At 46.7% G+C, this 71,805-nt stretch overlaps 1 protein-coding gene across 1 annotated transcript; it reads right to left on the bottom strand.

The window, feature by feature from the left end:
• Positions 1-42,743: 42,743 nt before the first annotated feature.
• On the bottom strand, positions 42,744-54,728 carry LOC128322236 (kunitz-type serine protease inhibitor vestiginin-3-like). Its single transcript, XM_053243141.1, has 4 exons — positions 54,644-54,728; positions 50,468-50,635; positions 43,901-44,068; positions 42,744-42,799 (listed from the first exon to the last, which is right to left on the bottom strand). Exons 1-4 carry the CDS (start codon positions 54,726-54,728, stop codon positions 42,744-42,746), a joined length of 477 nt encoding a protein of 158 aa, XP_053099116.1.
• Positions 54,729-71,805: the final 17,077 nt, after the last annotated feature.

Here is a 71,805-nt window from a genome sequence, read left to right as displayed (position 1 = left end):
GTGGTCACAGAGTTTTGCAGTCTGCCTGTGAAAATAGGACCATGCCCCGGTTACTTTCCTGTCTACTACTACGACTCAACCACCAAGACTTGTGAAAGGTTTTTCTATGGGGGCTGCGGGGGCAATGACAACAGATTTTTCAGCAAGGAGGAATGCTTGAGAGTCTGTGGAGAAACAGGTAAGAGGCAAGAAATGTCCATGAATATGAAACTGGCTTGACTTTGTTTGTTGGAGGGGATGTACAGGTTACTGCGTTATACAGAAACCTTGATCAGCTGCATGGTGGCATCAGCCTTTCCTACTCATGTTCCAGCCTAATGATGGGAGTGCTCCCATTCACCATTAGGGTTGGGCCATTGGGCCATGTCGCTCAGTACTACTGCCTACACTGACGGCCAGCAGCAGCTCCAAGGTTGCAGGCAGGAGTCTGCAGGCAGGAGTTATAATTCCCTTATACACATCTTTGGTACAGCCACATCTGGAGTAGTGTGTGCAGTTCTGTTCACTGTATCTTAAGAAGGAGATTGTAGAACTGGAAAAGGTGCAGAAGCGGGCAACCAAGATGATCAGGGGCCTCGAGCACCTTCCTTACCAAGCATGGCTACAACACCTGGGGCTTTTTAGTTTAGAACAGGCCTGCTCAACTTTGGCCTCCCAGCTGTTTTTGGACTACAACTCCCATAATCCCCAGCCATAATGGCCAGTAGCCAGGGATTATGGGAGTTGTAGGCCAATGTCTGTAGGAGGGCTGCATTTGGGGCTGCCTGGTTTAGAAAGACGGTGACTGAGAAGAGACATGATAGAGGTCTACAAAATAATGCATGGTGTGGAGAAAGTTGATAAAGAGAATTTTTTCTCCCTCTCTCACAACATTAGAACCTGGGGTCATCCCATGAAACTGAAGGTTGGGAAATTTAGGACTGACAAATGGAAGTATTTCTTTATAGAGTGCATAATTAATCTATGGAATTATATGCCTATGGCATTTGGTGACAGTCACCAGCTTGGTCCGCTTTGAAAAGGGCTTGGACAAATTCACGGAGGACAAGTCTATCGATGACTACTTGTCTGGTGGCTGTAAGCCACCATCAGAAGCAAGATGCCTCTTAATACCAGTTTCAGGGGAGCCACAGGAGCAGGAGAGTGGACATGCACATATCCCTTGCCTGTGGGCTTGCCAGAGGCATCTGTTGGGCCACGGTGGGGAAAAGGATGCTGGACTAAAAGGGCCTTGGGCCTGATCCAGCAGGGCTGTTCTGATGTCTATGTTCTTATAAGGGCTGTCTCCAGTCCCCCAGTCTTTCTGCCTGCCCTGGCCTCCTGTTTTCTAGCTGCTTCCCGCACGAAGTCATCTTATCTAGATTTAAGCCAAAACGATGGTGCAGCCACACTTGGAGTACTGTGTTCAATTCTGGTCACCACATCAAAAAAGGACATTGTAGAACTGGAAAAGGTGCAGAAGAGGGCAACCAAGATGGATCAGGGGCATAGAGCACCTTTCTGATGAGGCAAGGCTACAACACCTGGGGCTTTTTGGTTTAGAAAAAAGACGACTGCGGGGAGACATGATAGAGGTCTATAAAATCATGCATGGTGTGGAGAAAGTGGAGAGAGAGAGATTCTTCTCCCTCTCACATCACGCTAGAACCAGGGGTCATCCCATGAAACTGATTGCCGGGAAATCTAGGACCAACAAACGGAAGTACTTTTTCATACAACGCATAATCCACTTGTGGAATTATCTGCCACAAGATGTGGTGACAGCCAACATCCCGGACGGCTTTATGAGGGGTTTTGATAACGTCATGGTCTATCAACGGTTACTAGTCTGGTGGCTATAGGCCACCTCCAGCCTCCAAGGCAGGATGCCTCTGAGTACCAGTTGCAGGGGAGTAACAGCAGGAGCGAGGGCATGCCCTCAGCTCATGCCTGTGGGCTTCCAGCGGCATCTGGCTGGCCACTGTGCGAAACAGGATGCTGGACTAGATGGGCTTCCTTGGGCCTGATCCAGCAGGGCTGTTCTTAGGTTCTTATGTTTGGGAGAGGAGAGCTGGTCTTGTGGTAGTAAGCATGACCCGGGGTCTACTCATGAATAAGCTGAGAGGGGTCTACTCTGCACATATACAAAGAAGCCTCTGCACATATACAAAGATTTCTTAATAGAAGCAGCAGCACACAAGCCCTCACGACTGCCCTGGTCCCATAAACACAGGGCCCCCCACAATACCATTAGGTCCAGACCTTGAAATTACCTAGCTGCTAGGAGTGTACAAGGAACCGCTCCAAGCGGTTCAATTCAAATTCAAACTGAGTATGAACCAAACCACCAGTCTGCAACCGGCCAGTGGTTCAATTTCTGCACTAGAACCAAAATGAACCAGTTCAACCTGGTTCGGCATGCTTGCAAAGGCAAACCAGTAAGGACCCCCCTTTAGAAGCAAAGGGGGAACCCTACAAGGTTGAAAAGGGTGGGTGGGGAGTGGGTGAGAGGTCATCTTACGTGCTGTGGCTCCTCAGAGGCAGTGGGGCAGAAGCAGTTTCCCTAGGTCCTGCTGGCGCTCACCCCATCTGTGGAGGGAGGGAGAGTGTGGGTCCACTACTGCCAAGGAACCATGGCACATAAGATCTCCTGCCCGCCCTTTCCAACCCCATAGGGTTCCCCCTTTGCTTCTCAAGGGGTTTCTTACTGCTTTGCCCCTTGCAAGCATGCCGAAACAACTCTTGAACTTGGATCCAGAGGCTTCAACGAACCCGTTGGCGCAATGGTGGCTCCACCCCTGGATCCAAGTTCAAGAGTTGTCAGGCTGCTGGCGGTCAGGCTCTGCTTCTGCTTGGATCGGCCCCCCTTTTGGCGGGGGCCTGTCCCATTTCAGCTAGAACCGGTCAGACCAGGCAGGTTCAAATTGAACCCAATTCAATTCAGACCAGTTCTGCACACCTCTACTAGATGTGCTTTCCAGATTAACCCCTCAGTAGTGGCAAAATGCTTCGGTGCAGGCAAATTGCTTTCAAAACGTAAATAGCAAAGCACCCAGCAGGGTGAGCAGTCTTGCGGAAACTAACAACCGGAAAATACAGCAACGTTTTTACATCAGACATACAATGTCATAGCAATAAATCTCAGCAATTAAATTTTGTCACAACACAGGAAGTGGAGAAGCACACTTTGGAGATACGTTGTGACCCCGTTGCAGGGTCTAATCTGGAAAGTGCCCTAAGGTATATGTTCCCTTTGCACAGAGTGCCTACTGCTGACTGAGGGCAAGGCAATTGGTGGGTGGCACTTTGGCACCCCCTACTGGGCTTTTGTGGGTAGACAGGAGAACATAAGAACAGCCCTGCTGGATCAGGCCCAAGGAAGCCCATCTAGTCCTGCATCCTGTTTCACACAGTGGCCCACCAGATGCCACCGTGGAGCCCAAAGGCAGGAGTTGAAGACATGCCCTCTCTCCTGCTGTTACTCCCCTGCATCTGGTACTCAGAGGCATCGTGCCTTTGAGGCTGGAGGTGGCCCTCCAACTAGCAGCCATTGATAGACCTCTCCTCCATGTAGTTATCCAAACCCTTCTTAAAGCCATCCAGGTTTCTGGCTGTCACCACAACTCATGGCAGAGAATTCCACAAGTGGATGATGCGTTGTGTGAAACAGTACTTCCGTTTGTTGGTCCTAGATTTCCCGGCAATCAAGCACACTGCAAGGAGAAATACTTGCAACATGCCCATCCCTATGCCTACTTAGCTACACAGAATCACTCTCAGAAGCTTTCCCCTGTGTGGGCAGCCAGTAGACTACTGCCTTTGCTGGCTCAGCTCACAAGAGGCAGAGGAAGAGAGCATGGTAGTGTGTGTGTGTGTGTGTGTGTGTGTGTGTGTGTGTGTGTGTGTGTGTGCCTGCCAGCCAGTGCCTCACTAATGCTGCCACTGCCGCATGCATGCTGCGGTTCTTGCTGTCTAACTGGTGCCTTGTCCTCTTTGCTCTGTTGAAGGGACAGTTCTGCTTCTGCTGCTGCTGCTGCTGCTCTCCACTCCCGCCTACTAAAGGTCTGGAAACCTGTAGGCTCCCCCCACCCTCACCCCCACCCCACAATGTTTATGTTTATTAGTGATCTGGCAGCTGTGTGTGGCTTGGCGCTTGGTGGGCTCCCCCCTTGCAAATGTGTTATACTTGTGAGCAATAGATAACACATACAGCATTGCTATTCAGGATCCTGCCCTTCATCCTACCCCCCCCCCAATTGTCTCCCTTACTCAAGCAACAGAATGGTGGCAACCCTAAATGGCCCTCAAGGGCCAAATAATAATCCAACTCATTCCCCATCCAACAAAGGGATACAGAGATGGGGGCGGGGGGGGTGTTACGGAAGCAGAGTAATTCTTATAGAGGAAGTATGACTTGCTTGCCCCAACCCCGGGGCTCTGTGTAACAGCACACATCATCTGCTCAGAGACACATCTTACCACGTTCTTCTTCCACATAGCTGTAACACTAATCCCCAGCTTTTGCTGTTGCCGCCAGCCTACGCTGGTAGGGCATAGGAGCATGGAGGACCTGGCCAAATGGTGTTCCCCCAGTTAGGATGTTGTGGGCCGGTACAATAGCACAGACTGGACATCAGATCTCGAGCCCTCATGGCACAAACATCACGGGACATCACATTTGGTCACGTTTTGGAGCTGCCACACCAGTAACCAACCCATGTAACCCAAGGTCTTTTCTTTCACTGAACGTCCTTGCTTTTTAAAATGGAGGGTTCCACGGTGATATAACAAGATTGCAGAAGGTCAAACATCAGGGTGATGCACATTCTGTTTGCAAACTGGCACAGCGGATAACAAAATTTGCAACTAGCAAAGTTATTTTGTTTGTTTGTTAGATGTATATATGACCTTTCCGAAAGTCGCTGAGGGCAGTTTACATTAAAATAAAAAACACATAATAAAACGATAAAAAAAAATTAAAAATGTAAACCAGATTAGAATTAAAACTAAAACTCGATATCATTAAAAGCCTGGCAAAAAAGATGGGTCTTTAAGGCTTTCCTGAAGGCCTCCAAGGAAGATATTCATCTTCAATCCACGGGGAGCATGTTCCACAACCAAGGGGTGACACCTGAGAGGGTCCTATCCCAGGTCGCCACCAGATGAACTGCTGGCACCTGAAGACAGACCTCTCCTGATAATTCTAATGAGCGGTGGAGATCTTGTAGAGAAAGGTGGTCTCTCAGGTAACCTGGACCTCAGCCATTCAGGACCTTAAAAGTAAATAACCAACACTTTGTACCTTGCCCGGAAGTGTATTGGCAGCCAGTGCAACTGTTTAAGTACAGGCACAATGTCATCTTTCCGGGATACCCCAGAGACCAATCTGGGTGCTGCATTTTGAACTAAGTGACATTTCCAGACTATGTACAAAGGCAGCCCTACATAGAGCGCATTGCAATAGTCGGACCTGCTGGAAGTTGCCAGCTGGTGTACTGCTGTTTTCTCCTCAAGTAACGGGCCGAGTTATCAGATCAATTGCAGCTGGTAAAAAGCATTCCTGGCCACAGCCTCAACCTCAGCCTGAGGCTCTGTGTTGAGAGGCATGGAAATAAATATTGTCATATCCTGACTGACATTAAGTTATTTGCTTTCCGTACTTGTTTGGAAGCTAATGGATGAGGAATTTTATGTTTTGCTGAGGTCTGTTTTTTGCAGGATCTACATCTTGCTTTGTATGGAAGAAGCCATTTGGGATCAGGAGGCGGGTGGAGAGTGGAAGAGGGAGAAAAGCAAAGAGGACCGGGGGCAGCTCCAATGGTGTGAAACTTCAGTCACAATCATGTCCCAAAGTTCAGTCTGGGACTGGGAGGGCTGACCGCCCCCCCGCCATGGGTTTTTCTTGAAGTTCGGGAAGCAACTGCAGTGCTGGTGCCAGGGGAAAGCGGAGAGATTTCTGTGCTCTTTGAGGCGACCTGCTCAGAATCCTTCCCCGGGAAGAACTCATGCAGGAAACAGCTCCTGTGGGCAGCGCAGGGTCCTTGGCAGATGCCTGCAGCCTCCTGCTTCCAGATCTCTCCTGGGAAAGGCAGGGAGCGGGGTGAGCATCTCAGCACCTTGACTAGAGCGGCATCCCCTGCTGCCGATGTAACTCCTCCTCTTCTCTTCCTTCAGAAATGTCCACTGTACAGTGAGTCGCTGACTATCCCTGGGGTCCGGCCCCACCATCCAGCCCCACAGACCCAGGAGTGGACGCCCACATGCCACTAAGCCCCTCTTGCCCCATGCCTCCAGTCTCTCTGCATCTTTGAGGAGGCTGATGGAATTGTCTTCCCTTCACAATAAAGAGCTGACTTTCCCCGCATCCTCGCTCTGTGTCTTCATTCTTGAGCTGCAGGCAGGAGCCTCCTTTCCCCCACTGGTCCCATAGGAGGAGATCAAGTGCTGGAGCCCCTGAACAATGCTGCATCTGTAGGTCTGGGGTGGACTGTGTGGGAAGGGGAGAGAGGGCAGCACCCAAAGCACTGAGTCCATTGATCAAAGGCTAGAGGTTTTAGCTGGGTAAATGCTCCCATCTGGAAAGGATGCAAGGATGAACATTCTAGCCCAAGGTTTCTTAACCTTGGGCCCCCAGATGTTGTTGGACTACAACTCCCATCATCCTAAGCCAAAAGGCCATGTCTGGGGATGATGGGAGTTGTAGTGCAACAGCAACTGGGGGCCCAAAGTTAAGAAACCCTGTTCTAGCCCTTACATTGCAAAGGAAAGCTTAAACAGGTAGTAGGGGCCATTCATTGCTGGTGAAATCATGGAAGGCTTCAGCCCCCAGAGGCCTTCAGCAGGAGGGCACACAGACCCAGGAGTTCTAGGAGCTCTGATTTGCCTATGCATTAGTACCCTTCCTTTCTCTGCATGTATTTCCTGTTGAAGGGGAGAGGTTAATTAATTCACCGAAATTTGTAACAGGGCCAGCATGAGCGAGAAGAGATTAGCCCAACAAAGAAAGACTTCAGACAGGCATTAAGGTTGAAAAATAAGCCAATGTTTCTGGTGGGAAATACATATTTGGGTAGAAGGCCTGCATCTTCATAGAGCAAAGTAGAGAGGGAAAGGGAGAGGGAGAGGGAGTGAGACCGCATGGGTAATGGAGAATGAAGCAAAGACTCAAGGTTGTCTGGGAGCAAGAAAGGCAGAGAGATAGGCCCTGAGAAGATCAGTCATAGTAAGTCCAAGCTGAGAGAGGTGGGAATAGAGGGAGATCCTTCGTCACTGTCCCTTAGGCCTGTGAAAAGTCAGATTGGTAAATTTGGATATGGTCCAATTTTATTGAAATTGGAAAGGTTCAAAGAGAGTCTGAACCCAAACTTGACCAGCCCACTTTGGGCCGGACGTCTTTAGAAGAAACAATCAGAGCTCTCCAGAGTTCCATGTGGCAGTGAGATTATGTGTTTGTGTGGTTGTGGTTCCTGGAGGGGGCATCTTCTGCCCAAATGCCCACCTGCCCATGCCATTTTTTAAAAACATATTTTAAAAGTTGTTTAGCCCATTTTCCGCTCACAAAGAAGCTGCCACCAGCTGATTTTTGGGTTTCTTGAGAAATTCTCTCATTGATTGATCGATTGATTGTTAAATTTATATACCGCCTTTCATTAAAACAATCCCGAGGTGGTTTACAGCAAAATTTAAAAACAAGATGTTAAGAAAGACAATTAAAATATTAAGTGAAAAATATTAAACCAATCTGATTAAAAATTTAAAACAAAAGCATAAAAGCAATACAGAGTACAAAGAGCAGCAGCAGAGAAGCAAATAAATGCCTTGGCAAAAAGCCAAGATTTTACACTCTTTCTAAAAGCTGTGATGGAGACCGATGAGTGAATAGCCACCGGGAGAGCATTCCAGAGTCTGGGGGCAGCAACAGAGAAAGCCCTGTCCCGCGTACACAACAACCGAGTCTCCCTCATTGTTGGCACCCGGAGCAGAGCCCCCTCAGATGACTTTGTCAAGTGGGCAGTAACCCTTGGGAGCAGGCGGTCCCTCAGGTATCCTGGGCCCAAACCATTAAGAGCTTTAAAGGTCAAAACCAGCACGTTGAATTGGACCCGGAAACAAACTGGTAGCCAGTGCAGCTCTTTCGAAATGGGTGTGATGTGCTCCCACTGGGCAGCTCCAGATAGAACCCTAGCTGCTGCATTTTGCTCTAGCTGCAGTTTCCGGATATTCTTCAAGGGCAGCCCCACGTAGAGCGTGTTACAGTAATACAGCCATGATGTGACTAAGGCATGGGCAACTGTGGACAGATCTGTCTTCTCAAGAAAGGGACACAGCTGACGCACTAGCTGAAGCCGTGCAAGGGTACCCCTGGCCACCGCCTCCACCGGAGCTTCCAAAAGCAGAGCCGGGTCCAATAGTACCCCCAAGCTGCGTACTTGCTCCTTCAAGGGGAGAGCAACCCCATCCAGAACCGGTCAAATATCCTCATCCCGATTGGCTCTCCTACTGGCCAACATTACCTCCGTCTTGTCTGTACTCAATTTCAGTTTATTAGTCCACATCCAACCCATCACAGCTTGCAGCCCCCGATTCAGGACATCCACTGCCTCCCTAGGATCAGGTGACAAGGAGAGATAGAGCTGAGTGTCTTCCGCATATTGCTGACAACTCAGTCCAAGTCCCCAGATGACCTCTTCCAGCGGTTTCATGTAGATGTTAAACAGGATGGGGGACAAGACCGAACCCTGCAGGACCCAACAGGCCAATGGCCACAGATCCGAGCAGTAGTCCCCCATCACCACCTTCTGGACCCTTCCCCCAAGAAAGGACCGGAACCACTGCAATGCAGTACCACCAATTCCCATACTCGAGAGGCGGCCCAGAAGGATACTAGGGTCGATGGTATCGAACGCTGCCAAGAGGTCCAGCAGAATGGCATAGGTCATCCACTAGAGCGACCACAGCAGTCCCAGTCCCATACCCGGGGCGGAAGCCAGATTGAAAAGGGTCCAGATAATCCGTATCATCCAAGACGCTCTGCAGCTGGGATGCCACTGTTGGAAATTCTCTGTGGTGAGAGAATCCCTTTTTCAATATAGCAGAGTGCACAGAGGCACAAACACAGCGGATTTAGTTATGCATGCATGTGTGCTAAGAGTAAAGTAACTTGGAGCCAACTGCTAGTTTCAAATCAATATAAAAGGTATTTATTAAGGAACTCCATTCTAGATAGGAAAGTGAGGATTTAGGATCTCTAATCTATCTATCTAAATGGATGCAGATGGATTCACCATCTTCTCTGCACATATGGTGCAGGGCAAGAGACTTGCCATGTTGCAAGGTCAACAGCCAGGTAGCAAGAGAGAGAAGGAGGAAGGAAGTTGAATCCCCTAAGATTAGCAATCTACATTTCAAAGGGATAGCATCAGAGCAGCGGGAAGTGATGACCAAATGTCTTTGACCTTCTAGCCCTCTGACTTACTAGTCTGTCCTCCACTGTCTGAGGCAAAGAGACAGCGCAAAGTCCTTTACTTCCAACACCCCCTCTCGTTGTCTTGTGACTCAGTTCACAATATTCATTTTCTCTCTCAGCTTTTCAAAGCAGGGTCTTGGTAGTGGCTTAGTGAGTATGTCTGCAAGCATTTCATTTGTCGGGCAGTAGAGCAACTTCATTAGTCCATCTTTCTGCAGACTTCTCACTACATGGTACTTCACATCAATATGTCTGGTACTCCTCTTTACATCTTCTTGTTTGGAGAGTTGAATGCAGCTTTGGTTGTCTTCATACACTGGTATGGGCTGTGGTACCTCTGTACCTAGGTCCTTCAGTAGTTGACACAGCCATTGTATCTCGTGACAGCCCTGTGCAGCTGATACATATTCTGCTTCAGTGGTTGATGATGCTACTATGTCTTGTTTTCTACTTGACCAGCTTATCGCTCCATCTCCATAGAAAATTATGTAACCACTGGTGGATTTCCTGTCTGTTATATCTCCACCCCAGTCTGCATCTACATATGCTTCTAGTTTTGGTTGACTATTAGCTGGCAGCTTGAGCTTAAAGTGTGCAGTACCCTTTAGGTACCTAACAAGTCTTTTCATTGCATTCCAGTCCTTGACTGTTGGTGATGCAGTCTTTCTACAAAGTAAGCCAACTGCTGTACTAATATCTGGCCTAGTGAGTGTACTAATGTATAAAAGCTTACCCAATGCTTCACGATATCTATGGTTGTCAGATAGTGGCTCAGTTTGATCTTCTTGCTTTATGTAGTTCACTTCCATTGGAGTTGGTGTAGGATTTGCATTTTCCAGCCTGAGCAAGTTTATCAAGTCTTTAATTTTCTGTTCTTGGTTGATGAGGAAACTTCCATCTTTCTCTCTTTGTACTTGAATGCCCAAGTAGTGTGCAATGTTGCCAAGTTGCTTGACTTCCACTTCTTTGTTCAGATGATCTATTATTTCCTTGCTGTCATCTGGATTTTCATAGGCAAAAATCAAATCATCAACATACGCCAAAATGTAAGTCCATTTCCCATCTCTGCATCTCATGTACAGGCAGGGATCAGCTTCACTTCTTTTGAAGTTTGCTTGAAGCAGCATATCATTCAGTTTTATATTCCATGCTCTGGCAGCTTGTTTTAAACCATAAATGCTCTTTTGCAGTTTGCATACATAGTCCTCTTTGCCTTCCTGTAAGAAACCTGGTGGTTGTTGCATGTAAATGTCCTCTTCTAGTTCACCATGCAAGAATGCAGTTTTCACGTCTAGGTGCTCAACATGCATTCCTTTGCTAGCAGCAATACTTAACAGAGTCCTTACTGTGGTATGTTTAACCACTGGTGCAAAAGTTTCATCATAATCTTCTCCATATTTCTGTGAATATCCTTTTGCTACTAATCTGGCTTTGTAGCGCTGAATCTCACCATCAGCATCATGTTTGAGTTTGAAAACCCATTTGCAGCCAATAACTTTTCTTCCTTGTGGTAACTTAGTAAGAGTCCAGGTTTTGTTTTTCTGTAGAGCCTCAAGCTCTTCAATTGCAGCTTGTTTCCACTTCTGGGCTTCTGGTTGTGGTAGCTGGGATATTTCCTCCCATGAGGAAGGTTCTGGTTGTTCCGCTGTTCTTGCGAGGTAGGACAACCTCGGAGCTGGAACACCTCTGTTTGAGCGCGTTGATCGCCTCACCTCACCCTCTGTGGTCCCTTCTATCACCTCAGGTGTGTCTGGTGGATCGCTGGAGGTCTCTGTGTCAAGTGTGGTTGGATCTGGATCTGCTGTCTCTTCCTCCTCAGTTCCTCTGAGATCAGGAAGCATAATCCAGTCATCAGGGTGCTTGGTCTGGTTGCTTGCTTCAGTGTAGGCCCCCTCTGAAGGTGTAGCTCTTTCATCCTCTTCAAAACACACTGCTCTGCTTATGGTTATCCTGTTGGTGTCAGGATCCAGAATTCTGTAGGCTTTGGATTGTGCTGCGTAGCCTACAAAAATCCCTTTTGTGGCCCTAGCCCCTAACTTAGTCCTTTTTTCTTTTGGGATGTATGAGTAAGCCGTGCTTCCAAAGACACGCAGGTGCGTCAGGGATGGCTTATGACCACGCCAAAGTTCATAAGGTGTTGTTTCAATAGGTTTTGTGTTCATTCTGTTGTGTATGTATGTAACAGTCATGATGCCTTCTCCCCAGAATTTCTGTGGGAGGTGTGCGTCAGCAAGCATGCATCGTACCATGTCCAGTAGAGTTCTGTTCATTCTTTCTGTGATTCCATTTTGGGGCGGGCAGTAAGGCACCGTAGTTTGATGCATGATTCCATGTTCTCTCAAGAACTGCTGTGTAGCATTGGACATGTATTCTCCTCCATTGTCTGTGCACAGGATCTTTGGCTTCCAGCCAAATTTGTTGCTTGCCATCGCCACATACTGTTTTAATTTCTCCAGCATCTCAGATTTTTCCTTCAGTAAATAAACACACGTGTATCGTGAGAAATCATCTGTTATAGTTAGAAAATATTTATGATTACCTATGGTTGCTGGTAGTGGTCCAGATATGTCACTGTGGATCAGATCCAAGGGTCCTTTCATCTTCCTTTCACTCTGCTTTGGGAATGGCTTGTTTACAGCTTTGAACTCGAGACAAGAAACACAGTTAGTTACAGTGTCACATGGTACAAAATCAATGCCATTAGCTAATCCCTCTTCCTTCATGTTTTGAATTGATTCAAAACTTCTGTGTCCTAGTCTTCTGTGCCATAATTGTAAGCAGTTTCCATGCTGACACAACTTGGCTAGGTTCACTACATTAGGTTGGTATGCCTCAGGTCTTTCTCTGTCTGTAGAATGCTCTTCCACACAATAAAGACCTTGAAATTCCGAGCCCACAAGGCAAACTTCTCCATTCTGGGTAACAACACATTGTCCATCTTTAATATACAATTCACAGCCTTGTTGCTCTAGCTTGGATATTGAAATCAAAGAGCTTGAGAATTCAGGGATATACAAAACATCTCTCAGAAAAAAATGGTTTAACAGATCCATCCAGCAATTTGCAATATAAAATTCCTTCGCCCTTTTTCTTTGCTTTAATTGTAGTATTATTGCCCAAATAAACAGTCTCTTCAGGAATATCAAACAGTTCAGTATAGAAACTTAGATTTTTAGAAATATGGACAGATGACCCAGAATCTAAAATCAGCTTTTCATTATTTTTCATTAAATTAACACTATAGTTCTTCTTGAAATGTCTGTCTGTATACTTGGAATCATGATTTTCATTCTCCTTTGTTTGACTGATATTCCCAGACCTCCTGGTCTGATTCTTGGGACAATGTGCCACCCAGTGGCCAAATTCGTTACATAGGAAACACCTAAAGGCTTTGTTTCCAGCTGACCTCATTTCAGCACTGGCGGTCATGTGACCTCTCTCTCTGGGCTGAGTTTCTCTGGTGTAATCGGCTCTCTTTGTATGCAAATGTGAGGTGCCCATGCGGTTCCCTCTTGCAGCATTTCCTCCAGCATTCCCTCCCCATCTCGGGTTACGTCTGGAATGACCCACTGTAGCTTTAAGAGCAAAGTTGCTAGCCAGTTCACTTTCATAGCGTGAGTTTAAAAGGTTTCTTCGGTTTGCCTCCGAAGACAATGTTTCTACAGCCTTTTCAAAGTTTAGATTGGTGTGGGTTTCCAATTGCCCAATTATAGTGCTATAGCTGGCAGGCATACATAGGAACAGAGTCTCCAGCTTTTGACTCTGTGTAAATTCCTCTCCTGCTTGTCTAAATTGAAAAAAGAAATCTTCTAAAGTCCCAATAAAAGTAGAGAAACAGTCCCCTTCTTTATACTGAAGATCTTGCAATTTTCGGCGTAAATTAAACGTGTATGCCCATCCTTTCCTCATATTCATAGAATCTAGCTTGTTTAGCATCTCCTTTGAGGTTCCAAGATCACAAATAGCATAAAGGAAAGTTTTACTCACGGAAGCTGCAATCATCGCTCCAGCTTTCTGGTCTTGGCGCACCCATTTCTCTTTCAGGGCTTTCTCAGCATTTGTGGTTCCATCTGGTGGGGGGTCTTCCTCAGTAATTTGGTGGAGTCCCTCTGCTTTCAGTGCAATCCTCAGTCGAGTCTTCCATTCCAAGTAATTATCCGCTTCCAGGATGGTAAGCCTGAGTTTTCCCTCCAGGTTGCAGCCATCGTCACTGGCTCCAAAAGGCAGTTGCTGTAGATTAGCAATTCAAAGTGTCCACGCTAGATCTCAATGGATCTCCTGGAACAAACCTAACTCTCTAGTTGCAGCACACGCAGCTCAAAATACTGCTCCCATAACTTGCTGGGCCCATAACCTGTTGGAAATTCTCTGTGGTGAGAGAATCCCTTTTTCAATATAGCAGAGTGCACAGAGGCACAAACACAGCGGATTTAGTTATGCATGCATGTGTGCTAAGAGTAAAGTAACTTGGAGCCAACTGCTAGTTTCAAATCAATATAAAAGGTATTTATTAAGGAACTCCATTCTAGATAGGAAAGTGAGGATTTAGGATCTCTAATCTATCTATCTAAATGGATGCAGATGGATTCACCATCTTCTCTGCACATATGGTGCAGGGCAAGAGACTTGCCATGTTGCAAGGTCAACAGCCAGGTAGCAAGAGAGAGAAGGAGGAAGGAAGTTGAATCCCCTAAGATTAGCAATCTACATTTCAAAGGGATAGCATCAGAGCAGCGGGAAGTGATGACCAAATGTCTTTGACCTTCTAGCCCTCTGACTTACTATTCTGTCCTCCACTGTCTGAGGCAAAGAGACAGCGCAAAGTCCTTTACTTCCAACACCCCCTCTCGTTGTCTCGTGACTCAGTTCACAATATTCATTTTCTCTCTCAGCTTTTCAAAGCAGGGTCTTGGTAGTGGCTTAGTGAGTATGTCTGCAAGCATTTCATTTGTCGGGCAGTAGAGCAACTTCATTAGTCCATCTTTCTGCAGACTTCTCACTACATGGTACTTCACATCAATATGTCTGGTACTCCTCTTTACATCTTCTTGTTTGGAGAGTTGAATGCAGCTTTGGTTGTCTTCATACACTGGTATGGGCTGTGGTACCTCTGTACCTAGGTCCTTCAGTAGTTGACACAGCCATTGTATCTCGTGACAGCCCTGTGCAGCTGATACATATTCCGCTTCAGTGGTTGATGATGCTACTATGTCTTGTTTTCTACTTGACCAGCTTATCGCTCCATCTCCATAGAAAATTATGTAACCACTGGTGGATTTCCTGTCTGTTATATCTCCACCCCAGTCTGCATCTACATATGCTTCTAGTTTTGGTTGACTATTAGCTGGCAGCTTGAGCTTAAAGTGTGCAGTACCCTTTAGGTACCTAACAAGTCTTTTCATTGCATTCCAGTCCTTGACTGTTGGTGATGCAGTCTTTCTACAAAGTAAGCCAACTGCTGTACTAATATCTGGCCTAGTGAGCGTACTAATGTATAAAAGCTTACCCAATGCTTCACGATATCTATGGTTGTCAGATAGTGGCTCAGTTTGATCTTCTTGCTTTATGTAGTTCACTTCCATTGGAGTTGGTGTAGGATTTGCATTTTCCAGCCTGAGCAAGTTTATCAAGTCTTTAATTTTCTGTTCTTGGTTGATCAGGAAACTTCCATCTTTCTCTCTTTGTACTTGAATGCCCAAGTAGTGTGCAATGTTGCCAAGTTGCTTGACTTCCACTTCTTTGTTCAGATGATCTATTATTTCCTTGCTGTCATCTGGATTTTCATAGGCAAAAATCAAATCATCAACATACGCCAAAATGTAAGTCCATTTCCCATCTCTGCATCTCATGTACAGGCAGGGATCAGCTTCACTTCTTTTGAAGTTTGCTTGAAGCAGCATATCATTCAGTTTTATATTCCATGCTCTGGCAGCTTGTTTTAAACCATAAATGCTCTTTTGCAGTTTGCATACATAGTCCTCTTTGCCTTCCTGTAAGAAACCTGGTGGTTGTTGCATGTAAATGTCCTCTTCTAGTTCACCATGCAAGAATGCAGTTTTCACGTCTAGGTGCTCAACATGCATTCCTTTGCTAGCAGCAATACTTAACAGAGTCCTTACTGTGGTATGTTTAACCACTGGTGCAAAAGTTTCATCATAATCTTCTCCATATTTCTGTGAATATCCTTTTGCTACTAATCTGGCTTTGTAGCGCTGAATCTCACCATCAGCATCATGTTTGAGTTTGAAAACCCATTTGCAGCCAATAACTTTTCTTCCTTGTGGTAACTTAGTAAGAGTCCAGGTTTTGTTTTTCTGTAGAGCCTCAAGCTCTTCAATTGCAGCTTGTTTCCACTTCTGGGCTTCTGGTTGTGGTAGCTGGGATATTTCCTCCCATGAGGAAGGTTCTGGTTGTTCCGCTGTTCTTGCGAGGTAGGACAACCTCGGAGCTGGAACACCTCTGTTTGAGCGCGTTGATCGCCTCACCTCACCCTCTGTGGTCCCTTCTATCACCTCAGGTGTGTCTGGTGGATCGCTGGAGGTCTCTGTGTCAAGTGTGGTTGGATCTGGATCTGCTGTCTCTTCCTCCTCAGTTCCTCTGAGATCAGGAAGCATAATCCAGTCATCAGGGTGCTTGGTCTGGTTGCTTGCTTCAGTGTAGGCCCCCTCTGAAGGTGTAGCTCTTTCATCCTCTTCAAAACACACTGCTCTGCTTATGGTTATCCTGTTGGTGTCAGGATCCAGAATTCTGTAGGCTTTGGATTGTGCTGCGTAGCCTACAAAAATCCCTTTTGTGGCCCTAGCCCCTAACTTAGTCCTTTTTTCTTTTGGGATGTATGAGTAAGCCGTGCTTCCAAAGACACGCAGGTGCGTCAGGGATGGCTTATGACCACGCCAAAGTTCATAAGGTGTTGTTTCAATAGGTTTTGTGTTCATTCTGTTGTGTATGTATGTAACAGTCATGATGCCTTCTCCCCAGAATTTCTGTGGGAGGTGTGCGTCAGCAAGCATGCATCGTACCATGTCCAGTAGAGTTCTGTTCATTCTTTCTGTGATTCCATTTTGGGGCGGGCAGTAAGGCACCGTAGTTTGATGCATGATTCCATGTTCTCTCAAGAACTGCTGTGTAGCATTGGACATGTATTCTCCTCCATTGTCTGTGCACAGGATCTTTGGCTTCCAGCCAAATTTGTTGCTTGCCATCGCCACATACTGTTTTAATTTCTCCAGCATCTCAGATTTTTCCTTCAGTAAATAAACACACGTGTATCGTGAGAAATCATCTGTTATAGTTAGAAAATATTTATGATTACCTATGGTTGCTGGTAGTGGTCCAGATATGTCACTGTGGATCAGATCCAAGGGTCCTTTCATCTTCCTTTCACTCTGCTTTGGGAATGGCTTGTTTACAGCTTTGAACTCGAGACAAGAAACACAGTTAGTTACAGTGTCACATGGTACAAAATCAATGCCATTAGCTAATCCCTCTTCCTTCATGTTTTGAATTGATTCAAAACTTCTGTGTCCTAGTCTTCTGTGCCATAATTGTAAGCAGTTTCCATGCTGACACAACTTGGCTAGGTTCACTACATTAGGTTGGTATGCCTCAGGTCTTTCTCTGTCTGTAGAATGCTCTTCCACACAATAAAGACCTTGAAATTCCGAGCCCACAAGGCAAACTTCTCCATTCTGGGTAACAACACATTGTCCATCTTTAATATACAATTCACAGCCTTGTTGCTCTAGCTTGGATATTGAAATCAAAGAGCTTGAGAATTCAGGGATATACAAAACATCTCTCAGAAAAAAATGGTTTAACAGATCCATCCAGCAATTTGCAATATAAAATTCCTTCGCCCTTTTTCTTTGCTTTAATTGTAGTATTATTGCCCAAATAAACAGTCTCTTCAGGAATATCAAACAGTTCAGTATAGAAACTTAGATTTTTAGAAATATGGACAGATGACCCAGAATCTAAAATCAGCTTTTCATTATTTTTCATTAAATTAACACTATAGTTCTTCTTGAAATGTCTGTCTGTATACTTGGAATCATGATTTTCATTCTCCTTTGTTTGACTGATATTCCCAGACCTCCTGGTCTGATTCTTGGGACAATGTGCCACCCAGTGGCCAAATTCGTTACATAGGAAACACCTAAAGGCTTTGTTTCCAGCTGACCTCATTTCAGCACTGGCGGTCATGTGACCTCTCTCTCTGGGCTGAGTTTCTCTGGTGTAATCGGCTCTCTTTGTATGCAAATGTGAGGTGCCCATGCGGTTCCCTCTTGCAGCATTTCCTCCAGCATTCCCTCCCCATCTCGGGTTACGTCTGGAATGACCCACTGTAGCTTTAAGAGCAAAGTTGCTAGCCAGTTCACTTTCATAGCGTGAGTTTAAAAGGTTTCTTCGGTTTGCCTCCGAAGACAATGTTTCTACAGCCTTTTCAAAGTTTAGATTGGTGTGGGTTTCCAATTGCCCAATTATAGTGCTATAGCTGGCAGGCATACATAGGAACAGAGTCTCCAGCTTTTGACTCTGTGTAAATTCCTCTCCTGCTTGTCTAAATTGAAAAAAGAAATCTTCTAAAGTCCCAATAAAAGTAGAGAAACAGTCCCCTTCTTTATACTGAAGATCTTGCAATTTTCGGCGTAAATTAAACGTGTATGCCCATCCTTTCCTCATATTCATAGAATCTAGCTTGTTTAGCATCTCCTTTGAGGTTCCAAGATCACAAATAGCATAAAGGAAAGTTTTACTCACGGAAGCTGCAATCATCGCTCCAGCTTTCTGGTCTTGGCGCACCCATTTCTCTTTCAGGGCTTTCTCAGCATTTGTGGTTCCATCTGGTGGGGGGTCTTCCTCAGTAATTTGGTGGAGTCCCTCTGCTTTCAGTGCAATCCTCAGTCGAGTCTTCCATTCCAAGTAATTATCCGCTTCCAGGATGGTAAGCCTGAGTTTTCCCTCCAGGTTGCAGCCATCGTCACTGGCTCCAAAAGGCAGTTGCTGTAGATTAGCAATTCAAAGTGTCCACGCTAGATCTCAATGGATCTCCTGGAACAAACCTAACTCTCTAGTTGCAGCACACGCAGCTCAAAATACTGCTCCCATAACTTGCTGGGCCCATAACCTGTTGGAAATTCTCTGTGGTGAGAGAATCCCTTTTTCAATATAGCAGAGTGCACAGAGGCACAAACACAGCGGATTTAGTTATGCATGCATGTGTGCTAAGAGTAAAGTAACTTGGAGCCAACTGCTAGTTTCAAATCAATATAAAAGGTATTTATTAAGGAACTCCATTCTAGATAGGAAAGTGAGGATTTAGGATCTCTAATCTATCTATCTAAATGGATGCAGATGGATTCACCATCTTCTCTGCACATATGGTGCAGGGCAAGAGACTTGCCATGTTGCAAGGTCAACAGCCAGGTAGCAAGAGAGAGAAGGAGGAAGGAAGTTGAATCCCCTAAGATTAGCAATCTACATTTCAAAGGGATAGCATCAGAGCAGCGGGAAGTGATGACCAAATGTCTTTGACCTTCTAGCCCTCTGACTTACTATTCTGTCCTCCACTGTCTGAGGCAAAGAGACAGCGCAAAGTCCTTTACTTCCAACACCCCCTCTCGTTGTCTCGTGACTCAGTTCACAATATTCATTTTCTCTCTCAGCTTTTCAAAGCAGGGTCTTGGTAGTGGCTTAGTGAGTATGTCTGCAAGCATTTCATTTGTCGGGCAGTAGAGCAACTTCATTAGTCCATCTTTCTGCAGACTTCTCACTACATGGTACTTCACATCAATATGTCTGGTACTCCTCTTTACATCTTCTTGTTTGGAGAGTTGAATGCAGCTTTGGTTGTCTTCATACACTGGTATGGGCTGTGGTACCTCTGTACCTAGGTCCTTCAGTAGTTGACACAGCCATTGTATCTCGTGACAGCCCTGTGCAGCTGATACATATTCCGCTTCAGTGGTTGATGATGCTACTATGTCTTGTTTTCTACTTGACCAGCTTATCGCTCCATCTCCATAGAAAATTATGTAACCACTGGTGGATTTCCTGTCTGTTATATCTCCACCCCAGTCTGCATCTACATATGCTTCTAGTTTTGGTTGACTATTAGCTGGCAGCTTGAGCTTAAAGTGTGCAGTACCCTTTAGGTACCTAACAAGTCTTTTCATTGCATTCCAGTCCTTGACTGTTGGTGATGCAGTCTTTCTACAAAGTAAGCCAACTGCTGTACTAATATCTGGCCTAGTGAGCGTACTAATGTATAAAAGCTTACCCAATGCTTCACGATATCTATGGTTGTCAGATAGTGGCTCAGTTTGATCTTCTTGCTTTATGTAGTTCACTTCCATTGGAGTTGGTGTAGGATTTGCATTTTCCAGCCTGAGCAAGTTTATCAAGTCTTTAATTTTCTGTTCTTGGTTGATCAGGAAACTTCCATCTTTCTCTCTTTGTACTTGAATGCCCAAGTAGTGTGCAATGTTGCCAAGTTGCTTGACTTCCACTTCTTTGTTCAGATGATCTATTATTTCCTTGCTGTCATCTGGATTTTCATAGGCAAAAATCAAATCATCAACATACGCCAAAATGTAAGTCCATTTCCCATCTCTGCATCTCATGTACAGGCAGGGATCAGCTTCACTTCTTTTGAAGTTTGCTTGAAGCAGCATATCATTCAGTTTTATATTCCATGCTCTGGCAGCTTGTTTTAAACCATAAATGCTCTTTTGCAGTTTGCATACATAGTCCTCTTTGCCTTCCTGTAAGAAACCTGGTGGTTGTTGCATGTAAATGTCCTCTTCTAGTTCACCATGCAAGAATGCAGTTTTCACGTCTAGGTGCTCAACATGCATTCCTTTGCTAGCAGCAATACTTAACAGAGTCCTTACTGTGGTATGTTTAACCACTGGTGCAAAAGTTTCATCATAATCTTCTCCATATTTCTGTGAATATCCTTTTGCTACTAATCTGGCTTTGTAGCGCTGAATCTCACCATCAGCATCATGTTTGAGTTTGAAAACCCATTTGCAGCCAATAACTTTTCTTCCTTGTGGTAACTTAGTAAGAGTCCAGGTTTTGTTTTTCTGTAGAGCCTCAAGCTCTTCAATTGCAGCTTGTTTCCACTTCTGGGCTTCTGGTTGTGGTAGCTGGGATATTTCCTCCCATGAGGAAGGTTCTGGTTGTTCCGCTGTTCTTGCGAGGTAGGACAACCTCGGAGCTGGAACACCTCTGTTTGAGCGCGTTGATCGCCTCACCTCACCCTCTGTGGTCCCTTCTATCACCTCAGGTGTGTCTGGTGGATCGCTGGAGGTCTCTGTGTCAAGTGTGGTTGGATCTGGATCTGCTGTCTCTTCCTCCTCAGTTCCTCTGAGATCAGGAAGCATAATCCAGTCATCAGGGTGCTTGGTCTGGTTGCTTGCTTCAGTGTAGGCCCCCTCTGAAGGTGTAGCTCTTTCATCCTCTTCAAAACACACTGCTCTGCTTATGGTTATCCTGTTGGTGTCAGGATCCAGAATTCTGTAGGCTTTGGATTGTGCTGCGTAGCCTACAAAAATCCCTTTTGTGGCCCTAGCCCCTAACTTAGTCCTTTTTTCTTTTGGGATGTATGAGTAAGCCGTGCTTCCAAAGACACGCAGGTGCGTCAGGGATGGCTTATGACCACGCCAAAGTTCATAAGGTGTTGTTTCAATAGGTTTTGTGTTCATTCTGTTGTGTATGTATGTAACAGTCATGATGCCTTCTCCCCAGAATTTCTGTGGGAGGTGTGCGTCAGCAAGCATGCATCGTACCATGTCCAGTAGAGTTCTGTTCATTCTTTCTGTGATTCCATTTTGGGGCGGGCAGTAAGGCACCGTAGTTTGATGCATGATTCCATGTTCTCTCAAGAACTGCTGTGTAGCATTGGACATGTATTCTCCTCCATTGTCTGTGCACAGGATCTTTGGCTTCCAGCCAAATTTGTTGCTTGCCATCGCCACATACTGTTTTAATTTCTCCAGCATCTCAGATTTTTCCTTCAGTAAATAAACACACGTGTATCGTGAGAAATCATCTGTTATAGTTAGAAAATATTTATGATTACCTATGGTTGCTGGTAGTGGTCCAGATATGTCACTGTGGATCAGATCCAAGGGTCCTTTCATCTTCCTTTCACTCTGCTTTGGGAATGGCTTGTTTACAGCTTTGAACTCGAGACAAGAAACACAGTTAGTTACAGTGTCACATGGTACAAAATCAATGCCATTAGCTAATCCCTCTTCCTTCATGTTTTGAATTGATTCAAAACTTCTGTGTCCTAGTCTTCTGTGCCATAATTGTAAGCAGTTTCCATGCTGACACAACTTGGCTAGGTTCACTACATTAGGTTGGTATGCCTCAGGTCTTTCTCTGTCTGTAGAATGCTCTTCCACACAATAAAGACCTTGAAATTCCGAGCCCACAAGGCAAACTTCTCCATTCTGGGTAACAACACATTGTCCATCTTTAATATACAATTCACAGCCTTGTTGCTCTAGCTTGGATATTGAAATCAAAGAGCTTGAGAATTCAGGGATATACAAAACATCTCTCAGAAAAAAATGGTTTAACAGATCCATCCAGCAATTTGCAATATAAAATTCCTTCGCCCTTTTTCTTTGCTTTAATTGTAGTATTATTGCCCAAATAAACAGTCTCTTCAGGAATATCAAACAGTTCAGTATAGAAACTTAGATTTTTAGAAATATGGACAGATGACCCAGAATCTAAAATCAGCTTTTCATTATTTTTCATTAAATTAACACTATAGTTCTTCTTGAAATGTCTGTCTGTATACTTGGAATCATGATTTTCATTCTCCTTTGTTTGACTGATATTCCCAGACCTCCTGGTCTGATTCTTGGGACAATGTGCCACCCAGTGGCCAAATTCGTTACATAGGAAACACCTAAAGGCTTTGTTTCCAGCTGACCTCATTTCAGCACTGGCGGTCATGTGACCTCTCTCTCTGGGCTGAGTTTCTCTGGTGTAATCGGCTCTCTTTGTATGCAAATGTGAGGTGCCCATGCGGTTCCCTCTTGCAGCATTTCCTCCAGCATTCCCTCCCCATCTCGGGTTACGTCTGGAATGACCCACTGTAGCTTTAAGAGCAAAGTTGCTAGCCAGTTCACTTTCATAGCGTGAGTTTAAAAGGTTTCTTCGGTTTGCCTCCGAAGACAATGTTTCTACAGCCTTTTCAAAGTTTAGATTGGTGTGGGTTTCCAATTGCCCAATTATAGTGCTATAGCTGGCAGGCATACATAGGAACAGAGTCTCCAGCTTTTGACTCTGTGTAAATTCCTCTCCTGCTTGTCTAAATTGAAAAAAGAAATCTTCTAAAGTCCCAATAAAAGTAGAGAAACAGTCCCCTTCTTTATACTGAAGATCTTGCAATTTTCGGCGTAAATTAAACGTGTATGCCCATCCTTTCCTCATATTCATAGAATCTAGCTTGTTTAGCATCTCCTTTGAGGTTCCAAGATCACAAATAGCATAAAGGAAAGTTTTACTCACGGAAGCTGCAATCATCGCTCCAGCTTTCTGGTCTTGGCGCACCCATTTCTCTTTCAGGGCTTTCTCAGCATTTGTGGTTCCATCTGGTGGGGGGTCTTCCTCAGTAATTTGGTGGAGTCCCTCTGCTTTCAGTGCAATCCTCAGTCGAGTCTTCCATTCCAAGTAATTATCCGCTTCCAGGATGGTAAGCCTGAGTTTTCCCTCCAGGTTGCAGCCATCGTCACTGGCTCCAAAAGGCAGTTGCTGTAGATTAGCAATTCAAAGTGTCCACGCTAGATCTCAATGGATCTCCTGGAACAAACCTAACTCTCTAGTTGCAGCACACGCAGCTCAAAATACTGCTCCCATAACTTGCTGGGCCCATAACCTGTTGGAAATTCTCTGTGGTGAGAGAATCCCTTTTTCAATATAGCAGAGTGCACAGAGGCACAAACACAGCGGATTTAGTTATGCATGCATGTGTGCTAAGAGTAAAGTAACTTGGAGCCAACTGCTAGTTTCAAATCAATATAAAAGGTATTTATTAATAGGGCTGTGCATTTCGGGTTTTCGGTGATTCGGCTCAGGACCCGAGCCGAATCACCTTTGTTCTGTTCTGTGTCCGAATTTTGCTGACCCAAATCACCCCCGATTCATTTCGGATTCGGATTTAATCCGAATCCAAATCGATTCAGATCAGCAAGAAGGACCCTGGAGCCAAAAGAGTGGGGTGGGGAAGTAGTGCCTAATGGGTGTAGGCTACCACCCAAATTTCAGGGGGATGGGACAAAGGGCTGATTTTTTGTGATTTTTTGAAGTTTTTGTGTCTTTGGGGCAGATTGGGGGTAGAAAGTTTATCTGCCCCAAAAGAGTGGGGTGGGGTGGTAGTGCCTAATGGGTGTAGGCTGCCACCCCAATTTCAGGGGGGTGGGACAGAGGGCTGATTTTTTGTGAATTTCTGAAGTTTTTGTGTCTTTGGGGCAGATGGGGGGGCAGAAAGTGTATTTGCCCCAAAAGAGTGGGGTGGGGTGGTAGTGCCTAATGGGTGTAGGCTGCCACCCCAATTTCAGGGGGGTGGGACAGAGGGCTGATTTTTTGTGAATTTCTGAGGATTTTCTTGGGTGCAGCAGAGTGATTGATTCATTCATTCATGCAACATATAGTACTCTCAACTCTAAATGACCCTAACACTCTCACTTTTCTCTCACTCTCTCCTTAATTACTATGACGAGTATGGGAATGAATCAATCTAGCACTCTGCTCTGCTGCACCCAAGAAAACACTCAGAAATTCACAAAAAATCAGCCCTCTGTCCCACCCCCCTGAAATTTTGGTGGCAGCCTACACCCATTAGGCACTACCACCCCACCCCACTCTTTTGGGGCAGATACACTTTCTGCCCCCCCATCTGCCCCAAAGACACAAAAACTTCAGAAATTCACAAAAAATCAGCCCTCTGTCCCTCCCACCCCCCTGAAATTGGGGTGGCAGCCTACACCCATTAGGCACTACCACCCCACCCCACTCTTTTGGGGCAGATACACTTTCTGCCCCCCCATCTGCCCCAAAGACACAAAAACTTCAGAAATTCACAAAAAATCAGCCCTCTGTCCCTCCCACCCCCCTGAAATTGGGGTGGCAGCCTACACCCATTAGGCACTACCACCCCACCCCACTCTTTTGGGGCAGATACACTTTCTGTCCCCCCCCATCTGCCCCAAAGACACAAAAACTTCAGAAATTCACAAAAAATCAGCCCTCTGTCCCTCCCACCCCCCTGAAATTGGGGTGGCAGCCTACACCCATTAGGCACTACCACCCCACCCCACCCCACTCTGCTGCCCCATATCCCACTCCAAGTCCAGCAACAGTGCCCTGCCCTGAACCTCACCTCATCCAAACTTTTTTCGCCCACTACAGTAAACAGACAGGCACAGCCAGGAGGGAACACGCATAGCATGTGGAGGACGCACGCAAGACAACAACACTCCGCAAGTGGAGCAGCAAGGCTTTGCATGTTGTTGTTGCCCCCTCCTCGCCCACACAGCTTTGAAGAGTAACGGATGATGATGGCAGATAAGAAGAGAATGGCAGCACGCACGTGTCTCTGGACATTTCTTTTCCTGTCTGACTCTGTGGCATGAGATCGCCGCATCTATGTATGGGCAAGCACAATCTTCAAATAAAATGCTGTCAATCAACTCGCAAACATGACCCGATCTTCATTTGGAAACATAATGCAATGATGCATCTCCCCACACACATGCACAGGCACAGTGAATTGCACCTGTCCTGTCCTTTACCGGGCCCCACACGGCCACACCACTCCACACCACATCACACAACAACACCACACACCACGAAGAGGTCTCTGCAACAAAGCAAGCTAGAATTTTTGCAGGCTTTTTCGGATTGCATCCCAATGCATGCCGCAGATACTGGGCAGAAAGACTGTGTGCAATCACATGATACGACATTACCACTAGTTCGGAGTCTAGAAGATGCCTTTATTCCCCTGTGTGTGTGCACTGTGCGGGTTTGCTGCTCAAGTCACTCACTCTGCAAGAGGGTTAGGGCTGAAAAGGGCTGTGTCACTTCAGGTTGCAATGTGTGCTCTCTCTGTCTGCGTGAGACAGACATTTGTGTGAGGGCTGCACCAGCATCAAGCTCATCATTGGCGTCACAGCTTTTTGGGGGGAGGGGAGGGGAGGGTGGGTGCATGTGTGTGTGTGTGTGCCGCTTCAGGCACAGCAGTAGTACTACTCCCATTGTGGCCAGAAAAAGCAGGCAGCAGCAGAGCAGACCATCTCACTCAGCGGCGGCGGCGACAACCTAATAGCTCAGTAGACCAAGGCAAACCAGATATTTGGATTTGAACAGAGGAGAGCATGAAGATTAAGAAAGAAGTAAACATCACCTGAAAAGCAAGCCGAAATCAGAAATAATTACATCACATTGAGAAATGCAGCAGACAGACCTTTTTTAGATTTCAGCTTCAATGCAATTGTTCATGGGAGGAAGCAATGATGACAGTTTTAGCAGGCAAGCAGGCTAGCAATTAGCGGCAAGCCCACTCAGTGAAAGTGTGTGTGCCCCCCTCGCCAGGAGGCACAGGCCCATTGCACAGAGCCACTACTCTCCCCCAGGGATGTCCCTTCCAATCCTGACTGTGCCCCCCATACACGCACACGCAGCAGCCTGTCTCTGAGGTTGTGGATGGATGGTGCGCTGCCCTACGGCCCAGCCTTCAGCACTGGGCAAGTGGGTGCTCCCAGCATCAGGGGGGGGGGCACCACAGATTTCTTCTGCAGAGACAGCGACTACAGCTCCCATTGTCCCTAGTCTTGATGGTGGCCAGCCATCGGGACAGTGGGAAATGGGAGTTGTAGTCTCTCTCTGCCACATCTGTGGTAACCCCTCCCTCATGCTGGGAGCACTCACCTGGCAGTCCACCATCCCAGGCTGACAGTGCAGCGGTGCCTGTGTATGCATGCGTGTCTGGATGTGCCAGCAGCACGGGGCATGTTTTAGTGGCAGGGGGGGCTTAGAGGGATGGACTGTGACACATCTTCTGGCCGGGATGAACTGCCGTGGCGTGGGAGGCACTGCATAGGGGGGGGGGTGACGCGAGTCACTCGCCCTCCACGGCCAGTTCGGGGTAGCCCAGCAGGGGGAGGTTGGCCTTCAAGAAGACGAGCTGCTCGACCAACTCAGCATCCAGGCGTGAGCGCAGAGGAGTCACCACGTCCCCGGCCATGGAGAACAACCTCTCGCTCGAGACGCTGGTTGGCGGGCAAGAGAGAAACCGGACAGCAACGGACGCCAAGTCCGGCCAGACTTTGCGACGCGTTGCCCAAAAGGGGAACGGCTCACTCTCCTCGTCTTCCGTCGCCTCCTCCAGGTACTGCAGAACAGTCTGCTCAGCACGGCTGGGGCGAGGGACAGGCTCCTCCCGTCTCCCCGGCATGAGACTAGCATAGCCCCTGAGCCACCGGGTGGTGGTTCAAGGTCGCACTGGCTGCTCTGCTGGTCCCACTGCCGGAGAAACCATGCCGCTGGACTGGGAAGAAGTGGGGGTGGTGGCAGTGCTGCTGCTGCTGCTGCTGCTGCTGGGGGTGGGATGCACAGTGCCAGCCTGCGACCAAGACCCCTCCTCCTGGTCGTCTGCTGCATCTATCCCTAGCCTCCTTTCCTCTTCACGCTTCACGTGTTCGACCAGGAGGCCCCTCCACCTGGGCAGCTCGCCAGGAGGCACAGCGCTGCCCTTCATCCTTGGGTCACAAATGCATGCCAGGACATGCCATGCAGATGCAGCCCATGGTGTCTTGAGCCGCTCAACTACCCCAGTCCTCAACCGACCTGCCAGGGCAATCGCAACCCCAGTGGTCAGAGTGGTCTGGAGATCGCTCAATGCCTTCTCCAGGAGAATAGCAGTGGGCAAAGCCAGGCTCAGCGTGGCGGTCTGAGTACACAAGTCGTTCATTGCAGAATAGAACGGCTCTAGTACTAAGACCAGCTCGCGGATCACCGGCCAGTCATCATAGAGAGACTTGCACAGATCCAAGCAACCACGTGTCCCCAGGCTGTTGAGTGCTCCCTCTTGCTCATGCATGCGCCGGAGCAAGAGAAAGGTGGAGTTCCACCGGGTAGGAACATCCTGGGGGATTTGGTGTTCGGGCAGGCCCAGCTCGATCTGTCTGGCCTTGAGCTGGTGCCTTGCCTTTTCACTCCGGTGGAAGTGGCCCGCTACCTGGCGGCAACGCTCCACCAGGGCGGCCACGGGAGCAGCAGGATCCTGACCTAAACTACTGGAAGAGCCCCCAACACGCTGGTGCTCCTTGGCCTTCTTCGGCGCCTCCTTGAGGCCAAGCGCACCCTTCACTACGAGGTTCAAGGTGTGCGCAGCGCAAGCGATGTTCACACCGTAAACCCGCCTAGCAGCCTTGGTGATGTTGGCTGCGTTGTCCGTCACCATGAAGCCCCGGCGGAGGGTTGGCTCCCCGGCCAGCCACGCCCCCACCTGCCGCTCCATGATGGCAGCCAACTCATCTGAAGTGTGGTCTGTGTCCATCGCCTCCACATGCAACACTTCCCAAGAAGGCGTGCATGCATGGGAGGAGCTGGATACAGCACCAGCAGCGCCAGATGTCCCCTCACCCCCATGCCCCCACCAATGGGCTGTCAGGGACATGAAGGCAGTGTGCAGCCCACTGCGGCTAGTCCAGATATCCGCAGTGAAATGCACACTGGTGTTTGGCCCAGCTGCACGCAACTTGGCCAACACGGCCCCCCTGCACGCACGGTAGAGGGAGGGGACCACCCTCCTGCTGAAAGTGGTCCTTGAGGGGATCTTGTACTCCGGAGAAAGCAGCTGGAGCAGACGCCGGAAGCCGACATTGTCGACAATGGAGAACGGCTGGTCATCAAGAGCGATCATCTCACCAATGGCCCGAGTCACGAGATGAGGCTTTGGACGATCAGACCGCTTCCCAAGAGATTGCACCCACTGATGATCGGTCAGCTTTTCCTGCCTGTGGGCAGGAGCTGCTGGCCGCTTGCTGCTGCTGTCACTACTACTGCTTCTGCTACCAGGTGAGGCACCGGGCCTACTGCCAGTGCCAGCAGAGGTCTCCACACCTGGGTGCCGCCGACGCATGTGCGACCACAGCCCCGAGGTTGTGAAGTGCATAGGGTCCTTGCCTCTGCTGACCAGTGCCTTACAGTGGGTGCACACAGCATGGGTGGGAACACCAGGGCTAAGCTCAAAGTGATCCCAGACCACACTGCCAGACTCCCCAGCGACACGAGGTCGCTTTGTTGGTGGAAGTTTTGCTGGTTCCTTCTTGGGCATACCACCACCAATGCCCTCAGTGCTGGCATGGGAAGGCCCAGGGGCAGGAGAAGATCTTCCCTCCTCCTGAGCCCCCTCAGATGCCAGACTGAGCCCCCCACCAACCCCCATAGTGACCGTTTGGGGGGTCCGCAAGGTGGATCTGGCTGGACTGCCAACCTCCTCCACCAGCACCACCTCCTCAGCTGCCACAGGAAGATCGTCTTCCCTGGCAATCTGGGAGCCCCCCCCCTCTAAATCCTGCCTGGCCGCAGGCCCTGGCATAGGGCCAGGCTGACCCGAGAAGAAGTCAAGCCTGCGCGCCGAAGCAGGGCCGGGGGTGACTTGGGGAGTAGGCCCCTCTTGCCGCCCCCTGCCACGACCAGCTGTAGGGAAGACAAGCCTCCCACTTACTTGCGCCCTCCCTTTTCCTGCTGTCCTCCCAACCATTGCTTTTTAAAACTTTTTTAAAATTTCAAAATGTGAAGAAGGGGTAGTTGTCTCAGGGGGCAGCAGGTATACTACAGGTCCAGAAAAACAGTGGATGTGCAGCGGCGCCGGTGACTTTACAATGCCTCCTTGCTTAAGGCTTGTTGTTGTTGGCACAAATGCTGTTGCTGCAAGATCCCAGTCAGAAGTTGCTGTGCAATGAATGTATCACGACACAGCCAGTCACAGAGGGACTGGGAGACAGTGGGAGTTGGGAGTTACTTGATGCGCGATACAACAGAAGCAGGCTGTGCAACAAAAAAAATATAAAAATTAAAAATTAAGATACTAGCTCAGCTGCTGTGCAGTGCACAGGTGCAGGAGGAGTTATTTAAGGCTGGAGCCTTGCGCACACAGTGTGCAGTGCGCGCCACTTAGTCAGTAGAAGTGAAAGTAAGTTTAGTTATATTATCTTTCTCTGACTGTTGGTCACTTTGAATGGAATGGACTGGAGAATTTATTTGTTGCAAGTAACTTGTGCTGTTGTTACTAATGTATCGAACGCACTCCACCACAGGGGAAAGTTACTCTCTCTGTGGTCTGAAAGTAACACACAGTTACAAAAATGTTTCAAAAAATTATCTCTGTGTCAATTTCACAGGCAAACAAGATGGAAAAGTAACTGTGGGCAGACTAGGCCCTTAAAAAATATTTCTGCAAAATACACGAAAGCAGCAACAGAAATATAAAGTTGCAGCACTACTAGGCCAGGCCACTCTTACAGTCTACTGCTACTCTACAGTTGAACCTCCTCCTAATAGCTAGCTACCGGGGAAGGTTACACACAAACCCTAGTTATTTAAAACCCTATTTATTTAAAACCCAATCTTACAACTATCACAACACTTTAAAACCCTATTTATTTAAAACACTATTTATTTAAAACCCAATCTTACAACTATCACACAACACTTATAGAGAAAAGTGAAAACCCCCAAAACCTAAAAACAGGGAAAAATTAATAAACCCCAAACGCACAGTTAAAGAATGGAACACTACAGATTAGAACGCCGTGTGTGACGTGCGTATGTCTGTGTGTTGTGTGCATGTGTAAAATATAAATGGCTGGGCCAATCTCACTCAGGTGTAGGCTTCTCCAACGCCGGGTCTCTGGCGTCCACCTCTGAGGGTCTGGTCTGGTGGTCACACAGGCGGGCCTGGAGTGCAGGCAGGCAGGCAGGCAGGCAGGGACAGGCAGCAGTGACTCTCCGCAGAAAAAAATTGCCAAAAAAGTGGTTTGGCAAAAAATAGGGTGGGGGGATTCAAAAGGAGAGAAAAAACCCCTCCTTTCCCACCAAGGGCTGCAGGCTGGCAATGCTTGCAGCCAGTCAGATGTTTTAAAAAAAAAATCTAAAATCTATTCCTCTTCACAAAAAAGGATTTTAAAAAAATGAGAAGAGGTTTGCTCTGCAAGGAAGAGGTTTCCTTTCCTTAAAAAACATCTCCCCCTCTTCTAGCCCCAACAAGGATTAAAAAATGAGCAGAGGGTTTGCCTCTGCAAGGCAGAGGTTTCTTTTTTTTAAAAAAATCTCACCCTCTTTTAATCCAAAAAGTGGATTAAAAAATGGGAAGAGGTTTGCTCTGCAAGGAAGAGGTTTCCTTTCCTTAAAAAAATTCTCCCCCTCTTCTAGCCCCAACAAGGATTAAAAAATGAGCAGAGGGTTTGCCTCTGCAAGACAGAGGTTTCTTTAAAAAAAAAAAAATCTCACCCTCTTTTAATCCAAAAATGGATTAAAAATTGAAAAGTGGTTTGCCCCTGAAAGGAAGAGGTTTCCTTAAAAAATAAAATAAAAATATTCTCCCCCTCTTCTAGCCCCAACAAGGATTTAAAAATGAGCAGTGGGAAACCTCTGCAAGGCAGAGGTTTCTTAAAAAAAAATTTCCACCCCCTTCTCTCTTTATTTTAAAAATTGCTTAAATAAAGCAGAAAACCAACCAACAAGGCAGAGCACTGGTGTAAATGCAGAAAAACAGCACCCACAAAAATCCAAAATCAAAATGGAGGCAAGACTTACTAAGCAAGGCAGCAGATCTCTCTCTTGTGTCTCTTCTCCCATGCAAGGCAGCAGAAAGGAAGAAAATAGCTACTGGGGGCCCCTTAAATACCCTCCTGCAAAGCCCTCCAAAAATCACCCCCACCCTTGACCCTACCTCCACCTGTACCTGGCCAATGGGAGGGTGTGATTTACTATCCAAACCTTATTTGGTCATTTTCCTCTGCAGGTAGGAACTTTTATTTTCAATGGAGGTGAATGGGAAAATTTTTTTGCATTGAAGTCAATGGAGAAAAAAAGGCGGGAAATTCAAAGAGCTGTCAGAATGAAAATGGAGGGGGAAGAAGAAGGCAATTCTGCAGCCACAAAATGGAGGCTGCAGACATGCCCACGGAGGTCCGAATCACCCGAATTTTTTTTCACGCAATAGGGGTGATTAGGATCGGGCACAGAACATTTCGGAGGTCCTCCGGGGTGATTCGGATCAGCTCCGAATCACCCGAAATTCGTTGTTTCGGGCATAGAACGATCTGTGCCCGAAACGAAATGCACATCCCTATGCCACTGTTGCTGAACTGTTTCAAAATCAAAACCAGACAACCATCCCTTTGCCTTCACCTCAAAAACCCAAATGCCGTTTAACAGAAAAGCAACAAGAACTAAAGCAAAAAATAACTGAGCACATGAACCAAACAACCACCAGGGTTCGACTTCCCGCTCTAAAAACAGTTGCCAAAAAACAACTTGCTCAGGCTTTAAAATATGTCAATGCTGCACTTGCAGAAATAACAACCAATAATTTGCAAGAAACAAACCAACTAATGTACAGTGCAGCAACAACAACAACACAAGAGCTCGGATATAAGATCAGTGGACCTGTAAAAAAAGAAAGTAGTACATCACCTAAATGGAAGATTAGATTAGAAAATAAAATCTCCAGGCTTAGATCAGATGCTAGTAAATTGAAAAATATGAAAGACAAGAAGCTGAAGAATGAAAACACCAAACAGTACCTGATCCAAAAATACCACCTAGATTCAAGGAAAATTAGAGAAGTCCTGGAAATAATAAAGAAGCAAATAACAGCAGTGTCAAAGAAGATGAACAGATACGAAGCCAGAATCACACAACACAGGCAGAATCTCCAATTCCAGTCAAATCAGAGACGTTTCTACCAAAGCATAGAAGGAGAAACTGCAAGAACATAGAAACACCAAATAAAGAAGAAACAGTGCAATTCTGGGGGAAATTATGGGACAATCCAATAGATTATAATAAAAAAACAGGCTGGACGAAAGAGGTCAAAAAATATAACCAACGAACGCAAGACCTAATAATAACACCAGAATTAATAAGTGAAAGAGCAAAGAAAATTAAAAATTGGACTGCACCAGGTGACGATGAACTGCATGGCTTTTGGCTTAAACACCTAACAAGCCTTCATAAACAACTATCAAACCAGTTCAATCACATTTTGCAAGGAGGTGATATTGAACAATGACTAACAACTGGGAAAACCCATCTCATCATGAAAGACCCAGTAAAAGGTGCAATTCCAAGTAATTATAGACCGATAACTTGCCTGCCAACCATGTTCAAATTATTAACTGGAATAATAGCAGATGAAGTGATGCAACACTTATTAATGAACAAACAGCTTCCAGATGAACAGAAAGGAAATTGCCCAAACACCAGAGGCACAAAAGACCAGCTGCTGATTGACAAAATGATTTTAGAAAATTTTAAGAGAAGAAAAACAAATCTAAGCGTTGCATGGATAGACTACAAGAAAACCTTCGACTCATTGCCTCACACATGGATACTAAAACGTTTAGAAACAACTGGTGTTAGCAAAAACATTCAGTATTTTAAAAAGCAATGAGCATGTGGAGTACACAGTTAACAATCAATGGCGAGACACTTGGAGAGGTTAGCATTAGAAGAGGTATTTTCCAAGGAGACTCACTTTCATGAGCTTCAGGTGTGCTAGAAGAGCACACCTCCCAACAATTCCATTTAAAGTAAAACATACATCACACTTGCCCTTCATGGCTAATAAAAACTGCCAGGGAGGGTACCGGCAGATGGTTGGAGGTGATCATTAATGCTTCATTAAGGGAAGGCATGATGCCATTGTGCCTCAAGGAGGCAATGGCAAGACCATTATTTAAAAAGCCCTCCTTTGATCCCTCCAACCTGGACAACTATAAACCTGTATCTAACCTTCCCTTTTTGGGCAAGGTGATAGAGCATGTGGTGGCATCCCGGATGGAGAGGGTCTTGGATGGTACGGATTATCTGGAAACTTTTCAATTTGGCTTCCACCCTGGATATAAGACTGAAACTGCCTTGATCGCTCTAGTGGATGACCTTTGCCGGGAGCTAGACAGGGAGATTGCATCCCTGTTGGTTCTGCTGGACCTCTCAGTGGCCTTCGATACTATCAACCATGGTATCCTTCTGGACCACCTCTTGAGTATGGGAATTGGAGGTACTGTGTTGGAGTGGCTCCGTTCCTTTCATAGGGGGAGGGTCCAGAAGGTGGTGCTGGGGGACTACTGCTTGGCCCTGTGGCCATTGGCCTGTGGGGTCCCGCAGGGTTTGGTCTTGTCCCCCATGCTGTTTAACATCTACATGAAGCCGCTGGGAGAGGTCATCCGGAGACTTGGACTGAATTGTCAGGAATATGCGGATGACACTCAGCTCTATCTCTCCTTGTCACCTAATCCTTGGGAGGCAGTGGATGTCCTGAATTGGGGATTGGAGACTGTGATGGGCTGGATGTAGGCTAATAAACTGAGACTGAATCCAGACAAGATGGAGGTAATGCTGGTCAGTAGGAGAGCCAATCGAGATGAGGAGATTTTACCAGTTCTGGATGGAGTTGCTCTCCCCTTGAAGGAGCAAGTACGCAGCTTGGGGGTACTACTGGACCCGGCTCTGCTTTTGGAAGCTCAGGTGGAGGCGGTGGCCAACAGTTCTTTTGCACAGCTTCAGCTAGTGTGCCAGCTGCATCCCTTTCTCGAGAAGATAGATCTGGCCACAGTTATCCATGCCTTAGTCACGTCACAGCTGGACTACTGCAATGCGCTTTATGTGGGGCTGCCCTGGAAGAATATCCAGAAACTGCAGCTAGTGCAAAATGCGGCAGCTAGGGTTCTATCTGGAGCTGCCCAGTGCAATCACATCACACCTATTCTGAAAGAGCTGCACTGGTTACCAGTGTGTTTCCGGGTCCAATTCAAGGTGCTGTTTTTTACCTTTAAAGCTCTTAATGGTTTATGCCTGGGATACCTGAGGGACCTCCTGCTCCCAAGGGTTTCTGCCCGCTTGACGAGATCATATGAGGGGGCTCTGCTCCAGGTGCCGACAATGAGGGAGGCTCGGTTGTCGTACACTCGGGTCAGGGCCTTCTCTGTTGCTGCCCCCAGGCTTTGGAATGCTCTCCCAGTGGCCTTTCGCTCCTCAGACTCCATCACAGTTTTTAGAAAGCTGGTTAAATCTTGGCTTTTTATCCAGGCCTTTACATGATTTTTCTATTGCTGATTCTGTGTGCTTTTATCCATGTATAGTTTTTCTGTGTTTGTATATCATGTATTTTAATATCAGATTGTTTTTATATGTTTAGCTAAATATTTTAACTCATTTTTATTATATGCACTATCTGCACTCACGCCTGAATGCTGAGTTGGTCGAGTAGCTTGTCTTCTTGAAGGCGAACCTCCCCCTGCTGGGCTACCCCGAGCTGGCCGTGGAGGGCGAGTGACTCGTGTCACCCCCCCATGGAGCACCTCCCACGCCACAGCACTACATCCCGGCCAAAAGAAGTGTCACAGTCCATCCCTCCCTGCCCCTTAGTGCTGCTGGCACATCCAGACATGCAGACACAGGCACCGCTGCACTGCCAGCCCGAGATGGTGGACTGCTTCTGTGCTGGCAATCAGGGCTAGGGCAAGTGAGTGCTCCCTGCATCAGGGAGGGGTTCTCACAGATGTTGCTGAGAGAGACTACAACTCCCATTCCCCATTGTTGCGACGGCTGGCCAAAATTGAGTCTAGGGACAATGGGAGCTGTAGTCACTGTCTCAGCAGCAAAAATCTGTGGTGGATCCCTCCCTTTTCCGGGAGCACCCACTTGCCTGGTCCTGAGGGCTGGAAGGCAGAAGCAGGCACACCATCCATCACAGAGGCAGGCTCCTGCTGCGTGTGCAGGGGACACAGCCAGGGACGTTTCTGGGAGGCTATGTGCGCTGTACAATGGCATGTGCTCACATATGTGGATCATTACATACACACACACAAACATGGGGGTGGGACACTGTCACAGAGAGGGTTTGCTTTGCTTGCTTGCCTGGGCTTGTTCCCAAAGAATTGCTTTTTAACCAACTATTGTGAATTGATGCCGAATTCAAAATGTTTGATGTATTTTTCAATGCAATAATGTGATTCTGATTCTGATTTGTTGTTCATGCATTTCTCTGTTCTGGCTTGGCTTACTATCAATTGTCTACAACTTTGTCTGTTGTTATATGAGACTTTGCTTATAGTGCTTTGCTTGTTTTTTCCTCCCATGAGGACTATTGTGACTGAAACAGCAGCACATACACACATGCACCCCCATCCCAGCAGACAGGGGAATCTGGACAGCTGGCAGAGATGAGGGCTGAGGAGACTGATTAGGAGGAAGCTGGAATTTCACCTGTGTTAAGAAGACTTCTCAAGAGAAAGGCTCAGTGGGAGACACGCAGGCATAAGATCTCGTGGGAGAGGGAATAGAAATGCTGAGTCAGGACAGCCTGATTGGCTGCCGGTTATCTCGAGCCCTATATCAAGCAAACGCTGTTCTTGAGACGGTACTGTCAGCAAAGTTGCGTACCCCAGACAGTGTTCCTCATGCTTATAATTGTTCAACCTTTCTTGTTTCAGCCTGTCCTTGTTCTGTTCCTTCCTTTCTCCTTTATTTCAGTTATTGCTCAGATATCATAGAGCGGGGTACCTAGTTTAGTTTCAAGGGGACATTATTTTGTTTCTACTACTTGGTTTTTGAGAGTCATCCTTCACTTCCGTCCGTGCAGCTAAGCTGCTACTTTCTTATCTACAGAATTTCTATCTTGACTCACAGAAGTGGACTGGAGGGACCATAAATCCCGTCGGGTCAGCTGTGCCAACATATTTACAATAGGCAAATACTAGGGCTACAATCCTAAAAGCGCTTTCTAGGGAGTAAAGCCTATTGAATGCAGTCCGACTTGTTGGAGATCCAACTCCAGATGGCATCAGCCATTTGAACCAGTAACCCTAATGCCCACTAGGGGCACTGGGAGCAGAGGTAATCAGCTGGGTCTCCTTCTCCTTCCTGTCTACCTCTGCCTCTATGACCCCTCAATTGATAGATGTACTCTCGAAATTCCTGGGAGTGACCTCCTCTTCCGCCTCCTCCTTCTCAGAATGCTTCTAGCTCTCTCGCTCTCTCTCTGAGCACCATGCTTCTAAAGGTCTCTCTCCGAACCACATGTAGCCAGAAGTTAGATATAGGTCTTTCCTATCATTACATGCTTCTGAATAAAGTAGATTAGTTCAACCTTACATGAATCTCCATGCTTATCATTTAGAGGCTGTTGTCCCTGAGACCCTATTAACTTCTGCTGCAATTAGTGAGTGATCTCCCGAAATACTCTGCTCCCTAAGTAATTACCCACAACATGACCTAACCTCTGCAGGTGATTTCCTCCTGGAAATCTTAATATGGTGAAAAATACTGTGGGCGGGGAGAGATGCAAAATACAGCTCCCCCTGCAGCACCAAGGTTCACTTCCATCAGAGTGGGCAACATTCTCTAGAGTACTGGGCAAGCTGTTCGCTCAAGGGCTCCCTGCTCTCCCTGAAGGTCTCTGTCCCAGGCAATTGCTGTTCCCCTGCAGAGTGAGAGGAGGAACGGTTTCCCATGACCAGACCCCCTTTTCCTACAGCATTCCCAGCACAATTCTGCCTCGCTGCCAAACGATCCTTCATTGTTCTGGAATTGGCTTTGATCTTGCACAATGTTGCCGCTAGCATCACAGAGGCATGTGGATGATCTCTGCATCTGATAGGGATCTTCTCAGTCACACAGTCCTGTCAGCCAGCCTGAACTGAGGAAGAGGACTTAAGGAGGATGCGTGTTCGCGGGCACATGAGCAAGCAAGTAAGCAAAGATTCTCTCTCCCTGCATAGAATATCAAATGATTTCGGATAGCTTTACTTGAGAAGGCAAACATCTAACAAGGTTTTAAACTGAACTTTATTAACTTCAAATTTGCAATTGACTTACACATCGACAGCAGTTTCATGGAGTCTGCAGAAAGGTTTGTAAGACTGGTGATGATTTCTTTTTGATTGGTGGATGTAGAAGACTAAACCTGCTAGGTAAAAGGGCTATAGTGTTGGTTAGCAGGCAAAGTCTGGATTCAGTAGAGATGTGCATGAATTGAGTTTTTAAATTCAATTCAAATCATATTCTGAAAATTTGATTCAAATTTGAATCGATTCGACCCTGTTTTAGCTTTTAATCTATCAGGGTCCCTGAATGGTTTTAAAAGGAGCCAAACAATTTTCAAATCAAACTTGAATCGATTCTAATTTATAAAATTTGAATAGATTTGCTCTTTCTGGGGTAATTCAATTCAAATTCTTCAAACTGCTCAGAATTGAGGTGAATCTATTTGAATTTGAATTGATTCACACATTCCTAGGATTCAGGTCTCTTTTTCTCTTGGAAAGACTCTGTTCCTGCTGCTCACAGGAAGGAAGAAGACCAATGTTATGTTTACGTGAATCCAAGACTAGGGGTTGTTTTTTCAAGTTGTGTGTGTATATTAGAAATCAGGAGGTCATTTTAAATTCAGAGTCCTTTCCTTTTGAGTATATGCAGGTATAACCTGTTCTTATCCTCTACTTTTAAAGGGGTTTGTCTCCAATTTAGAATAGTCATTTGGACCCCACCAAAATTCAGGGTCAGATTCAGGGTTGGGGTTAGTGTCAGGATCGCGAACAGGGTCGGAGTCCGGACAATTGGGGGAAAGAATTTAAACCAACCACAGATATTCACTGTGAACCCAGAAGAAAAGTAGCACAACACCAGAAAGTCACAGGGAAACTGATTAAGTACGGAAAATCCAAGGGGAATTGAAGTAACGTGAGAGAATTTCTCAAGAAACCCCAAAATTGGCTGAAAGCAGCTGCTTTGTGAGTGGAAAATGGGCTAAACCACTTCAAAAATATGCTTTAAAAAAAATTGCATGGGCAGGTTGGCATATGAGCAGAAGAGGCCCCCCTCCATGAACCACAACCACACACACACATAGAGGCAATTCACACGATTGTAGAAAATCTGCAATCGTGAGAACCACCAGGCTCAGCTGCAAGCTTGGTGGTTCTTGAGCGCCCTAAAACTGGGTTTGTGGAGAGAGTGCTCGCAAACCAGGTTTTTTTAAAATCATGAAGCCACGATAAATTTACTCATGAGGACACCCCTGGAGGGGAGGCGAAAAGCCACCTCCCGGCTCCGGGGGACTAGCCAGCATGCCCTGCGTGCTCACACAGGATATGTTGGTGCTTCTGGGAGCCGATCAGCCCCTGCTCTCCCTAGTCTCCACCAGCTCAGTCATGGAGCCAGCAATTGTGTGGGCGGCCGATTCGGATGCCCAGGGCTCCCGATTCGGACGCCCAGGGCTCCCACCCTGCTTGTGTGCGGGGAGAGCGAGCTTAGCCCACTCTCCCCGCTCAGCTCCCCAAACCGGGTCGCACTGATCGTGAGACCCGGCTCATAATCTCACTGCCATATGAAACTCTGGAGAGCTCTGATTGTTTCTTCTAAAGAAGTCCGGGCCAAAGTGGACGGGTCAAGTTTGGGTTCAGACTCTCTTTGAATCTGTCCAATTTCAGTAAAATTGGACCATGTCTGAATTTACCAATCTGATGTTTCACAGGTCTAAGGGACAGTGACGAAGGATCTTCCTCTATTCCCACCTCTCTCGGTTCGGACTTACTATGACTGATAGACTGATATTCTCAGGGCCGATCTCTCTGCCTTTCTTGCTCCCAGACAACCTTGAGTCTTCACTTCATTCTCCATTAGCCATGCGGTCTCTCTCCCTCTCCCTTTCCCTCTCTGCTTTGCTCTATGAAGATGCAGGCCTTCCATCCAAATATGTATTTCACACCATAAACCTTTGCTTATTTTTGAACCTTAATGCCTGTCTGAAGCCTTTCTTTGCTGGGCTAATCTCTTCTCGCTCATGCTGGCCCTGTTACAAACTGGGGTGAATTAATTAACCTCTTCCCTTCAACAGGAAATACATGCAGAGAAAGGAAGGGTACTAATGCATTGGCAAATCAGAGCTCCTAGATCTCCTGGATCTGTGTGACCTCCTGCTGGAGGCCTCTGGGGGCTGAAGCCTTCCATGATTTCACCAGCAATGTATGGCCCCTACTACCTGTTTAAGCTTCCCTTTGCAATGTAAGGACTAGAACAGGGTTTCTTAACCTTGGGCCCCCAGATGTTGTTGCACTACAACTCCCATCATCCCCAGACATGGCCTTTGTGGCTGAGGATGATGGGAGTTGTAGTCCAACAACATCTGGGGGCCCAAGGTTAAGAAACCTTGGGCTAGAATGTTCATCCTTGCATCCTTTCCAGATGGGAGCATTTACCCAGCTAAAACCTCTAGCCTTTGATCAATGGACTCAGTGCTTTGGGTGCTGCCCTCTCTCCCCTTCCCACACAGTCCACCCCAGACCTACAGATGCAGCATTGTTCAGGGGCTCCAGCACTTGATCTCCTCCTATGGGACCAGTGGGGGAAAGGAGGCTCCTGCCTGCAGCTCAAGAATGAAGACACAGAGCGAGGATGCGGGGAAAGTCAGCTCTTTATTGTGAAGGGAAGACAATTCCATCAGCCTCCTCAAAGATGCAGAGAGACTGGAGGCATGGGGCAAGAGGGGCTTAGTGGCATGTGGGCGTCCACTCCTGGGTCTGTGGGGCTGGATGGTGGGGCCGGACCCCAGGGATAGTCAGTGACTCACTGTACAGTGGACATTTCTGCAGAAAGAGAAGAGGAGGAGTTACATTGGCAGCAGAGGATGCCGCTCTAGTCAAGGTGCTGAGATGCTCACCCCGCTCCCTGCCTTTCCCAGGAGAGATCTGGAAGCAGGAAGCAGCAGACCAAGGACCCTGCGCTGCCCACTGGAGCTGTTTCCTGCATGAGTTCTTCCCAGGGAAGGATTCTGAGCAGGTCACATCAATGAGCACAGAAATCTCTCCGCTTTCACCTGGCACCCGCACTGCAGTTGCTTCCCGAGCTTCAAGAAAAACCCACGGGGGGAGGGGGGTGGTCAGACCTCCCAGTTCCAGACTGAACTTTGGGACCTGCTTTGAGACCAGAAGAACAAAGAGGACCGGGGGGGGGGCAGCTCCAGTGGTGTGAAGCCTCAGTCACGAGGCTTCACACCATTGGACCTGCCCCCCGCCCGGTCCTCTTTTCCCTCTGCCACTCTCCACCCATCTCCTGATCCCAAATGGCTTCTTCCATGCAAAGCAAGATGTAGATCCTGCAAAAAACAGACCTCAGCAAAACATAACATTCCTCATCCATCAGCTTCCAAACAAGTACAGAAAGGAAATCACTTAATATCAGTCAGGATATGACAATATTTATTTCCATGCCTCTCAACACAGAGCCTCAGGCTGAGGTTGAGGCTGTGGCCAGGAATGTTTTTTACCAGCTGCAATTGATCTGTTAACTCTGGCAACTTCCAGCGGGTTGGACTACTGCAATGCGCTTTGTGTAGGGCTGCCTTTGTACATAGTGTGGAAATGTCAGTTAGTTCAAAATGCAACACCCAGATTGATCTCTGGGGTATCCCAGAAAGATGACATTGTGTCTGTTCTTTAAAATTTGCAAAGGCTTCCAATACACTTCCGGGCAAGGTACAAAGTGTTGGTTATTTACCTTTAAGGCCCTGAATGGCTGAGGTCCTGGTTACCTGAGAGACCACCTTTCTCTACAAGATCCCCACCACTCATTATAATTATCAGGAGAGGTCTGTCTTCAGGTGCCAGCAGTTCATCTGGTGGCGACCTGGGATAGGACCCTCAGGTGTCACCCCTTGGTTGTGGAACATGCTCCCCATGGATAGGAGAGGAATCTCTTTCTTGGAGACCTCCAGGAAAGCCTTAATGACCCATCTTTTAAGCCTGGTTTTTAATGATATTGAATTTTATTTTTAATTCTAATCCGGTCTATTTATTTATTTATTTATTTATTTATTTAGCGCATTTTAATACTGCCCCAACCCAAGGTCTCAGTGTGGTTCACAACAAACAACAAAAAATCAATTAAATACTAAAAACAGTTTAAAACAATCAATAAATAATCCAAAATTTAAAAAGTTACAAAGTTAAAAAGCTAAAAGGCCTGGGTAAAAAGATAAGTCTTTAGACACTTTTTAAAAGCCGCTGGAGATGGGGAGACTCTTATCCCCATTTTACATTTAAAATAAAATAAAATTGCTTCATTATGTGTTGTTTATTTTAATGTAAACCTCCCTGAGCCACTTCAGGAAAGGTAATATATACATCTAACAAGCAAACAAACAAACAAATACATAAATTAAATAATTTTGCGAGTTATGCATTTTGTTATCCGCTGTGCCAGTTTGCAAACAGAATGTGTATCACTCTGACCTTTGACCTTCTGCAATCTTGTTATATCACCATGGAACCTTCCATTTTAAAAAGCAAGGACATTCAATGAAAGAAAAGACCTTGGGTTACATGGGTTGGTTACTGGTGTGGCAGCTCCAAAACATGACGAAATGTGATGTCCCGTGATGTTTGTACCATGAGGACTCGAGATCTGATGTCCAGTCTGTGCTATTGTACTGGCCCACAACATCCTAACTGGGGGAACACCATTTGGCCAGGTCCTCCATGCTCCTATGCCCTACCAGCGTAGGCTGGCGGCAACAGCAAAAGCTGGGGATTAGTGTTACAGCTATGTGGAAGAAGAACATGGTAAGATGTGTCTCTGAGCAGATGATGTGTGCTGTTACACAGAGCCCCGGGGTTGGGGCAAGCAAGTCATACTTCCTCTATACGAATTAGCATGCTTCTGTAACCCCCCCCGCCCCCATCTCTGTATCCCTTTGTTGGGTGGGGAATGAGTTGCATTATTATTTGGCCCTTGAGGGCCATTCAGGGTTGCCACCATTCTGTTACCTGAGTAAGCGAGACAATTGTGGGGGGGGGGGGGTAGGATGAAGGGCAGGATCCTGAATAGCAATGCTGTATGTGTTATCTCTTGCTCACAAGTATAACACATTTGCAAGGGGGGAGCCCACCAAGCGCCAAGCCACACACAGCTGCCAGATCACTAATAAACATAAACATTGTGTGGTGGGGGTGAGGGTGGGGGGAGCCTACAGGTTTCCAGACCTTTAGTAGGCGGGAGTGGAGAGCAGCAGCAGCAGCAGAAGCAGAAGCAGAACTGTCCCTTCAACAGAGCAAAGAGGACAAGGCACCAGTTCGACAGCAACAGCCGCAGTATGCATGCGGCAGTGGCAGCATTAGTGAGGCACTGGCTGGCAGGCACACACACACACACACACACACACACACACACACACACAGTGCAATGCTCTCTTCCTCTGCCTCTTGTGAGCTGAGCCAGCAAGGGCAGCAGACTGGCTGCCCACACAGGGGAAAGCTTCTGAGAGTGATTCAGTATAACTAAGCAATCATAGGGTTGGGCATGCTGCAAGTATTTCTCCTTGCAGCGTGAGTGATTGCTGGGAAATCTAGGACCAACAAACGGAAGTACTGTTTCACACAACGCTTTAAGAAGGGTTTGGATAACTTCATGGAGGAGAGGTCTATCATCAGGCTGATGAAGCTATCTCTGCAAAACGGCTTATATCCGGAAGAGCCGTTTGACATGTGAAGACTGCATTTTCCCAAAAGGTCATGAGTGGGCTTAGTCTGTGATTGATGACGTCCATATTTCATTGAGGCTACGCTCGGTTTGGGTTTTTTTGTAATCTGAAACTTTTACTCCTGCACGGATGACATTGAGCCTTGCCTAATTTATCCAGCAGCCCCATTTTTGCCTGGTTCAATTATATCTCCTCTGGATGTCTTTGATCATCATTGTATATGTTATTATTCATGTTCCATTTTGAATTATGTTTGGTTTAATTATTAATTTTTTATCAGTGCTTGAAATCAGAGATTACTTTTCTATTGGCCTATTGTATATTTATTCATATCTTTATTGTTTATTTACTATATACAATTTTTATACATGTTCCCCTTAGTCAAGGTTGGGTTTTATCCCCCCTCTGATTTGCTTGGTTGTATTTCTGTGAGTGCCCTTGCTTTTGTTTTGGCTGTCAGTGTAGGCAGTATTACTGAGCGACATGGCCCAATGGCCCAACCCTAATGGTGAATGGGAGCACCCCCATCATTAGGCTGGAACGTGAGTAGGAAAGGCTGATGCCACCATGCAGCTGATCAAGATTTCTGTATCACACAGTAACCTAAGTAATCAAACAAAGTCAAGCCAGTTTCATATTCATAGACATTTCTTGCCTCTTACCTGTTTCTCCACAGACTCTCAAGCATTCCTCCTTGCTGAAAAATAAGTTGTCATTGCCCTGGCAGCCCCCATAGATAAACATCTCACAAGTCTTGGTGGTTGAGTTGTAGTAGTAGGCATCAAAGTCACCCCTACATGGTCCCTGGTCCATAGGCAGCCTGCAAAACTCTGTGGCCACAGGAGGGGGAAAGAGAAGCAGAAGCAAGTAAGTTGGCTGACAAAGAGAAATGCTAAGCAGGTCTGCTTTTCCTTATGGAAGCTGTTCTGAAAGGTCCCCGGGGACGAATAAGAACATAAGAACAGAAGTCAGTAAGAACATAAGAATAAGAACATAAGAACAATAACAATAAGAACAATTATAACAATAATAACATAAGAACAGAATTCAGTAAGAACATAAGAATAAGAACATAAGAACAATAACAATAAGAACAATTATAACTATAAGCACATACGAATAGAAGTGACAAGAGATGATGTTCTAAAATGTCTCGAAAAACTGAAAACGAACACATCACCTGGGCCAGAGGGCATCCATCCAAGAGTCCTCAAAGAACTCAAATGGAAAATTGCCGACATCCTTGCTAATATATATAACTTATCCCTGAAATCAGTCTCTGTACCAGAGGACTGGAGAGTAGTAAATGTAACACCAATTTTCAAAAAGGGATCCAGGGGCGATCTTGGAAATTGCAGGCTGGTTAGCCTAACGTCCGTTCCAGGCAAATTGATGGAAAGCATCCTCAAGGATAAAATTGTAAAGCACCTAGAACAGGCCCTGCTGGTAGTGAGCTAGCATGGCTTCTGCAAAGGTAAAATTTTCCTCACCAACCTTTTGAAGTTCTTTGAGAGTGTCAACAAGTGTGTGGATCAAGGTGATCCAGTTGACATAGTCTACCTGGAATTTCAAAAAGCTTTCGACAAAGGTCCTCATCAAAGACTCCTGAGGAAACTTAGCGGTCGTGGTATAAGGGGACAAGTACATGTGTGGACTGCTAACTGGTTGAAAGACAGGAAACAGAGGGTAGGTATAAATGGAGAGTTTTGACAATGGAGGGAAGTAATAAGTCGGGTCCCCCAGGGATCTGTTCTGGGACTGGTGCTTTTTAATTTTTTTCCTAAATGATCTAGAAGCAGGGGCAGGCAGCGAGGTGACCAAATTTGCAGATGATACCAAACTCTTTTGGGTAGTGAAATCTAAAATGGATTGTGAGGAGCTCCAAAAGGATCTCTCCAAACTGGGGGAGTGGGCGACAATGTGGCAAATGCAGTTCAATTTTGGCAAGTGTAAAGTGATGCACATTGGGACGAAAAACCCCAACTTCAAGTATACACTGATGAGATCCGAGCTGTTGGTGAATGACCAGGAGAGGGATCTTGGGATCTTGGTGGACAGCTTGTTGAAAGTCTTGACTCAATGTGCAGCAGCTGTGAAAAAGGCAAATTCCATGCTAGGGATCATTAGGAAGGGGATTGAAAATAAAACGGGTAATATTATAATGTCTTTATACAAAACTATGGTGGGACCACACTTGGAGTACTGCGTACAATTCTGGTCACCACATCAAAAAAAGGACATTGTAGAAATGGAAAAGGTGCAGAAGAGGGCAACCAAGATGATCAGGGGCCTAGAGCACCTTTCTTATGAGGCAAAACTACAAATCTGGGGCTTTTTAGTTTAAAAAAAGATGACTGCGGGAAGACATGATAGAGGTCTATAAAATCATGCATAGAGAAAGTGGATAGAGAAAAATTCTTTTCCCTCTCCCATAATATTAGAACCAGGGGCAATCCCATAAAATTGATTCCCAGGAAATCTAGGACCAACAAATGGAAGTACTTTTTCACACAACACATAATCCACTTGTGGAATTCTCTGCCACAGAATGTGGTGACAGCCAACAACCTGGATGGCTTTAAGAAGGGTTTGGATAACTTCATGGAGGAGAGGTCTATCAACGGCTACTAGTTGGAGGGCTATAGGCCATCTCCAGCCTCAAATGCAGGATGCCTCTCAATATCAGTTGCAGAGGAGCAACAGCAGGAGAGAGGGCATGCCCTCAACTCCTTCCTGTAGGCTTCTAGCGGCATCTGGTGGGCCACTGTGTGAAACAGGATGCTGGACTAGATGGGCCGTGAACCTGATCCAGCAGCAAGGTTGATCTTATGTTCTTATGTAAGGGAGAGGAGAGCTGGTCTTGTGGTAACAAGCATAAGCTTAGCAGGGTCTGCCCTGGTTGCATATGCATGTGAGACCTGTTTTGTGCAGTAGAGTGGGGAGAGTGGGTTAAGCCCACTCTCCCCACAGTCGATCAGGGAGGGAGCCCTGGGTGGCCAGATCGGCGGCCTACACAACTGCCAGCTCTGTGATGGAGCCAGCAGGGGCTGGGGAGAGCGGGGGCCGATACACCCCCGGAAGCTCCAGCATGCCCTGTCCAAACGCGCAGGGCATACTGGCTAGACTCCCGGAGCCGGGAGGTGGCTTTTTGCCTCCCCTACGGGGATCTCCTTGTGAGTAGCCATGGCATGGAGCCGCGCACGGCTACTCACTATCTTGAAAATTGGATTTGCAGAGCACTCACTTCGCAAACCCGGTTTTAGGGGAGGGGTACTTAGGCGGGTTAAGCGCCTGCAAGCCACCGGCTCACCTGCGGACCTGGTGGCTCCCACAATCAGGCAAAAACGGGCCAGGCTCTGCTAGCCCAATTTTGCCTGATCATGGGAATAGCTCCTTGATGTGTAAGCACTGTAGGTATCCCTCTTAGGAGTTGCTCTGGGAAGAGCAGAAGGTTCCACGATCCCTCTCAGCTATCTCCAAGATAGGGTGCAGAGAAAAAGAAATTCTTTCCTGCAACCTTGGAGAAGCCACTGCCAGTCTGTGTAGACAATACGGAGCTAGATGGACATATGGTCTGACTCAGTAAATGGCAGCTTCCTATGTTCCTATGTTCCTAAGGGTTTATTCAGAAACAACTCCATGATCTCCTTCTCCTTTCCCTCCCTTTGCTTTTCTGACTCCCCCCCACAAAACTCTCTCTCTCTCTCTCTACATGGCCCCCCACTGGGACAAACCTCTCAACAACACACAACAGAAAAGATACTGGATACACTACAATACCTCCTTTCTGTGACTCTGTTCTTCATTCAGCTTCATTTTAACACAGAAACATGAGTTTTCACTCAGGCTGGATTCAGGGCTGTTAACGTAACTTTCAGGGCTGTTAACATAAGAATTCTTATGTTAACAGCCCTGCTGGATGAGGTCCAAGGCCTATCTAATCCAGCATCCTCTTTCCCAATGTGACCCACCAGATGCATCTGGGAAGAGGTGAAGGCATGCCATCTCTCCTGCTGTTGCTCCCCTACAACTGGTTTTGAGAGGCCTCATGCCTCTGAGGCTGGAGGTGGCCCATAGACACCAGACTAGTAGCCACTGATAGACCTGTCCTCCATTAATTTTTCTAAGCCCTTTAAAAACCATCCAAGCCGGTGGCCATCACCACATCCCGTGAGAAAAAATTAAATAGATTGATTATGCACTGTGTAAAAAAGTCCTTCTTTTTGTTGGTCCAACGTTTCCTGGCCGTCAGTCTCATAGGATAATACCAAGCTCTAGTGTTGTGAGAGAAGGAGCACAATTACCCTCTGCCCACTATCTATACTTCGTGTATATTTTTATACACCTCCGTCATGTCTCCCTGTAGTCGCCTCTCTTCCAAACTAAAAGTCTCAAATGCTGTATCCTCATAAGGAATGAGAATCCAGGCCTCAGATCATCTCGGTTGCCCTCTTCTGCATGTTTTCCAAGTCTATGATGACCTTCTTAAGATATGTTGACCAGAACTGTACGCAGTACTCCTGATGTGGCTGCACCATAGATGTGTATAAGGGAATTATAGCATTTTTATTTTCAATCCCCTTCCTGATGATCCCTAGCATGGAATTTCCCTTTTTTCAAGGCTGTCGTGCACTGAGTGGACACTTGGAGAAAGACTGCTGATCCATCCACAGCCCCTCCGAGGGGCAGGAAGGAGGATAAACTAGAGCAAAGGCAGCCCTTTGCAGAAGATGGCAGAGGGAGGCCCTGCTTTAAAGGGATGCAAGGATCTTCCGCTTGCTCTCCCTGGAAAGATTTGGGTTCAAAAACTGGGGCCCTCTTCGGACACAAAAGCAAACTGTGGGTCTGTCTGCCTCCATCCCTTTTCCACTCTCCCAGATCGTCACAATCTGAGGTCTGGGAGCTGGCAAGTGGGGCAGGACTGGCTATGTGGGCTTACTCCAACCTTGAAAGACAGTCCACCCTATTATTATTATTTTATTATTATTTTAACATTTATATCCCACTCTTCCTCCAAGGAGCCCGGAGCGGTGTACTACATATTTGGGTTTCTCCTCACAACAACCCTGTGAAGTAGGTTAGGCGGAGAGAGAAGTGACTGGCTCAGAGTCACCCAGCTAGTATCATGGCTCAATGGGGATTTGAACTCAGGTCTCCCTGGTCTTAGTCCAGCACTCTAACCACTGCACCACCCTGGCTCACTAGACAATGGGCTGATAGCCCATGGGAGGAGCTTTCTCCCTTCCCTCTGCTTTGGGATGAAAGACGAATCTGGGTGTAACAGAAGAGGGTAAGGAACTTTGGTTGGGTGAATGGAACTCATCAGAGGAGCAATTTCTGCAGCTTGCCTTCTGGAGCTTCAGAGTGGTGGCAGGAGGGTGGCAACTCCCAAGGGGGAGCCACTGCCCCTCTGGGTCCAACTCCTGAGTTGCCCCCTCCCACCAACCCCTGATTTCCAGAAGGGAAGCTGTCAAATCAAGAGAGGGCTTTTCAATTGTCTGCTTGGGCTTCTCAGCTGAGAAAGAGAGCAAGCCATGTCAGACCCGGAGGGCCAGACCTGAATCCCACTGCCTATCCTATTAGAGGGGAATGTCTGCATGAGATCCCCTGAGGAGCAGACATGTATCCAGGGTGGGGCAGGCAGGGCACCTGCCCTGTGTGCCACTTGAAAGGGGTGTGTGTGAAAAAATGCCACTGACAGCCCTACTCCCAGGTCACCCCTCCCACCCCCACAAAATTTTAACTTTGGGTACCCCGAGAGCCGCTGTGTCTTGGCTCCAGGTGCCGCACTGCTGCACATTGGCCAGATGCCGGACCTCCTGGCACTCCCCCCCGCTCGCGCCTGCACAGTGCCAGATCTCTGCCCCCGGCGCATCATCATGTACACTGCATGCTCTGCTGAGTGCTCGCTGGCTTTTCTCTCTGCTTCGAGCTGCTGCATGTGTGCCTCATGGAGGATCATCGCCACCTGGCCTGCTGCTGGCCAACATCATCTTTGTTGGAGGGTTGAGGTCTCAAAACATTTGGGGCTGCTTGAGTTGAGCTGGCTTAACTTCTTCTTGGGGCTCTCAGGGGGGTGTCTCGGGTGTGGCGGAGCGGCAGTTGGCAGTGGGTAACCACCTCCCTCACCCAAAGTTGAGGCGGTGGCAGCAGAGAGCCTTCCCTGCTTCTTTCCCACTAGCCTGAGAAGGTCACGGTGTGTGTGTGTGTGTGTGTGTGTGTGTGTGTGTGTGTGTGTGTGTTGTTTGTTCATTGTTAATTTTTTAAAAAAATGTTTTCATTATTTTAATTTACACAGGGGGCGGAGGAGGATGGTTGAGGAAAATGGTTGGGGGGTGTCTTTCGGTGGTTCTGGCCGGGCTGCCCTCCTTGTAGGTGTGTGTCTGTTTGTGTCCCTAGTAGCTCTTGGTAAAGCTCGGCAGCGGCGGGAAACATGGCAGCTTTTCGTGTGGGGGGGGGGAGTCAAAGGCACCGGTGTGTGCGGTGTGTGTGTGGGAGGGGATGGGATTTCTCTGAACATCACACTTGCTCCCTGCTGTGGGCACTTAGCTGTGAAGGCTGGCCTGGGGGGAGGCTTGCCTTGGGCTCAAGAAGATCCGAAGCCTGCCTCAGGCTGCTGCTGGGGATGCGCACGAGCCAGTGAGTCCATGTGAGGGAAGGCAAGGTGGGCTAGCAGAAGTTCTCTCCCAATGATGAATGCCCCCTGCTCTTGCAGAGAGCTTGCCAGGGGCTTAGAATAATTCAGCTAAGTCATCGGCTCTGCACATGAATGCACTGCCAAGTGTTTATGTTTTCATTTAGGTTACCACTCTTGTGGGAGCAGGCATGAACTATTGCTCTCTTTGCTAAGCAGGGTCCAACTTGGTTTCCATTTGAATGGGAGACTATATGTGTGAGCACTCAGTATAGGAAATCTCCCCAGGGAACAGGCTGCTCTGGCTGCTCCCCTTCCCCCGCCCCCTCCAGCTTCTCCAAGATTGAGCTGAGAAAGACTCCTGCCTGCAACCTTGGAGCTGCTGCTGGCCGTCAGTGTAAGCAATACTGAGGGACATGGCCCAATGGCCCAACCCTAATGGTGAATGGGAGCACCCCCATCATTAGGCTGGAACATGAGTAGGAAAGGCTGATGCCACCATGCAGCTGATCAAGATTTCTGTATCACACAGTAACCTAAGTAATCAAACAAAGTCAAGCCAGTTTCATATTCATAGACATTTCTTGCCTCTTACCTGTTTCTCCACAGACTCTCAAGCATTCCTGCTTGGTGAAAAATAAGTTGTCATTGCCCTGGCAGCCCCCATAGAAAAACACCTCGCAAGTCTCGGTGGTTGAGTTGTAGTAGAAGGCATACACCTCATTGTGACATGGTCCACGGTCCTTAGGCAGCATGCAAAACTCTGTGGCCCCAAAGGGGAGAGAGAAGCAGAAGCAAGTGCGATGGCTGACAAAGAGAAATGCTAAGCAGGTCTCCTTTTCCTTAAGAAGATGTTCTGAAAGGACCCCAGGAAGTAATAAGAACATAAGAACAGCCCTGGAGGGACTGGGTGAGGTCCAAGGCCTATCTAATCCAGCATCCTCTTTCCCAAAGTGGCCCACCAGATGCCTCTGAGGAGCCCACACGAAAGGGGTAAAAGGCATCCTCTCTCTCCTGCTGTTACTCCCCTGCAACTGGTTTTGAGAGGCCTCATGCCTCTGAGGCTGGAGGTGGCCCATAGACACAGGTTGACCAGAACTGTACACCATATTTGTGTGGAATTCAGGCCTGTGTCTGATTCCATTTTTTAAAGGAATAAATTAATGCCTGAAATCAGATACACTGACCAGGGCAGGACACCCAGGTCGCGCTCGCTCCACTAAACTGGGCTTAGGGGAGGGCAGTTTTAGCGCGTGACCCACTTTGGGGAGACCGGGCTCGGCTGCGAGCCCAGTGGTTCTCACAGTCATGCAAAATCAGGCTAGGCTCCCTTAGCCCAATTTTGTATGGCCATGAGAATAGCCTCAGTGTCTCTGGAAGAAGCTAGAAGCTGAGCTTGCATTTCCTCCTGCAAAAAGTCTGTGTTAATCCTTGTTAATGATTGCTCTGCTGTGCCCAAATGGGATATTCCTGTCACTTTCTCTGAGAGCTCCACTTTGTAGAATTAGAGGTATTGTTACATCCAATTGCTGTCTTTAGGAATTCTACTCTAGGTAGATGCACACAAAAGAAAATGATTTACACCTATAGCTGTGATTCTTCTTTGCGAACACCTTTTTACACTTTCTGGGACCGGGCGCCAGAAATCTGGGGACAAGAAAAGATGCCCATTTGCAGCTCAGAGATGCAGATTTGCTTTGGGCAAAATAAAACAATTTCCTCCCCCAAACAGCAGCTAAGAGAAGATGGAATTCCAATCTCCCTGGACTGAGCTAATATCCTGAACTAATATCAATAATTAAAAGACAATATCCAGAGGGTAAGAGCAAATTGTCACCTTTTTGGGATCCAGGGAGGATATTTAGAATAGACTCTATGGAGAACAGAGGAAGAAATAACTATAAAGAATGGAGCTCACTGAACGGAGAGCCAGCAAGCTTGGCCTAACCAGCAGATCTGTGCTCAAGAGCCATCCCGGAGTTTGCTGCTAAAGCTGTGGGGCTAAAAGCAGGAACTCTTTCCATGGAGAGGAACTCTCTGTGACTTCGGCAGCACAGTAAGCAGTCAGGACTCCCCAGCCAGGGTGCTCTCACTCTCCGCCTTGCTCTGAGCAAACTACCACCAGCCTGCTTGACTGCCTGAAGCTTGCACCCCAGGCTCCTGTTCTCCAGCACCCACCTTTCTCCTCCATCTGAAGCCTGCATCGTTTCCAAGCTCCAGCAATGAACAAGTCCTTTGAAGCCTTCTTCGTGAACCTGGTGAGATGCCTATTCAATGCACAGTGCAGCCTGCTCTCCTCTTCTAAGCCCTCCCTTCTTTCTTCTTTCTCTGCTTCTCTCTAAATGTTTTATTAACATTTGTTAGATTGTTAGATAGCTGTAATTACTGACTGCACACACACATGTTAGTTAGGCACATTGCACTACACCTTGAATCGGAAACATGTTTTTAATTTGGATGAACTGTTTGAATTTTATCCTGATGAGCAACTTTCTATAATAAAGCCTACTGAACTTTCTGAATATGTCTCCCTCTATCTCTGTTTGTGTGCCCAGATCCTACATGGTCACCATCTCCAAGAACCAATTCACTTTGTGTATGAGGTGACTTTCCCTCTTTCCCTCTGAGCATATACAGAATGCGAAACCAGGTGTAGTTCACAACACCAGACGTGACATGACATTTGCAATCTTTGCACCACGCAGGCAAGTCACTATGCAGTCTTCACACAGGTCACAAACCCATCTCTATATGCCCCTAACAATCAAATCACCTACTACTAGGAGTCCCACACCCTCTGGAGGACTATCCTCTGTGTGAGAAGATATGGGCACATCACCAAGGAAGGGGTCCGTTCTAGAGAATAATTCCCCTCTTCCTCAGACTGATTTCCTCCTTCCCTAAAGCCTTCATTTCCCATGACTGCAGAGGAGCTGTCAACCTGGGAGTGAGATGCTCCCTTCACATCCCTGAGGATCTCACCCACAGAGCTCTTTGCCTCCCTAAGCTTCTCCAGGTCAGCCACCTGGGCTTCAAGGAATCAGACTAGTTCCCTGAGAGCCAGGAGATCTTTTCACCAAGTACACACCCATGACTTCTTCCACTCAGGCAGATAGCCCACCACTTGCCCGAGGGCTTCTCAGAGGCATTTAGTGGGCCATTGTGTGAAACAGGATGCTGGACTAGATATTATGGATGTGCACAGATCAATTGTTGCAATTCAATTTGAGATCAAATCGAATCAGCCAAATTTGATTCAAACTTGAATCTGATCGGATTTTTTATTCAAGTTGGAATAGATTAGATTAATATTCGAATTGATTGAACCCACTTTTAAAGGAAAAGGAGTCACCACATTGGAGTGTTGGGTAAGGCCCCATGGGTGCCACTTACCACCCATACTGGGGATATCTGTTTATTTTTTAGGTTTTCATGATTTTGGTAGTCCTTGTAGAAGGGGAGTTATGGAGCAAAATGTGTGATCAGTATTTTTGAATTGTTTAGACTCTTTGGTGTGTTGACTTTCCCTCCTAATGAAGCCCTATGAAGATTCATTACACACCAAAGAGTTTAAACAAGTCAAAAATTCCTAATAATAATAATAATAATAATAATAATAATAATAATAATAATAAAAACACTGCCTTTTGATTGGGAGGGGGTAATTAATGGTACCTCATTTGCCCACTATCCCCCAAAATGTGCATGCCATTCAATGTTTTCTCTATTTTTTTCCTTCTGTGTGCAGAATGTTTTGTTCTGGGTGGCAGTCACAAGGCTGTGTGTGCTCACATGCATTCATAGTGGGGCCTTCCTGATTCAACCTGATTGAGATCTAAAATCAACTGAGCGGACATCCAAAATCTTGATGCATCCCTTAAATATAAAATGAAAACCCCCCTGGCTTGCAGGTTTGGGGTAGCTGACATAATGCAGTGTCACTGCAAGGAAAGGGGGTACTCAGTTCATTTTTTAAAAAGGAAGTTTTGAGGTGTTTAGATTCTTTGGTGTGCTATGAATCTTCATAGGGATTCTTTAGGAGAGAAAGTCATTACACACCAAAGAGTCTAAACACTTCAAAAAGAGTGACTGCACATTTTGCTCCATACCTATACTTCTACAAGGGCTAGAGCTTAGTTATAAAAAAGAAGCAGTGAGTGCTGGGAATCAGGGGGAAGAAATAAGGGAAATAAAATCTTGAATCAATTTTAATCAACTCCGGAGAGATTTGTTTGGAGGTCAAATGATCAATCAAATCGACCTGACTGAAGATGAATCAATTTGACCTCATATCAGTTTGCACATTCCTACTAGATATCCCTTTGGCCTCATTCAGCAGGGCTGTTGTTATGTTCTTACATTCCTAGGACTCAGTAGAAGGCAGTTCCCTATGAGGGATGCTAATTTTGCCTCTTTGTACAATGCCCGCATCCCCTTTTCATAGGCTTATATGAAGCTGCCAACTAATAGCACTTCAGCACACCATGTCCAAGCATTAAAGTGATGTAGCGTACCATGGGGTAGGGGAGCAGAATCTGGGACCCTGAACAAAAGTACCTCCTGCCCCTCAATGAGCCTCCTCATACTGTGCAAGAATTGCAGGAAGGTTCAATAAGAAGGGAGATTGCTGGGGAAGTTGAGAGGACCTCTGGAGACAGATATTCTGAACTGCAAGATCGTGGGGAAGAGGCTCCCTGTCTAGTGATGACCTAACACACATGGCAAGCAAGAGGGGGTGATCCAGTGGAGTGGGGGGGGGAGAGCCACTGACCTGGAATATTCCGTCCGGACACAGATGGCAGCTCAGCCCAGACGGCAAGGATGAGGATCATGAGGACGAAATCACCAGACTTCATGGCTAGGCAGGTTTGAGACTCCAGCCTATACACAGGGTGCTTTATACTCCATCTCAAGGCACTGATGCAGCATTTCCTAATCATGCAGCCACACCCAGAACATAAACACTTCAAAATACAAGAATAAGCAAAGAGTGGATCAGGTCCAAGTCCCATTCACGCAAGTATCCTGGTTCCCACAGTGCCCCATCAGATGCCTCTGGGAAGGCCACTGGCAAGAGATGAAGGCATGTTCTCTCTCCTCACAAGTGGTATTGAGAGGGATTCTGCCTGAGTCTGGAGCCATCAAGACTAGTAGCCATGGATTGACCCATCCTCCATGAATTTGCCTAAGCCCTTTTAAAAGCCATCCAAGCTGGGGGCCATCACCATGACCCGTCACAGAAAATTCCATTTATTTATTTATTTATTTATTTATTTATTTATTTATTTATTTATTTATTTATTTATTTATTGGATTTATATACAGCCTAGTATAAAAATCTTGAAGCGGTATACAGAATTAAAACATAAAATATAACACATTTAAAATCCATAAGATAAAAATTAGATTAAAACATGTTAAAAACACATTAAAATTTAAAAAACAAATCTCAGTTGTAGGCCTTAGAAAACAAGTACATCTTCAGGGTCCTCCAAAAGGCAAACTGAGAAGGAGATGCTCTTATTTCAGCAGGGAGCATGTTCCAAAGCCCTGAGGGAGCCACAGAAAAGGCCCAGTCCCGAGTTGCATCACCTCTCCAGATGATCTTAAAAGGTGACAGAGTTCACAACAGAGAAGGTGCTCTCTTAAATACCCTGGACCTAAGCTATTAAGGGCCTTATAGGCAATAATTAGCACTTTGTATTTTGTTCGGAAACCTATCAGAAGCCAGTGTAGTTCTTTTAGAATCGGTGTTAAATGGTCCCTTTGGGTAAACTTAGAGACCAGTCTGGCTGCAGCATTCTGCACCTGGAAACCCCCAGAGGACACCCCGGACAATGTGCCACCCCCCACCCACAAGTTGAGACCGGGTTCCCCCGCTCTCCTGGCTTGGACTCTACCCTGGACTCTGTCCAGATTCACATACACGTGGAACCGAAGGAGGACTTACAGACATTGGCGATGCCTTGCAGCTCGCAACTAACTCAGATGGACACTTATTTTCTTATGGCTGTCTTGACCTGCATGTATGTATGTATGTATGTATGTATGTATGTATGTATGTATGTAACCTCCCGCCTCGGGATCATGATCTATTACATATCTGAATGCTAAACGACCCATGCCAGCATAGCGGCTGAACACGCCAGGAACTCCTGCTGACAACACCCCTGGAGGCCCCCTTCTGGACCTGGAGAAGACCCTCCGCCGTCAAGGACCCATGCCCAGAGGCTGCAACTGGCAGAAGAAGACTGGCACAGCCCTGCCGGCAATACGCAAAATGAGGCTGGGATCTGACCCTCCCTTGGACCTTTCGGACATTCCTCTCACCAAACTCTTTTAACCGGACTCTATCCAAACCCCTAGGAACTCACGTACAGTGCTATATTCTCTCTGCCATTGCAACCACACATTTGTAAGTACGCGGCCATGCTTTATTGGGAAATTCTATTCACTGTGGCTTTTGTAAACCATATGTTAAACATTCTCTAATAAAAGTCAATCTGAACTACGTACAAAGGCAGCTCCACATAGAGTGCATTACAGTAGTCAAGCCTAGAGTTTACCTGTATATTCATGACCGTTTTAAGGTCACTACTCTCCAAGAATGGGCGTATCTGGTGTATCAGCCGAAGCTGATAAAAAGCACTCATAAGAACATGAGAACAGCCCTGCTGGATCAGGCCCAAGGCCCATCTAGTCCAGCATCCTGTTTCACACAGTGGCCCAACAGTTGCCACTGGAAGCCTACAGCAGGAGTTGAGGGCATGCCCTCTCTCCTGCTGTTACTCCCTGAAACTGGTACTCAGAGGCTAGAAATGGCCTCTAGCCCTCTAACTAGTAGCCGATGATACAATTGTCCACAGCCTCAACCAGGGAGAGTTTGGGATCCAGGAGCACTCCCAGACTACAAACCTGATTTTCTGGGGGGAGTGTAACCCCATCCAGAACAGGCAGATCTAAACCATCTCTTGGATCCTGACCCCCTACAGACAGTACCTCTGTCTTGTTTGGATTCAACTTCAGTCTGTTATCCCTCATCCAGCCCAATATTGCCTCCAGGCAGGCACTTAGGGGGCCATGCCATTTCCTGATGAAGTTGGTATAGAGAAATAGATATGGGTGTCATCAGCATATTGATAGCATCCCAGACCAAACTTCCTGGTTAACTTTCCCAGCGGTTTCATGGAGATGTTAAAAAGCATTGGAGACAGTATGGAGCCTTGTGGAACCCCACACTTCAGCTTTCGCTCTTCAGAGCAATAGTCTCCAAGCAACACTTTCTGGAATCTGCCAGAGAGGTGGGAGTGGAACCACTGTTAAACAGTGCCACCCAATCCCACCTACTTCGGGCGACCCAGCAGGATACCATGGTCAATGGTATCGAAAGCTACAAGAGATCCAAAAGGATCAGTAGAGTCACTCTCCCTGTGTCTGTCGCCAGTTGGAGATCATCCATCAGGCCGACCAAGGCAGTCTCAACCCCATAGCCCACCTGGAAGCCAGTCTGGAAAGGATCTAAATAACCTGTCTTCCAAAATTGCCTGGATTATGTGCTGTGTGAAAAATTGCTTCCTTTTGTCAGTTCGAAATATCCCAACCCTATGTTTCATGGGATGAACCCTGGTTCTAGTGTTGTGAGGAAGAAAAAATTCTCCCTCTCCACTCTCTCTACTCCCTGCATAATTTTATACTCCTCCATCATGTCTCCGTGTAGTCTCCTCTTTTCCAAATTAAGAAGCCCCAGATGCTGTAGCCTTGCCTCATAAGGAAGGTGCTGTAGGCCCCTCATCATCTTGCTGGCCCTCTTTTCCAGTTCTACAATGTCCTTCTTAAGATAATGGTCACCAGAACGGCACGCAGTACTCCAAATGTGGCACGCAGTACTCCCACACAGCTCATCAGGTTGAGATGTGCAGATGTGTACAAAGGCATGAGAAGACTTTAATTTTCAGTCCCCTTCCTAATGATCCCTCACATGGAATTGACCTTTCACCCGTCTGCCGTGCACTGAGTGGACACTTGGAGAAAGACTGCTGATCTGCCCACAGCCATTTTTGGGGGCAGGAAGGAGGATGAGATAGAGCAAAGGCAGCCCTTTGCAGAGGATGTAAAGCAGTGCAAAGATCTTCTGCTTGCTCTCCCTGGAAACATTTGGGTCCAAAAACTGCAGCCTTCTTTGGACACAACAGCAAACCACGGGTCTGTTTGCCTCCATACCCCTCGTGACTCCCAGACAATCACATTCTGAAGTCTGGGAGCCGGCAAAGTGAAGAGGCCTGGACGTGTGGGCTTTCTCCCATCCTGGAAGGAAAGCTTGCCTTTGCCAATGGCCTGCAGCCCGCAGGAGGGGCTTCCTCCCTTGCTTCCGGTTAGGGATGAAATACCACTCTGGATGAAACAGAGGAAGGAACAGACCCTCCGTTGGGAAAGCGGAAGTCACTACAAACCGAGGGTTCAGTTCCAAGTTTGAGGGCAAAATGGGAATAGCGGTTGCGTTGGGGAACTGCGGTTACGATAATTTGAACATTACGGGGGGTAAACAGGAGGTGAGTTCACCACTGGTTTGGCATGACATCTGAAGGCGGTCTGGATGAGAGTGTAGGATTCCTTTAGAGAAACTGGGGAGCGGGGTCAAATTTATTATGTCTATAGATAGTATTATTTTGTGTTCCAAGATCGTTAGATGTGAGTTCTGCCCTTGGACTTCTTTAGAGATTTTCTCAGTCTTTGGTAGGTATGCGGTGATTTCCATTTCAATCAGGAGGCAGAATTCCTATCTATCTATCTATCTATCTATCTATCTATCTATCTATCTATCTATTTATTTTTACATTTATATCCCGCTCTTCCTCCAAGGAGCCCAGAGGGGTGATTCCTATCCTTCAGTTGCTTACTTAGTTCGTGTTAGAAAAAACAAGCAGCCAATCATCCTAGCAGCCCATTTCCCAGCTGCCTCCTTCTCAAAGCAGCAGGACTTATTCTCTCTCGGAGCCCACTTGGGCAATACTTGTGGGTCCCCCCAGCCCACCAGCCACGATAAGGCACCTCTGCACACCGGTGGAGGGGTGCTGGGAGGAACTGCATGCTCACCGCATGTGCTTGTCCTTATTTCACGTGGCGAACTGGGCGGAGAAAGCATCCTCTGAACCAGCCCCCTCTCACTTTCCTCCCTGGTGGTTCTTTAACCAGCCTCTCAGCACCTCTGGCTGGCTAGTGGCTGTGCAGGGAGGAACCTGACTCTGTCACCCTGTGCAGATATAGCAGTGCCTTGAGAAGGGGAAAGAAGTCCATGCAGTACAACAGCCACGGCTCCTCCTAACGAGGACCAGTAGTAGTAACGAGTAGGGCAGGGGCGCCAAGAGAGGTGCAACTACTTCGGGTTCCTGGCAGCCCAATTTCACCTGTTTATCCCAACCCTGCCTGCCCTACCCCACTTCTGTGTTAATGAGAGCCATGCTGCCTGCAGGCTGGCTGTTCACCAGGTGGAGATGTGCAGGACCACACATGAATGACCAGCCTGCAGGCAGCATGGCTCTTCTGCACATGGGGTGGGAGAAACAGGGGCAATTGGACTTTCGGGACTAGGGGAGCTGCACTTCTTGGGGTGCTCCCTCCCCAGTTTGTTAGAATGAGCCACAGCTGAATTGAAAATACTTGAAGGTATTCAAACAATCCCAATGACTTTTTTGCTTCCTATCAGCCATCAGAGCAAAGAGTCACATGTAGGTCCTCAAAGAGTCTCATGGAACGCGGGATTGGTGGGTTGCAGCCCTCTGATCTAGGAGATGGGCCTCAGGTCTGGACATGGGGAAGGTGTGACACCCTTATGGAGCCGAAACACTCCCTATGTTTCTTTCACGACAGAGAAAAATGTCCAAAGATCCATGCCAGCTTTGGATCCCTTTTGCCTAAATAAGAAGAAGCCTAAGCTTAAAGAACATATGAGGAAGGGGCAATCGAGATTGGGGTAAGCCAATGCCCCCCCCCCAACACACACACATTTATCAGCAGAAGCAGTTTGGCCCTCAAGGTCACCATGGGAAACTTGGGAAGACATTTCGTGCTCGTTGACCCCTTGAGGCAATGAGTGTTGGAAAGAATATGCTGGCGACTGAACAAGGTCATCTGTACATGCCTTTCTGGGTTCTTGGCAGTCAATGCCTCCGAATTGCCAAAAGCCTGATAGTGGCCATGTGGAGAACAGCTGGAACGATGTGCCTTTCCCGCAGCAGTGAAGAAGAAGGGCTCTTGAATGTGCCCCCTCCGTCTTGTGGCTGCAGTCCAGGGTGCAGAATGTCCCACGCCACTTCATAGCAGCAACGTGATTTGTGGGCACGTCTGCTCTATCATCGCCAGCTGCCCAAGGGAGGAGCGCTGTTGCAAGACTAGCCGTGGACAGCAATGCCAGCTCCTTCCGGGAGGTAAGGGCAGGGGACGCTCCCTTCCTGGCACTGGTGACACTTGGTCAGCAGATGCTGGAAATGCCGGACCAAGTGAGAGATGGGCAGCAACCCTTCTGTCTCGGCCTCGGGTTTCAGTCTGTCCTTGACAGCCCATCTCTATGAAAGCCTCTTCTCCTTTCCAGATACTCACATGGATGCAGCTCCAAATTCATCTGGAGGGAGGGAGTGGGTTCAGTCTTTGCCTGAGAGCTTGATTCCAAGGATAGACCATAAACAAAATACAAAGAGAGCCAGCAAATATCTTGTTACTTGCAAGCTTCCCTATTTCCCCGAGAAGTGGCCATTCCAGAGGTGCCCTGCTAAACAGATTATGGGGAGAGATCCCTGAAGGCTCATGATGTCATTGTAGGGCAGCTAAATGGCCCATGAAGATGCATCATTCACTTTGGCTTAAAAGCATGTGGTTCGCAGAAATCTTCTCAGATTTGCTTGGTTTTAGAAAGAATGAATGCCCCTCCCAAGGCCTTGTGTGGTAGGGAGGGTGATTTGTGATTTGTGCCAGCCCCACCCCTAGCACAGGCCCTAGAAGATGCCGTATTGTCCAGGGACCTTGATGGGGGCAGGGCTAGCATGGCTGCTCCAGCAGCTCCCCACCCCGAACATTCAGTCGAGCGTTTGCTTTCATCCAGAGAGGAGCTGGATCGTGCGGCTCCTCCGGTTACCGGGCGGCCTTTGACGTGATAGCGCGCCTGCCTGCAGGATTGTCAGCAGCATGGAGGAGGTGGTGGCTCAGCAGCGGTGGTGCCAGCAGAGATCCGAGGAAGTTCCTTTGATTGGCACACCGCTGCCTAGGTTTGGGGCTTTGGCCCAGTTGTTTGCAGGCCATGGGGGCCCACTAAAGGGGAGAGCCTCCAGTGGCAGGGGGGCTGGCCAGGGCCAAACTGGGGGCTTTGGCCTTAAAACACTACCACTGAGCCTTAGAGGCTTCTGGGCTCGTGTTCCATGCGGCAGTAGGTTTCCAAAGGGAAGACCTTTACCAAAGTCTCTTTGGGCCTGATTTTGCAGCAGAGGCCACTTGCTGGCTCTGAAGAGTCAAGTGGAAGAACTTGGCTTGGGTTATTGTCAGTGGTGTGCAATGTAAACTGCGAGTGTGTTGAGTAAGTGTTGTATCAGAGTTTGCAATGGCTGTTCCCAATACTCGACAAGTGGCCTGCCTTGCAGGGTGGTTGTGCAGCAATACATCATCCCACACTCTGCCCGGGGGTGCCCTGGGTCAGAGGAAAGATAAGTGCAGAAGGATAGCTGGCCCTGAGGGAGCTGGCGTGCATTGCAGCCTTTTGCTAAGCAGGGTGTACCCTGGTTTGCATTTGCAAGTGAGGCTGCCGGTCAGGCAGTGACAGAAGGATTTTCCACTCTTTGCCTCACAGTTTTGTGCCTCTGGCTACAGCTAATTGGGTGGGGCTTGCCCTGGTTGCATATGGGTGAGAGACTAGAAGGATGGGCACGGTAGGCTGTTCCCCCTCTGGGGGATGGAGCCGCTCTGGGGGGAGCATGCAAGTTCCAGGTTCCTGCCCTGGCAGCATCTCCAAGATAGGGGTGAGAGGAGTGCCGCCTGCAACTTAGCGGAAGCTGCTGCCCGTCTGTGAAAGCAATACTGAACTTGATAGACCAATGGTCTGACTCAGTATGTGGCAGATTCCTCTGTTTCTATGAGGAAGTTAGCTTAAGGAGGGGACAAAAATTTTTTGCGAGCTGGAAACCAAAGTATAATGGTTTCAGGGGAAAAAAGGCATTCTTACCTCGGAGGCTTCAGAATGGAAGAGGAAGGTTAATGAGTGATCGGGACAAGTCGCGTGGCCACTCTAAAGGCATAGCAGGGCCAGTCTGTACAGACAAGAGGGGGCTGGTGGGCCGGACTCCACAGGGGGCAGTTTCCATGCTTGGAACTACAACTGTGGTTAGTGTCAAATGGCAAGAGGGCAGGGTCTGGGCTGGCAGCTGGCTGACCGGGGTTGTGGTTTTACCCCCAGTAGTAACCAGCCGAGCGAAGGCAGAGCACACGCTCCAGTTACAGGGCAGCTGGCTCAGTTCAGTGACTGCATATATTTGGAGAAAACACGTGGGGATCGCTGTAGAATTAAATTCCAAGCATTTGGGGGTGAAGTCCATTTGGGATGGGAAAGGCTAATCCTAATCTAAAGAACTACACAGGGAACAGGTAGGGAGAGAGGGAGAGAGAGAGGTTTCCATGGGCTCTCTAGGAGGACAGGAGGGGGTGTGACACACCTGGAAAGACCTGGAGAAATATCAGAGGTCATAGAGGAGAGTCAGGTAGAATGAGAGGGAGCCCCTTACTCACTCTCTCTGCTCTCAGTGCCCCTGCAGTATGCTCTGAAGCATGTAGCAGAAAACTGGCTCAAGACATTGGGTCGGAGGTGGGGGTGGCCTTTCGAGAGCCTGGACCCACAACAATAACGATGGACCCACTGGTGGTGCAGATGGGCCCATGCCTTAACATAGGCAATTGAGGGGATGGCTTCATCTCCGGCGCATCCGGTTGGGCAAGTATCCCCTGGTTTTCTGGTGCCATGGGCCCACGCCCCCACGGGCTTCCCCCAGATCCCTGAGTATGGGATCCAGGTGCGCTGGGGCAGCTTACACCATTCAGCTCAGGTGACCCGGTACATGAATGCGATTTTCCACCCTGTGCGGGGACTCCCCAGGCAGTTAGCTTAGAAACTGGGATGGACATAGAGGGTTACCTTACACCAAGGTTGGTCCAGTTGATATATTGCATCCTTTCTTTAAACTGCCTGTCGCATAGCACGAGAGGAGGCTCACATCCCTACATTAATGCATTTCCATAAATCAGAGCTTAGTTTGGTATTCGCCCAGCGATTAATTGGATAAAATTCACTTAGGATAAGGAGCTGAAAAGACTGGAAGCATGTGGACCCAGCTTGGTGTCCTATGAAGTGATAAGTAATAAAAGGACCACATCCATTTTGTAATGGATGTTCATGCCTTTATGATGGAGTCCTTGCTTTTAAGCTAAGCATCACTAGGGCTTCTTCCCTTTTAATAAATGTTGCTTTATAGGAGCACAATATGCAAACACGGGGGGGGGACATTATGTCCACTGTCCCTGTAATTCCGTCTGGACCCAACATAAACTGGATGGTTGGACGGAAGGTATTGATGAGGGGTGGGAAGCAGGTCAGCAACCTACAGAGATCAGACACTTCAAGATTAGATCATCTATGCCTCCCATTGCCTGAATGGGGGTAGGGGGTGGATATTAAGGGGCATTCATTCTCAGCGCCTCCAGTGCTTAGCACCGTTCTTGATTAAGCAGGTAACATCGGCCTGCCACGTATCTTTTCGGCCCTTGGAGGGAGACTGTGTCTGTCTCACATTGGGAGGCTGCTAGACTGATGTCCTATACACCCTGCCCCTGAGGCATGTCATGGAGTGCTGGCACTCCTTTGGATGGGCTGCCTTCACCTGCTTCTGCTGCTGTGGAAAGAAGAATTTCTTGTATAGCAGGGTGTTTTTCAGGGTCAGCCTATTCCCATTGCTGTGGCAGTTAGCCAGCTCTCAGGAGCAACAGCTTTTAAAGATTTGGCATAGAGATTCAGGTAAGGTGAGCTACACCATGGTATTCAGAGGTGCACGATGATAGGAAAGGGGCTGTACCTAAATTTTGGCTGCAGGGGGGGGGGGGACAGAGAGTGACCAATGAAAGGTATAAGCAGAGTGTGAGCAATCCCAAAGAGTGCTTGAGTACTTTCTTTTGTGGAGGGGTCACAGAGGCGTAAATAAAGCTGGAAGAGGAGAAGCCCCTAAATCAGCCAACTCCACTCCCCATACCCCTCTTGGTCATTAGGGCTACGGGGCGGAATGGTGCCAGCAGGAATTCAACGATTGTAATCCCTGCTTAGCCTGTCGCGGAGGCCCGACTGCTTCAAGCAGTGTTAGCTGGGGTTTTTTTGGGTGAACCTGATCTCAGACATCTGCCCCAGGGTAAGGTTCTTGCTTGTGCAGACCTGCCTGGGCTTTCCTGCTAGTGGGAGGAGTGTGGTTGCTTCCGCGCTGGTCAACAGCTGATCAGAGAGGTTAGGGTCAGGAGAACACACTTGCGTAGGCAGCAGGTGATGCCTTACACCCAGTTTGGGGTGTGGTGGTAAGCTGTGCTACTGCCATCATCTTGGGGGTCTTCTTCAGGCTGGCATCGGCCAGCCTCTGGTGCATATCAGCTAATGGCAGCATTGTTGCAAGGTGCTTATTAACAGGGTGAACCTGCTCTCTGCTGTCAACATGCAGTGCTGGCCTATTAACTCCCGAACAGGGCCGTGCGGGCCCGCTCGGGAGCTAAACCAGCACCCCCCTGAGTCTGACTTCAGACGTGGGGGGCATGTCGGGGCCATGAGGTGTGGCCCCTGAGGGGCGGCGGCCCAGGTTCTTTGAACCCAGTCGCCCAATTTTGGCTATGCCCCTGCTTGTCCTACTTCATCTGAAAGTGGATTTGACAGGTTGGTCACCAGCACAGCTCCCCCTGCCTGGTATTTCTCACGGAGAGGTGAGCCTGCCAACCACGGCTCTACGTTTCCTTTCCTAGCCTTGTCCTGAGGTCTTCCACTTCTGTCTGCTCCTTGTGTACATTTCTTTCTTTCTTTTTTCCCTTTTAAATTTTTTTTTGTTTTTTACAATATCTTAATGGTCACATTACATTTATTTAAGTAATTATTGCGCGGTTCATATTAGCTCTACAAATCTACCATTGCTATAATAATTCAAAACACATATACTCCACATTGCAAACTCGATTTTACCTTACCCAACCAGCTGTTGTTACTAAATTTCAAACCCTACTGAAAGGTCCATATTGGAAAAATAGTTCTTTAAGTAAAGTAAGCATGACTCCCAATCTTCTTTGAGACATTCCAAATTTTCATCCCTTATGAGTGCTGTAAATTTTGCCATCTCAGCGTATTCCAAATTTTTTATCAAGCAATCTTCTTTTGAGGACATTTGATTATCTTTCCATTTCTGTGCATATACTACTCTAGCCGCTGTGGTTGCATACATAAAAAATGTTAGATGCCTTAAGTGCCACTTCTGCCTGCTCCTTGTGTTCATTTCTAGCCCGCACATCAGATTGAAACCTGCCTCCCACCAAATGTCACATACCTGGATGTTTCTTAGACCTCATCCCACACCCTAATTTTTTTTTGGTGCAGCTTCCCTGCTGCCCGCTGCTGCCCAACGGCATCCCAGCAACGGGAGAAGTACCAAATTGCCATCCTGCCCCGTCCCAGCTCGACTGCACCCCTGGTGCATATTACTAGATGAACTGGAAACCATGCTGATCAGAGAACAGCTAGTATAGTCTATTCAGCATCCATGTATAGGGAATAGCTTAATAGGGCTGTCTGAGAGCCAATCAGAGCACTCTTTGCCTTTGCTTTTTGCCTTCTGTCTTTTAATCCTACTGGTAGCACAGAAAATGTCCTCTCTGGGAAAGAGACCTTTAATCTTCACCTGAACCTGGCTGAAAACAATGTTTCTTTTAACATAATGGGTTGAATGTCCAGGCATCATCAATGTGAATGAAATCACCAACAAACTCTGAGGTGTGAGTTATTCTTTGGCATGTTAGACTAGTTTAGCTAACTGCCTAACTGATTTGAACCAAATTTGCTACAGCTCTAGGGACAGATAGGGAGGGACAGCTCAGCGGAATAGTTTGTGATGATGTCATCCACCCCAGTTCAAGATGGTGGATGCATGGATGCATGGTTACCTTGACCTGAGGTCCTACTACCTCAGAAATAATAGCAGCCACCAAGAAATTGCAGAGTGATCTTGGCTGGACGGAGGGAAAACAGGTTTCTCTTTCTGATATAGCCGCTGTTGAATGTCAGTTACAGATCATCAATCTGCCCGTAGTTCACTGGGATAGAGAAGGCTGGGGAATTTTTAAAGGTCCTGAGCTGCAATACACTCAAACCTGTTTTGTTTCTTCATGGCAAGTCCTATTATGGGCTCAAGAATATAAAGGGTCTATTTGGGAGTAGAAGCTTTTGTGAAGTCTTTAACATGCCCTATACACATGCCCATGACTGCATGTTCACTTGCTGCTGCTGTTTGAGCATGATGTGCATGCAGAAAGTGGGCCAGATAGTTAGATGCTCCACATGCAAACTACAATGTAGATCCCGGAGGAGAGCTGGTCTTGCGGTAGCAAGCAGGACTTGTCCCCTTAGCTAAGCAAGGTCTGCCCTGGTTGCAAATGAATGGGAGACTAGACAGGTGAGAACTGTAAGACATTCCCCTTAATGAATGGTGTTTCTGTGGGAAGAGCATCTAGGTTCCAAGTTCCCTCCCTGGTATCTCTGAGACAAGGCTGAGAGAGATTCCTGCCTGCAATGTTGGAGAAGCTGCTGCCAGTCTGTGTAGACAATTCTGAGCTAGATGGACCAATGGCCTGACTCAGTATATGACAGCGTCCTATGTTCCTATCCTGTGTCTGCTTAGACAGAGACAAGAAGCTTGCTCCAGAGGGAAAAGTGGGATGTGTTCTGAGAGAACTCTCTGGTAAGTGTGAGCATTATTGTAACACGGACTAAGAAACAAAGGAGAAGTGCTGGGGGCAAGCAGTGCAGAGTGTGCTGCAATTATGCTAAGAACTTTGAAGAACCTGCGCCCTACATCGGGAAAATTAAGTACCCGGAAATATCTGTGGAATATGTCTCTTATGATTGTGGCAAATGGGTGAACATATCCCTAAGCTGATTTGCACAAAGGCTTTTTCTTTTTTTAAAAAATGCTTTTATTAGTGTTATAAGTGGAAACAGAAAGGTTACGTCTCTGAGACTCCAACAAAAGCAAACAAGTTAACATATAAAGTCTTATCCATCAAAACCAAGACAGAAGAAGAATACAATAGAATTGAAGGAAAGTCCTTAACTGGGTATCAGTAGCTATCAATGAAAGAACCTTGAACCCTAACCCTAAAGGAAAAAAAAAGGGGGGGGGGGCAAACAGCCGCAACCTGGTTGATCATCCTACTGTCAGGTAATCTAAGGAGGAGGGAACCAACCCAACTATAACGTACAAAATAGAAATAATGCAAATAATTCAAGTGCAGAGGCAGACATCCCCAATAATACACTGTGGTGTGAGCTCCACACCACAAACTCAAGAAATGTTGTTAAGTATTGTTGGTTAAATTCTGTATTCTAGAGGAAAGAGAGTATAAATTCTCTCACTCCAATTTCATCCTGCATCTGATTTGAAACCTATATAAATAATAAGAAGAAAAGAAGTTTATTCAAACACTTCATTAAGTAAGTTAACTGAATCTCATAATGTATATATATAATAAAATATGTTTTGTTATGTATTACTCTCCAATGCTAAATAACGGAAAATTCTGAAAAATCTTGAAAAACCTCACCAGCAGACTTCACCAGCAAAATGCTATGCAATTCTCTTCCAACTGAGTTTCAATATTATAAATAACAAATGAAGAGATCTAGATCGAATTGATGAATTCAATCCCACTAGTAAGAGCTCAAAAATAGATGTGTATTTTTAAATGTACCTCAAATATATGTCTCAAATATGTCCTGGTGTGTAATTTTAAATGTACTTCAATGCCGTTTATATTATTATAATTTCAGTACAATAAGGGAAGCTCTATCAAGCCAAACATAAATTGCTTATGCATTTCTCTGCACTCAAACCATGCCCTAAATCACACCAGTCCCTTCATACTGGCTCTCTCCTCCACAGACAATTTAGCTACCTCCTGTAGAATCCATGGTAAGTTCAAAAAACAGCAGTACGGAAAAAACCTATTGGTGTCTATGGGCTCATCTATAAATCTAATTGTCAGAGAGGATAGAATTTAAAACTCTCATGGAACACTCCCCCTGAATTCAATTAATTATTAGACAACTGTATATACAAAACGATTTCCAAAGAGAATATTCAATGGAGAAGAAAACAAGAATTGTGAGTATGAATTCTGCCATGACAAAAGTAGTATGCGTGTTGTAAATACAAGGCCACATGTCCACCAACATATAAATATCCCCTCTTGTTGCAGACTGGTATTCAAAAACCATAGTAAAATAATTAACAAAGATCAGCTAAACCTCTAACAGTTCCCCTCCACATGTAATGAAAAACAAACAGCTAAGCCAGAGAGATAAATGGAAGGAGACTAAATTCAGCCTTGACTGATCTTTATAACCTACAGCTGGTGGCATAGTTATCGAACTATAGCAGTGAAATATCCCCTCTGTACATATATCCAATCCTTCGCAGTTTACTTCCAATTGTTTGCATCCAGCTAAGCTTCTCAAAGTGTTATTATAAAGTATTCATAACGGATAATAAACAAGCCCATAGGGGAGGAAAGAGGGAATAATGAACTGGAGCTAAAAAGAGAAACAGCATAATCTTCAGCTGCTTGTCATTTGTATCCTTTCAGAACTATAATGCCATATAATAGAGTATAGCCAGTAATCTTGTTCCATATGTTTAAAAATATTTGTGCTATTACATCAATTTGCTTCTAAGAATTAAGTTTGCAAGAATATTCTCAGTTCATCCCCAAATCCTCCAATCCCAATGCATTCTCATTTCTTCCTTAGAAAAGAAGAAAACAAGAGAACCCAAAGCATATATGTGACATTGCCTTAGGTCTTAAAAACCATCGGATTCATAATGCCACGTTCCTGTTTAGATAACCGCCCTGAGCCATTTTTGGAAGGGCGGTATAGAAATCGAATTAATAATAATAATAATAGATTATTACCCAACTTAGACCTTATTTAGAACTCCCTAAATATTGATGGTTGAAATAAGAAAGGCAGTTAACACAGGGAATACCTTGAAAGACTAAGTAATAAGGCTTAATATTAAGCTATACTCAAAATTACAATCCTAAAGTACCCCAAATGATCACATATAATTCAGTTTCTTTTCTGATGATATGTATTAATTCTTTAGTTTAAGACTTTGAATATTGAGGTTATTTCGGTATTAAACCCTATGTGGAACTCCCTAAATAATATTTGATGTAGAAAATATTAAGCACAGGGAATATATTGAAGAGCCAATGAAAGAGGTATAATATGTATTTATACTCAAAGTTAGAACCTTTAGATAGGTAGATAGACCTAGACCTAGAGAAACATCATAGAAAAAAGGTAGAAGCCAACATTAAGACCTTTGAGGCTTTGAGAATCTTCCCACTCACACCACAAAGCATTAATTTGAAATCTTAGAAACAATGAACATAAGAAGAACATAAGAACAGCCCTGCTGGATCAGGCCCAAGGCCCATCTAGTCCAGCATCCTGTTTCGCACAGTGGCCCACCAGATGCCGCTGGAAGCCACAGGCAGGAGTTGAGGGCGTGCCCACTCTCCTGCCATTACTCCCCTGAAACTGGTACTCAGAGGCACCCTGCCCTTGAGGCTGGAGGTGGCCCACAGCCCTCCCACTAGTAGCCATTGATAGACCTCTCCTCCATGAAGTCATCCAAACCCCTCTTAAAGCCATCCAGGTTGTTGGCTGTCACCACATCCTGTGGCCGAGAGTTCCACAAATGGATCACGCATTGTGTGAAAAAGTACTTCCGTTTGTTGGTCCTAGACCTCCTGGCAATCAATTTCATGGAGTGACCCCTGGTTCTAGTGTTGTGTGAGAGGGAAAAGAATCTCTCTATCTCCACTTTCTCCACGCCATGCATGATTTTATAGACCTCTATCATGTCTCCCCGCAGTTGTCTTTTTTCTAACCAAAAAGCCCCAGGTGTTGTAGTCTTGCCTCATAAGAAAGGTGCTCTAGGCCCCTGATCATCTTGGTTGCCCTCTTCTGTACCTTCTCCAGTTCAACAATGACCTTTTAAAGATGTGGTGACCAGAATTGTACGCAGTACTCCAAGTGTGGTCGCACCATAGTTTTGTATAAGGGCATTATAATGATAGCTGTTTTATTTTCAATCCCCTTTCTAATGATCCCTAGCATGGAATTTGCCTTTTTCACAGCTGCCGCACATTGAGTCGACACTTTCAACGAGCTGTCAACCACAACCCCAAGAACCCTCTCCTGGTCCATCACCGAGAGCTCGGATCCCATCAGCATATACTTGAAGTTGCGGTTTTTCGTCCCAATGTGCCAAGGACATTCTCTCATAGGGGAGAGACTAAGCAAGCTGGAACTATAACTTCTGTGGCTGAGACAAACGGTTATCAAGTTTCTTCAAAGAGAAATCACTCCAATTGAGATCAATCCACGTAGAACCTCACCATTGTTGTAGTTCCCAAAGCCAAATAGCAATAGCAATAGCAATAGCACTTACATTTATATACCGCTCTATAGCCGGAGCTCTCTAAGCGGTTTACAATGATTTAGCATATTGCCCCCCAACATTCTGGGTACTCATTTTACCGACTTCGGAAGGGTGGAAGGCTGAGTCAACCTTGAGCCCCTGGTCAGGATCGAACTTGTAACCTTCTGGTTACAGGGCGGCAGTTTTACCACTGCGCCACCAGGGGCTCTTATATTAATACACCCACACAAGGTAAGCAACTGAAGCAAGTAAACTTTCAAATAAAATTAAAGATTTCAGGTCCATTCTGATAGAATCTTCTGAATTTATTTCAAAGTGAAACACATCTTAATAGTCTCTCCCCATACCAGTTAGCCCAGCCTGTCTTTAGCAAGATCAACATTCAGTAAAAGTGAAAGCAGTGAGGAATGAGAGGAATGAGGAATAATAAATCTTCACCGCTCCAGCTCAACCAAGTAATATATATGGGAATTCTTCAAGATAAAGTCAGGGTCTCGACATAAAAGAGGTAGAACCTTTCCCCAACACTTTCATTTCCCCAGTCAGAGCTTAGATAATTAATGGCAAAAAGATGATTGTTAAGCCTTAAAACACTTTGTCAGCTGTGCAAAGAGAAGGAATTGTAAATGGAACTATTAGTTCAAAGCAAAATCTTCTAGAGTCGAATCCTCCTAGCAAGCAGGTAAGCAGAATTTTTCCACGCAGGTCTTTGTAAGACATATGTATCCTGGTTAGACTTGTGGCTTTGCAAAACAATAAAATGAAAAAAAAATGAAATCAAATGAGAGAGAGAAAAAAGAAGCCATTCTTCTCTCCAAGTCTATCCTCTTCTCCATTCCAATTCTCCATTGCAAGTTCTTATCTGCCGAGAAGTTCGAGGTGGAGGGGGCTTTCACAAAGAGTTTAATATGGAAAAACCAAACAAAAAACCCATAATGATCTCTGACAAAAGCTATAAATAGTTTAGAGTTCAAGATTAAAGTATGAAATAATTAATTGCTGGAGTATCAGACATTTGAAAAAATTCTTCGAGGCAAAACTGGAAGCTGTTGGCATTGGAATGCTGAAATCTCCAGCAAAATAAAGATAGCAGGAAATAAGCAAGAACTGTCGATAAAAAAGCCGTAGATCTGCCAAACTCACGGCCATGGACATCTCA

The sequence above is a fragment of the Hemicordylus capensis genome, chromosome 4 (assembly GCF_027244095.1).
Source record: "Hemicordylus capensis ecotype Gifberg chromosome 4, rHemCap1.1.pri, whole genome shotgun sequence".
NCBI lineage: Eukaryota > Metazoa > Chordata > Lepidosauria > Squamata > Cordylidae > Hemicordylus > Hemicordylus capensis.
The sequence above is the reverse complement of the archived record's forward strand: the minus strand, read 5'-3'. Positions and strand labels throughout refer to the sequence as shown.

Coding starts and splice junctions, on each gene's coding strand:
- LOC128322236 (XM_053243141.1), bottom strand. CDS start 54,728: ATGAAGTCTGGTGATTTCGTCCTCATGATCCTCATCCTTGCCGTCTGG. Junction 44,069..50,467: donor GAGAGTCTGTGGAGAAACAG/GTAAGAGGCAAG, acceptor CTGTGGCCACAG/AGTTTTGCAGGCTGCCTATG. Junction 42,800..43,900: donor GAGAGTCTGTGGAGAAACAG/GTAAGAGGCAAG, acceptor GCTCTGTTGAAG/GGACAGTTCTGCTTCTGCTT.